Genomic DNA, 60948 nt, shown 5'->3' with positions numbered 1-60948 from the left:
TAAATCGTTTGCAACTAGTGCAGAATGCAGCTGCTAGAATCCTAACTAGGAAAAGAAAATCAGAACACATTACTCCAGTTTTGATGTCACTACACTGGTTACCTGTGTCATTCAGGATTGACTTTAAAATTCTGCTTATGGTTTATAAAGCCTTAAATAATCTCGCCCCATCTTATATATCGGAATGTCTGACACCTTATATTCCAAATCGTAACCTCAGATCCTCAAATGAGTGTCTCCTTAGAATTCCAAGAACAAAACTTAAAAGAAGTGGTGAGGCGGCCTTCTGCTGTTATGCACCTAAAATCTGGAATAGCCTGCCAATAGGAATTCGCCAGGCTGATACAGTAGAGCACTTTAAAACACTGCTGAAAACACATTACTTTAACATGGCCTTTTTATAACTTCATTTTAATCGTAATTTAACTTAATCCTGATACTCTGTATGTTCAATTCATCATAACAACTATTCATGGTGGCTCTAAAATCGGTACTGACCCCTACTCTCTTTTCTGTTTCTTTTTCCGGTTTCTTTGTGGTGGTGGCCTGCGCCACCTCCACCTACTCAAAGCTTCATGATGCTCCAACAATGATGGACGGATTAAAAGGAAGAAGTCTACGTGACCATCATCATCATCAAGCCCTTCCGTGAGAATCCTAAATCCAAAGAGGACTGTTTCATTTATGTTAGGTAGAATGCCCAGAGGGACTGGGCGGTCTCATGGTCTGGAATCCCTACAGATTTTATTTTTCTCCAGCCGTCTGGAGTTTTTTTGTTTTTTCTGTCCCCCCTGGCCATTGAACCTTACTCTTATTCGATGTTAATGTTGATTTATTTTTTATATAATGTCTTTCATTTTTCTATTCTTTAATATGTAAAGCACTTTGAGCTACTGTTTGTATGAAATAGGCTGACCCGGCTTTTAAGGCGACTGACTTTTAAGTTGACCACTTCTTAAGGCAATTCAATATGTACTGTAGATCAATTTGATATTTTATACAAACTCATTAATTTGGTTATATTGCATTTGAGCGGTATTACTTTAATACACGTATTTTGTGTTATTTTTTTGATGAAATTTAAACTTTTTTTCTATATTGAGGTCGCCCTTTTAAACCCCCCTGATATTTACTACGCGGTGAGGCATTTGTACTCCATCAACATTAATTATTTCCAAAGACATCATTTTGTCTATTTTTCCAGCGCATCGCGCACAAAAGCAAGGGAACGATGAGAGCACCAGAACTCTGCTCACATCATGTCGCTTCGTACCGCAAGCTGCAAGTAGTAAGTCTGTGATAAGCGGAATACAACAACAACATTTATTTATATAGCACATTTTCATACAAACAGTAGCTCAAAGTGCTTTACATATTAAAGAATAGAAAAATGAAAGACACAATTATAAAACAAAATAAATCAACATTAATTAACATCGAATAAGAGTAAGGTTCAATGGCCAGGGGACAGAAAAAACAAAAAAAACTCCAGACAGCTGGAGAAAAAATAAAATCTGTAGGGATTCCAGACCATGAGACCGCCCAGTCCCTCTGGGCATTCTACCTAACATAAATGAAACAGTCCTCTTTGGATTTAGGATTCTCACGGAAGGGCTTGATGATGATGATGGTCACGTAGACTTCTGCCTTTTAATCCGTCCATCATTGTTGGAGCATCATGAAGCTTTGAGTAGGTGGAGGTGGTGCAGGCCACCACCACAAAGAAACCGGAAAAAGAAACAGAAAGAGAGTAGGTGTCAGTACCGATTTTAGAGCCACCATGAATAGTTATTTTGAGGAAATTGAACATATAGAGAATCAGGATTAAGTTAAATTAAGATTAAAATGAAGTTATAAAAGGCCATGTTAAAGTAATGTGGTTTCAGCAGTGTTTTAAAGTGCTCTACTGTATCAGCCTGGCGAATTCCTATTGGCAGGCTATTCCAGATTTTAGGTGCATAGCAGCAGAAGGCCGCCTCACCACTTCTTTTAAGTTTTGTTCTTGGAATTCTAAGGAGACAAACATTTGAGGATCTGAGGTTACGATTTGGAATATAAGGTGTCAGACATTCCGATATATAAGATGGGGCGAGATTATTTAAGGATTTATAAACCATAAGCAGAATTTTAAAGTCAATCCTGAATGACACAGGTAACCAGTGTAGTGACATTAAAACTGGAGAAATGTGTTTGGATTTTCTTTTCCTAGTTAGGATTCTAGCAGCTGCATTCTGCACTAGTTGCAAACGATTTATATCTTTTTTGGGTAGTCCTGAGAGGAGTGCGTTACAGTAATCTAGTCGACTGAAAACAAATGCGTGAACTAGTTTCTCAGCATCTTTCAGTGATATAAGAGGTCTAACTTTTGCTATGTTTCTTAAGTGAAAAAATGCTGTCCTAATGATCTGATTAATATGTGATTTAAAATTCAGATTACAGTCAACTAAGCTTTTTACCTCCGTCTTGACTTTTAATCCTAATGTATCCAGTTTATTTCTAATAGCCTCATTGTATCCATTATTGCTGATCACTAAGATTTCAGTTTTCTCTTTATTTAACTTGAGAAAATTACTATTCATCCATTCTGAGATACAAATCAGACCGCTACGCTTTCCACTCATGGGACGGCAGGACAATCCCGACCGCTTTTATATAATAAGAAAGAAGAAGAAGATGTCGCACAGTCTGGAGTAGAAAATCATCTTTTACCTGGAAAAACAAAACTACAAATCCCATCGTGCACTGCAAAATGGACGGGGCATGTGTGAAACTCCACGCCTGCCTAGCACTCACGGGATGGAAGGACAATCCCGACCGCTTTTATATAGAAGGATAATGAAATTTTATAGAAAAATTTCATGAGGTAAAAAAATAGAAAATTCAGATATTGTGTATTACAGATTGTTACAAAGGTTTACACTAAGGCAATATTAATTATACTTACTGTATTGTCATACATTTCTATTTTATTTTTTATTATTATTTTACTTTAGGCTTCTTGCAAAAATATTTTTGACAAAAATAAAAAATTAAGACAAGAAACAGAATGGGGTCAGGGTCCCTTGCCATTTAATATAGACTGTTCCTACTAATGTTTATGCACTACAGTTCTAGCACCCGTTATTGTAACAGGCTTAATGTCTAGTGCCATATAAAATTCCAAAATTCATTTAATCAGTTTATTTTTGTATACAGGCTCAGAGTATTCTCAAGTATATTGCACTAATAGTAAATTATTCTTAAACCATACAGCATTTATGTTTCTAAACATGCAAATGATGTGAAATACACAGGCAACATTAGAAAAATGTCAGTAAATAGTATAAGTAAAGCCGTATAATATAAACTCTATAATAACTGAACACGTCCCAAGAGCCAGTTTCTGTAGCCGAGGATCAGACCGCCAAGGTCCCGCTTTCGGCCACCACCCAACTCACACTGCACCCAACCTCCTTGGCCCCTCCCATAGGTGGTGAGCCCATGGGGAGGAGGACCCACGTTACCTCTTCGGGCTGTGCCCGGCCGAGCCCCATGGGTGCAGGCCCAGCCACCAGGCGCTTGCCATCGAGCCCCACCTCCAGGCCTGGCTCCAGAGGGGGGCCCCGGTGACCCGCGTCCAGGCAAGGGAAAACGTCGTCCAAGGTTTTTATTCTTCATTAGAGGTTTGTTGAACCGCTCTTTGTCTCATCCCTCACCTAGGACCAGTTTGCCTTGGGTGGCCCTACCAGGGGCATAAAGCCCCAGACAAAATAGCTCCTAGGATCACTGGGACACGCAAACCCCTCCACCACGATAAGGTGACGGTTCAAGGAGGGGAAATGAAATGAGTTTCCTCCACAGGGTGTTTGGGCTTTCCCTTAAAGATAGGGTGAGAAGCTCAGTCATCCGGGAGGGGCTCAGAGTAGAGCCGCTGCTCCTTCGTATCGAGAGGAGTCAGATGAGGTGGCTCAGGCATCTGATCAGGATGCCTCCTGGACGCCTCCCTGGTGAGGTGTTCCGGGCACGTCCAACCGGGAGGAGGCCCCGGGGAAGACCCAGGACACGCTGGAGGGACTATGTCTCCCGGCTGGCCTGGGAACGCCTTGGGATTCTCCCAAAAGAGCTGAAAGAAGTGGCCGGGGAGAGGGAAGTCTGGGCCTCTCTGCTTAAGCTGCTGCCCCCGCGACCCGACCTCGGATAAGCGGAAGAGGATGGATGGATAACTGAACATAACAGCAATCCCTTAATGCTTCCTACTTTGAACTAGTATACTTTATTAAACTAGGGGGCTTTATCTCCTGCTCACTTCACTCGCCAGCCCCCCCAGCCTGCGCTACGTGCCAGCCACTTCACGTCTCTGCCGCTCACACATGTGGATCTCACTTTCACCAAACAGCAAATCTTTTAATTCTCGCAGATACGCCTCTTCAAGAAGCACTACTTTTCCCTGATGGAAACGCGAATTAGGCGATCTACAAGTCTCCGACTTAAAGTTTAAATCTGAACAATATATTTGTACTCTTTTCGCTGTTCGATTATTTAAAAGAGTAATAATTTCCATTTTTTTGCGCTAATGCGATCTTTACTATCATTATTTTGATACTTTCGAATTTTAGTACTTTCATTATCTCTAACCTGCTCTTCATGAGTGTCGCACCAATGTTTTTAAATTCTTTACGATGTTCTACTTTGTCATCTACTCTTTCTCTTTCATTTCTGGCCCCAGACGTGGTTAAATCTCTTGGCACAAAGTCTCGTCTCGCAGGGTGTGAAAGTATCTCTCTGAAAAAGTCAGGTTTCATTCCACACTAAAATGTCCCGTCTCATCCCAGGATTTTTTTTTTATAATAATAGAGAGATGTGCATTTTCATGAGTATGGCAGGCTTGAAATTGGCCAGTTACGCATAAAGTATCTAAACATTCATTCAGTATTCGATATGTGCCAGGTGTTCCTTAATCAACTGAAACTTGTTAATTGTTTACATATTTCTGCTCTAAAATTGTCTAAAATTAACCCAGGGCAAAATCCAACCTGTGAGCAAAGTCATCAAGTGGCCACATTTGTATGTTGCATTTGGGGAATGCAACTTTGGGCAAGCAATCTCTCAAAACATCTTAAAGCTAAAATTACCCGTAATGTTTCAACAGCAATGTTTGGTGCAATACCACATGGGATAACGTTGTGCTGTTAAAAATCTGTTGTTTTACCTTGCAACAAACAGCATGAAAACTAATTTGCTCAACTAAGAGAATCCCAAACCACATTCTATAACTCAGTGAGAAAGTGAAAAAAAAATTGAATTTTCCTGCAAGGACCAGTTCAGAATTTTTCAGAATTTGGCAAGAATTCATTAATGTAATTGTAAAGTGATGTAAGTATTTTATGTAAGTATTCTACGATATGAAGAACCAGTTTAGGAGGGGATCTCCTGCCACATAGCTCCTTGTACTGAGTTTTATAAATTGTGTTTGGAACATATTATTGTATTTAATTTTTATTGAATTGTGGTTTGTTAATGTGTTTTCTTCTTTGACTTGTTACTAGAATATTTCTGTTCTGTCTTCCCAAAATGTTACAAATGTATTAGGAAGATTGGGAAAATTTAGAAATCAATGGAAATAAGATAAACAATCATTTTTAAAATTCCATTTTTATCCCATGTTTGTCAGAATGTGTTGCCATCATGAATGTACATCTCACTTTTATTAAAATTCATGACTACAATTATAGTGTTTCATAAATTTGAATTTTTTTTTGAATTATTTGAAATGAATATCTAATGTTTTACACATACTGAATATGCTTTCATATTCACTTACTCTTTACCACACATGGAAACACTGTGGCACAGACAGTAAAATTGCTGGTTCACAACTCCAGCAACCTTGGTTTAATTCTCAGTCCACTCATGGTCTACATGGGAGTTTGTTTGTTCCCTCAGTGTCCATATACTGTAGATGTACAGTATGTAATCCATAGTAGTAGATCACTGTAATCTACACTGTAAAAAAATGTTACATTTACAGTAAAAAACTGACAGCTGTTATTGTCGTGATTTTACTGTAAAAAAGAAGGTGACAATATTTTTAGGTCTACAGTGTAACCTTGTAGTAAATAAGAGTTTATTTCTTTACAACACAATAGAAGTGAACGTTTAACCATAGCCTGAAATCTATGCACTATAATAAATATGCCAATCATTAAACCATTAGAAAATATAGTGCATAGTTTGCATCAGTAAAGTAACAATAACCAATAGCAAATATGTTATCATTTAACTATATACATTGAAAAGAATTCAATGTTTAAGGAAGTTATGACACATTGTCTGGTAAAAAAGTAAAGTTTGCTTTTGTGGTGTATGGTTTCCTACAGGCGTGCCACCTTATCGAATACAACCCACCATAAATCAGCTTCCAAAACCTCAAAAAACCTTCAGCACATGTAGAAGCAGATTAGGCAGCATGGCCACCCTCAGCCCCAAAGAAGCTACTCAGAGTATCAGGACAGGCAGCAGAATCAAGCTTTATTGTACGGAGCACATACAGCAATGGGTGGACCATACTTTTTTTTACAATTCTTATCATAAAACCCATTACTCATCCTCATCTGACTCCCAATCACCTTGTGGCCTTGGACCTGCCTCCAATTAGTTCCAATAGTATTTCCTAGCTTAATGAGAATAGTGCTTTGTCTTGCTCATCATGCCCACTTGGCAGGTCTTCACTATTACCTAATGCCCATCACCTGACCTTATGTCCATCATCTGATTGAAACTACAGTATACAACATTACTCCTTATCCTGTGCAGGTGTCTGAGACCTGTTTATCGATTGATTCCTACCAGTAAGTTGGAATCGGGAAGACCCACACATAAGATACTGGGCTGCTCTAATGAATAATTCCCTGTTGCACACACATACCTCGAGGTTAGAGGTTTAGGCAGCTGCATCTCTAAGACAATGGCCATGAGAAAGAGAGCTAGGCCAGCAGAGTAAAACTTAAAGCTAGTAAAAATAAGTAAATAAATTAATTAATAAGTAAATAAAGATAAATGGATAAGAAAAAAGGGGAGAGAATCTGCTTCCTCAGTGCTTTAAAAGCTTATTCTAAAATATTATTGATTAGATCCTGCCAGGTTTTAAAAAAATTCTGCACCGATCCTCTAAGTGCGAATTTGATTTTTTCCAGTTTCAAATAGTACATAACATCAGTTACCCACTGACTTAGAATAGGAGAGTTAGGACTCTTCCAGTTTAGCAAAATAAGTCTGCGTGCCAATAGTGTAGTGAAGGCAATCACAGTTTGTTTGTCCTTCTCCACTTTAAGCCCATCTGGAAGAACACCAAACACTGCTGTTAGTGGGTTAAGAGGGATTGTGACGCCAAGGCTGTCTGAAAGGCATTTAAAGATTTTGGTCCAGAATGATGTTAATTTGGTGCAGGCCCAAAATATGTGACCCAGTGAGGCTGGAACTTGATTGCCACGTTCGCAGGTTGGATTTTGCCCTGGAAACATTTTGGACAATTTTAAGCAAGACAGATGTGCTAAATATATAATTTTGAGTTGAATAATTGTATGCTTTCTGCATATGGAGCTCGAGTGAATTCTCTGCATTGCTACCTTCCACTCCTTTTCTGAGATGCTAAGTGAGACATCCTTTTCCCAGTGACCTCTTGGATCTTTGAAAGGGAGAGACTGTAAAATGGTTTTATATATTGCAGAAATGCCTTAAGACTGATCAATATTTTTTCAAGCATAGAGGAGGATTGGAAATGAGGGAAATCGGGCAGGTTCTGTTTAACAAAGTTTCTGATTTGAAGGCATTGAAAGAAATGTTTTGCTGGAAAGTTATACAACAGCAATTTTTAAGTAGATTAAAGTTAATTTTAAGTAGAACTTAAGGTAACTTTCCTTTTTTTCAGAAAACATATTTTACTTTCACCATTTACCATATTTTTACCATTAAGTTCACTGACATTTTTTACAGTGCTGGCTTTAAATGTTTTGCAGACATATGTGTGATTTATTTGCTGTATTTCAATATTTTATGCCTAGATTTAGCTTGCGTTTATATATTCATATGCGAGTACTTTAGCTATTACTGGGAATATAAAATACTATATGAACTGAAGAACAAGGCCTATAGAAATATAAACATCCAAAGAGAAATTATAACACAAAATTATAGCTGCAGACATTAGAATATTCTGGCCACTGTGATAAAGAGTGAGGAAAACATTATATATGGACTTACATCACTTAAAGGGCAAATGTTTTAAATAATACTAGTTGCAGTACCTGTTGAATAATTTCAAAATATTTGCTGCCTCTTGTCCTATGTGTACTTTCAGGACCTTCTTACTGTATTTGTGTGTGTCTAAACTTCTCTCCACCTGTGCTTCCTTTCTCAAGTGTGTTTCTGTAAAGCCTGCTTCTCAGCCTCTGTCATTATCTTCGAGGCACCTTTCTCACCTCCTATGCCATTTTATACCTTTTGTCTTTGAAAGTGACTCTCTCAGCATGCACCTTTCCTCCTCTTCGTGTGTCTCACACACGTACTTCCTTTTCACCACATCACCAAAGCCCAACTTACCAGTCAGATTGCTCTGAGGGACTAGACTCACAGACCTTGTCTTACTATATAGTAGATATATATTGTAGCGACCCGTGGAGGAGTCTTTAAAGATTTCGAGCCGAACTCTGCCGTGCACCTCTCCGAAGCTGTCGGCTAGCGGATTGCCAGCGTTATGCACGCAACTGCACCCAGCTCTTTAAGAAAGAGAACACTCGTGCCCCATACACCGCACGACTCCGAGTGTCTCGGTAGTTTGCTTAGATTAAATCTTAGCAATAAAACAGCTCTGTCCTGTTGTATCTTTTTATTACAGAAGATAGTCAGAAACAAAAGCTCAACATTATTGCTCGGCCATTGCCAAGGTCACGCACGAAGACACATTTCAATAAATTGGTACTTTTTGCAAATAAATAACCCCCGGACGGCGATGACCCAAACCCACCCAACCAATTAAATACAGACACACCATTATTTACAACACAATTGACAATACGTAAATTTCGACATACAATAAGCTTTTTATAAATTACCCATAAATTCCCCACAAACTATTTACATAAATTACCCATGAGGCGTCACTCCGCCAGCGCTTGCTGCCGGGTTGTTACAATATTTTACATAGTAAAAAAAATGGAGGCAGCTGCAACACCCTCCTGCCACTGTCTGTTTTGTCTTCATGGTTTAAGACTTGAGAGCTCTCTTGTTGGAAGTTATCACACTGCAAAAAATGAAATATTTATATCATGATATTAAGTATTGTTTTCCTTATTGTAAGAATTACTGATTGTTGTATTTACAATTATTTAGATTACTTTAAGAAATTTTGTCAAGTAAATTTTGCTTACCCCATTGGACAAAAAGCAACACAACTCCCATTTAAAGTTTTTTGTCTATTTTTGCATATGAATTTTTGCAGTGCAAACCATCCAGAGTTTTTCCACATTTTTCAGTCCTTTATTTGGAATAATCTACATGCAATTTAAGTTTTTTTGGACTGCTGAGTTGATTTTTGATGTGTACTTTTTAATTTATTTTGACAGAGTTAAAAATCTGGTGTAATTTTTTTTTTTATGGAAGCCAACATTTTATAGGTTCTTTGTACACTGTTACAGGGGTGGTCACATACACACATACAGTAGATGCCACATTTCCTTCTGCCAGGCTTGTTAATAGACCCGCCATCTTGGAGTGGTCAGCTTCTCCATTTAAAGATGTACACGGTGCATCACAGACTATGAATGCAAGGTGAGGAGAAACCTGCAAACAACACAGGAAATGATTTCTTTTCACAACTGAGGGCTGTTTTAGATGTGTTTTCATTTTATAACTAGCTTGTATTTTTCCCTTACCAGTATTACTTAATTAGCTCTGTCAGAATAAAAATACAGATAAAAACAGGAAGACATTGATATTTTGATTTGTGTAAATGTAGTCATGCCAAATTAGTCATTAAAAATGCAGTGTTTCTTGTGTGAACACAAGTAGTAATATTTTGTTTTCAAATCTTGATACAGTGTGCTCCATGTTCTAACTATCATTTATAGTCACATACCATCATTTGTCACACATGCGTGTCAAAGAAGCATGTTCTGGGCTCATCAGAGGTATGTTGTACCATCCCAAGACAAGAAGGCACATTGTAGTTAATCATGTTGTTTGCCTTTCCCTCCACAGCTCAGAGAAAACACCCGGCGAGGTTCAACTGACTCTGCTCATTCTCGTCAGAGTGCTTACAAAGCTCAGGCATCTACTGTTGAACTGTGCCGACTGCTGAACGGAGCTCCATCCTGACCAAGAAAAACCCACTGAAGAACGGCTATCCTTTGTCTACTCAGGCTATTTTCTTTCTGTTTGAAGTTTTTTGACAAGATTCCACCGTTGTGCATTGTGTTTGTTTTCATTTTGTGGCAGTCTGGTGTCGCAAATTTTCGCATTTCTGGGCTGTGTTATTCCCCCACTTCACAGTATTTTTTTAAGCATATCATTAATTATTATTGGATGGGGTTATATCTAAACTACCTGCCCAATGTTTGGAATCAACAGTCATATTAGTCATGGTTATGTCATTCGATAATAAACATTTAAATAAAATAAAAAAGACACCAAGATATTAAGATATTATATCTAAAGTATTTTGCACAACAGTTAGATAATTAGATTTTGACACTGCATTGCAAATACTGTACAGTACAAGGCATTCTGCATATTAACTGTATTATAATATCACTACTGTATTTGTGTTCCCCCAAGGGTATTTGAAGGTGGGCTGCAGATCCAAATGTCTCCTGTCTTCATTCTTTTATGCAAACTAAACAGGGAAGGTGTCCCTCTTTCCACCTGCCTATATCCCTTGGATAGACTTTTGACTGGCCTGTGCTTGTCAGGGACTATTGGCCACCTGTACCAAATAACCATGATAGGAAAAAACAATAACTGTGTGTAAAGCTAATTTTATTAGCAGCCCATTTAAAGCTCTGTTATCCTCCCACATGCCACAAATGTCCATGTTAGTTCAGATGATGAATCTAAATCTGCTCTGTGTGTGTGTGAATGTGTTCTTTACTGCCGAGAAGGCTTTGTTTCAATGTGAAAATGTGCTTGAATCAGCCGATTCAAGAAATAAACAAAAAGATGAATGAACAAATAAATGAATACAGGAATCCTCAAGGAATTTCAAATTAGGCCTTTAATTAGAAGTGCTATAACTAATAACTAGGTCACCACTTTCTAATGTGATCTTACAATTGCAATTCCCAGCCTTTCAAAAGTGTGACCCTTACTCAAATAATATTTCCTACGAGTCTTTGTGCATTTTCTAGTTGTTAGAGAGTCATCAGATCAGCAGATGTGCCTCAGATGACTTGTCTTTTGACACTTTCTAAGACATTTTTAGATATGCTAATTTATTAATTATGTACAAAGCCTCTCTTTCATAGTTATATGCTTCAGCTCTTTTTAAATTCAGTTAATTTCAAGTTTACCTTTCTTGTCAGTAGCCTTCGAGCATCCCACTCAGGTTGGGAATAATAAGGCATCCCGGCCAGGTGTTGCCTGCACTTACTTCATCCTTCAGTTATCGCACTCTGGCCGGGCGACGGATCCATCTGCGTCCTGGGCTCATCAATCCTCTAGGGCATCTACAATGTTTAAATGGGTAATTAATGTCACGTTTACAGTCCAGTGAAATTCTTACTTGTATGTGATAATTAATCTGCAACACATCGCCTTTCTCCGGCATCATTGATTAGTGAGTACAACTAGCTGACCTTGAAATTTCTTACCTAAAAATCTCCAAACACTGTCTACAACTCTATTTATCATTAGGACACTGGTGTCTCACTTAATAAAGTAGGACAGTCTCAAAACATTTTGATCACAACTTACAGGCTGGTTTTAAGGTCAAATTCAAACTGTCCTAAGCCAGCCACACTATGAAAAGAAATGTTCTGTTGCCAAACAACCCCATTTAACTATGTAAAGAAGATGTCTGAGTCCACGTATATCACATGTGATGACTCTAATTCAAGGCAGACCAAGTTCACCAAGAGACGCCATGAAGAAAAGGTCCTGATAATGGCTTGATAATGTTAATTACTACAAATAACAGTATGCTATGGTAAAACGATCAGTCTTCAGACTTAATTTAAATGATGAGACCGATGTATCTCCTCTCTAGTAGGCAGATTGTTAAACAGTTCTACAGCTAAAGGATCTGCCTCCTGTACTTATTTATTCACAGACATTTGAATAGGTCTGCATCTTGAGATTGAATTGTATCCCCTGCAGTATAAGCATTAATTTGTTCTGTAAGGGATGATGTTTATGTGAAAAAGGTGATATTAAAATCAGCTTTCAACTTAGAATTCAATGATGTAATTAGATTTTCAAATCAGTCTTTAGTTTAATTAAAACTCAGTGAAGTGATTGGAGAACTGAAGTTATATTGTTATACTTGTTAGTTCTAGTTAAATATCTAGTTATGGTTCAGGCTGGATGCAAATATTCTAGAGTTCTTAAAACTGAAAACTTTTCAAGTACTAAATATAGTGTATTCTAAAGGAGAGAGTGAAATTATGTGAAGGAGCAAGAGAAGGGTGTCTGCCTTCAACGGTTACCTGTACAGAGGCTAATGTTTAATAAGGAGAGGCCATCTTGTAGGAGCAGTCTGATGTCTCTCTATTATAAAAAAAAAATCCTGGAGAGAAACACTAGGGCGATGAGATGTGATCTTCACATGAAGATCATAGAAGGCACTTAAAGGACCCGCGAGACGAAACAGTTGGCCACGGAGTGTCTCGCGGGGACCTTAAACATGAGACTTTGTGCCAAGAGATTGACCCAGGACTGTCTCACGATGGAGTAGAACATGAGATTCTTGCAAGACACGCCCTACTTACAACCAGTATCAAATAAGACCATGGGCAGCAACACACTCAGGTGTTTTTTGACTTTGAGCATACACAGATCCAGGGCTCTCAGCGCATATAAAGTGTATAAGGACAGTACGTTATAAATGAAACATTGACAACTAAGCGAAGACGAAAGCAGTGCGGAGAAAAGAGACTCAAAAGTGTTGGAGAGAAAAAAAAAAGAAATAATCAAGGTGCAAATTCAGAAAATAAGGAAAGTAATTATCAGCCAGGAACAAGTTGTATTGAAAAAAAAGCTCGTCCAATCTGGACGTTGGTGCTATACACATGCAGAGCAGGTTAGAGATTATGAAAGCAGTGGAATTCGAAAGGCTCAAAAAAAAAATAAGGCGCGATACACATGTGGAGAAAGTTAAAGAATATGAAAGTAGGAAAATTAGAAAGTATAAAAAATAGAAAGTAAAGATTGCAGTAGCGCAAACAAATGGAAATTATTACTTGAAAAAGAGAAAATAATCACCACGGACCAGGTATCATTGAAACAAAAGCAGGACAAAGAGAGGTCAGAAATAAAAGACAGAGTAGAAATCAAAGTAAAACGTCATAAAGAGGTTAAAACACAAGGGGGCCAAACAAATTCAGAGTAGTTTAGAGAAAATGAAAACTGGAGTTCAAAAGACTCAAAAAAAGGTAGGGGTGAAACACATGCAGAGCAAGATACAGAATATGAAAGCAGAAAAAAACTACAGTGTCAAAATAAAGAAAGTAAACATCGCATTAGCACAAAGAAAGAGAAATTATTACTCAGAGAAATAACGAAAAGGCGAATAGAGATCGAATATATGGACATAGGTGATATGTCAGAGGTATGTAAATATTGTAAGGCTTTGAAGTTTAAGTCAGAGAATTTCAAGAACAGAGTTTACCTCAAATGCATTTATTGGTTATTTTGCAAAAAAATGATTAACTGCTGATGATGTAGATCGTTTTGTCTGTGCTGAAATTCTAAACAGAGAAACCCATCCTGAATTAGGGTACAAAGTCATTAAACACATGTGTCACTGACTCAATAAAAAGATTCAGCACATTGGGACTCGAAAGATTACAAATATTGTTTTTACAGAAGTTCTGAAATAAAACTGAAACTAATGAAATAGCAATAACTCAAAGAAAAAAATCTTAAAAGTGTGTATCCTGAAAAACAAAAACGGGGGTTGGCGATCGAAGCGAGCAGGGGGCAAAGCTCCCTAGTTACAATTAAAGAAATGCACCTAGTAGGTGTGGAAAAAGCAGAATCTTACAGTTCTGTGACACTGGCTCTTGTAATGACATTAGCTCATTTCTAGATGTCTGCTAATTTTGTTTAGTCCCTTAACTAACCTGTACTCTGTAGAAGAATGGAAAAGAAATGTACTATTATAAACCCAATATAGACTTTGAAAGGGATTTTTAAGAATTAATTTTGTGTGTTTGAGTGTTTTGCTTTTTCTTTTATTATCTATTTACATTCAGTAAAGTATATTCCAGTTTATCAAAGACAATAAATGGCTTTAAATTCTAGCAATATTTAATGCTGGAATTACACAGATCATACAAAAAAATCTTTGTAAATAACTTGCTTTGATAATAATAATAATAATAATAATAATGTCAGAAACTAGCTTGAGTCCTGCATTGAGCAAGAGTATATAAAACTGCTAATGAGTAAGCCACTGCATGGACAATTCTTCCAAGATTTCGTCAGATCAACAGTCGAGAAAGAAGCATTCATGGCATGGCTGCACAGTTCTGGTCTCAAAGGTCTCAAAGGTGAATCAGAAAGTCTGATAATCATAGTGCAAGATCAGGCACTCAACCCTAGGACCATCAGACCATCAGAAGAACATCCTGAAGCAGGGAATCAAAAGAAAGTGCAGGATATGCAGCAAAGCAGAGGAGCATGTGAGTCACATAGTTGCTGGTTGCACTACGCTCACACCATCTGAATATACAGACACTACAAAATAGCCGGTTATATCTATTGGGATTTGTGCCATCATCTGGAGATACAAGTGCCTGACATATCAAGGGCTAACAGCACATCCCAGACAAGGTAATCTGCCACCACCATTAGGTGGGACATGTCCGTATTTAATGACCAGACAATACTGTCCTGAAAAAGTGATGCACAAGAAGAAATAGGGAGCATTCCTGCTGAACAATATAGCTGTTCCAGATGACGTAAGTGTCTTGCTGAATGAGCCAGAGAAGTTCAGCAAGTGCAAGTACCTAGACACCAAGATCAGCTGGATGTGTAATATCAAGACAAGAATTGTGCCAGTAACAGCAGGAGCATTAGAAGCACTCAAGCAGGGTTTTGACAACTACCTTTAAATGCTCTCAGGTCATCCATCAGCTAGTGGACTGCAAAAGATTGCACTCATGGACAATACAAACATACATACTCAGAATGGTAATTGGGTGAATTGTTTTGGTAATAATAATAATTAATTAATATAGCACATTTCAAGCATTGATGCTGTTTAGCATGCTTCAACTCTGTCAAGGGCTCATAAATGTCTTGCACCCAGCAATACCAATATAAGGCTCTGGCCCATTGTGACCCTTAATGGGATTAAGTGGAAATGCTAATCTTCATATTAATGTTAATTTCTGACAATATTCCCACTAAACCTCCAGAGGCTCTTTTGTGTAAGGCCACCACACATCCTCTACATTGCATTTTTTTTGCCAAAGTCCCCCCTCTCATTAATTGTATAATATTAAAAATGACTTACCCAGAGTGCAATGTGAGCCAGAGAAAACGCTTTTCAACAAGACAGCTAAGGGATCATGGTCTTAAACATATTATAACCCCATTTTATAAAGCAGACATTTTCAGCTAAAAACTCACGTTGCTAAGGTGTAACTGGTTCAAGGTAACACATTTTGCCTGAACTATATGGTATTCAGCAATGATTTTGAAACGCGTTTAAGAATACGTCCTTTTCTTCTGGAACGGCTTTCCGTAGAACTCTTTGATGCGCCTACTCTGTCGACGAGACCAACACCAGTCGAGTGACGTCACTTTGTTATGCACACCAGCTGATTCAGACAGAGAGGATCCGCAACACAGCTTTTTTGTTGTGCTGGCAGAAAACAGTCTTGGATAACATCTGCAACAAAGCGAAAAATGGAGGATATACTTCATGTGTATACATGAATATATATATTTGGATAAATTTCTGTGTGCGCTTCTGTTTCTAGGTAACTCCGTATATGGTGGACTGTAGGGACACAGTACGTTTGGCCTCAGCGGGCCTCGTCGTTATGCGCATAGTGCAAAGGTCAGGCTACCCTGATTTTCTTGGAAATGTGAAATAGGGAGGATAAAACACGTTGAGAGGAAACCGCGTGGAAAAAACGAGTGGAAAGGGCCCAATGAGACGGGGATTTGATCCGAGGTTTTCATTGGAGTGCTGTTGTTAAGACCCGGAAACTACTGCAGCGCTGCAAATCGGAACTTCAGACGTGTTCAAATATATTATTTAAATTAAGCGAAAATGTGGCTAAAGCTTTTTTTCCTGTTGTTGTATTTTCTGCTACTCTTTGTTTTGGCTCGTTTTTTTGAAGCCATTGTCTGGTACGAAACAGGGATCTTTGCTACCCAGTTGGTGGACCCGGTGACCCTGAGCTTCAAAAAACTAAAAACCATTTTGGAGTGTCGGGGCTTGAGCTATTCGGGGCTACCAGAGAAAAAGGATGTCACGGATTTGGTGGACAAATCAGGTGAGTTGTTTTAATATCCTAGTTTCCAAGGGATTCCCTGTTGCCGGGTTTGTGTTTCACATTATAGGGGAGTACCACGACTCGGTCTCACTGGCGAGAAAAGTTTTCGTTTGCTGTTGACAGCTTGCAGCTCTCATTTGGGTGTGTGACATCTGAGTCGTTTTTCTGTTTTACTATTGCAGTGTCCCCTTTTAGAAATGAATACACTCAAACATATTGTTTTAAAATTATTGCAGTCTTTTATTTATCGTGAGTATCGATCCATCAGTCTGTATCGGTAGACTATATGCATGTCTTTTGTCATCTTTTGAATTTTAATGGGCGTACGGTGTAAAATTTTCGGTTCTTGACATGTGATCTCTCTGTATAGATTTTAGCAAATTATTTCACCTGCCAGAGAACCAGTTAAAGAAATAAACAAATGATGTGTATGCTAGTTTTAGAATTATGTCAGATTTTGACAGTAGAAAGGTGAAATATGCAAGTTATCAAAAATGAGTTCTATTTGCAGGTTAAGGGAATTAGCCCGTGTGTGAGTGGGTATGTGTTTTCACTCATCGATGGACTGACACCCTGTTCCTGCCTTGCGGCTGATGCTTCAGCGACCCTGCAGTGGATAGGGAAATGGATGCAAATTCGTAAACAAATTCCGATCCAACAATGCTGCCTACAGTCTTCTCTTTATGATCATACTTTAGCTTTGTTATAGTTTTCTAGATTAATCAGGTTTTAATGCCTAGAGAGGGGATTTTTAATTTTCTTTTTTGATGTGTTACTTCATATCGGATAAGTTTATCTTCTCAGCCCACTCATCAAATTTACACAGACAATCTTTTATTTGCTACCAGTTACTTTGTTAGTTGATAGTAATGCTTAAGCAAGATTCATCTGTTCACCTTCCAAACTCACTTATCCTAAGTAGGGTCGCGGGGAGGCACAAGCTTAGCAGCACTCCTTTGACAAAATCATTACGTTTTGAAGGTCGAATGGCTTTTATTTCCTAATGTAAGTTTAATGTACCTCACAAGCATATAAATAAATCTGTTTAAGATGACTAATTCTACGCAGCTTTTGCTTCTACTTCAAAGATGTGGTAAATTGCCAAAGTTATTGGTGTAGCGTGTGTGTACGAATTGGCCTACCTAGCACTTCGGCCAGACTGGGACACATCTTGCTCCAAGTGTTGCTCAGTGTTGTTTTTATCATCTTATTTGGTTCTTTCATTTACTGGCCAGTCTTATCTATTTTTTTTTGTTTTGTTTTGTGTTTTCATTAGTTTTATTCATAGGGCATTTAAACTAAAACCAAACTATATTGGGTTCAGTAGAGATAATACTTTCATAAAGACATAGGGACTTAAGGAAGCAACCTCTGGAAAGGCTTTTAGGGGTATATGCTGACAGACACATTTTCATCATCTAAACAGTATGCAGACTTTTTTAAAAAGGCAAAATGTTAGATTATATCCTAAAACAGTTGAAAATATATCATGGGAATTGTATTCTTGAACTAAAATGCACAAGTGAGATTGTATTGTGTGCAGTTCTGGTCATCACTACAAAAAAGACATAGCAGCTTTTGAAGCTGTGCAGAGGAGAACCGCCAAGTGATCTTCAAAATTCTTAAACACACATCTGAAACCAACGAATAAGATCTGTTGTTGAAGCAGAAACTTCAATAACCTTTAAGAAGTATCTGGATGAGCTATTGGGACAGCTAGCTTAGCTATTAGCTAAACAATCTCCTATCATTTGTCAGGTTTCTTAAGTTCTTTTAGATATACTATGTTTTAGTTCTCTTTTCTGAAAGAAAGCTCTTTTTACATAAATATAAGTATGTAGTGTAGCAAAGTGAGACCTATCCAAGCAACTGCATATGCCTGGAAAGTTGATAGCCATTTCTGAACTGACAAATACCACAGACTTGAGTTAAATAAACAGAATGTATCGGACATGAGCAACATTTAATTAAGTATCCAGCATTGCTGATTGAGAAAGTGAGATTTAAATTGATTATACTGTAGTACAGTACTGTACCATGTACCCCTAGAACATTTTCTTTAAAACTGTACAAGTGTAGTTTCATAAAAGGCATATTTCACAGTAAAATTACATTTCTGTTTGTCTGATTTAATCAGTATAGTTTTGATTTAAAAATCATTATTGCCTTTATCAGTGGAGTAGTGACCTTTGAGTTTGTTTTCTAATTAGTTGTCATCATTGTGATAGCCTTAGATAAAATTATATTTTAGGACATTGTGTTTTATTTTTTTGTTTTTCCAAGTTATTCAATTAGCCAGGTAGAAAAAGAAAAGGAGATCTGAGGCAAAGCAATAATTCACTAGGATATTTAAAAAGCTATTACAAATTTATCCCTTGACCTTTGAAACTCATGTTTCATTGAGGGAAAAAGTGACAGATTGGTGGTATTCCCATTTCGTACTTTTAGAGTAAGAATGATTTTTTCAGTTTTTGGATTCAAGACCTCAATTTTATATCTGTAATGAGCAGATGCACAGGGGATTTTAGTTTCCCTAAGCTATTCTCACAAGGTAATGAGAATAAGCATGTAAGAATCCCCCACTGATTTTTGTATCTCTTAGTTAGGGCTTTACTGTTTGGCAAGGAGTGGTAAAGAAAACAGGAAATAAACTATAACAGACAGGTTGTGGCTAATACAAAGATTTTAAAAAGTGTAGATTATGGAGTGTATTGCTGTTAAATAAAATCCTTGTTCTACAGTTGTATACCATTTGGTACGTTGCCTGCTTTTTATCATATTACTTGCTTCATTGGCTGCCTTTCATTGTGACAGATACAATACTTTTTTCAAGCCAGGTATCAACACACACACGGTTTTTGTTTTACACAACTTTCTACAATAAAAGGTTAAGTGAAAAGAACACACCAGTCATGCTTCAAAGTATGTTTAAGCTAGGAGCACATTTGCATCACCCTTCATATTTATATAGTTATCAGAGTTTCAAAGGAAAAATCTTTGTTGTTGCAACATTTTCTAGGCATCTTCAGTCTACAGTATATGCTGCTTGTCATTTGATCTTTAACTAGAAATGTAACTTATTAATGAGTTGAAAATTAAAGCATGGTTATTTGGCCAAGTGAAAACTTTCAAGCTGTGCTCACAGTTTTTTTTATGCCATCAATTTAGATAAAGCCACATTGTTATGTGCAATGACTTCAGTCTAGGTTGGTGCTCTACTGACTAGATGTTGACTAGACATATTACTGGTGTTCACATGCTCTTCCAAAATGTCATTTTCTTTCTAGTCAGACATATCTGTATTTGTATCTGTATTTTATGAAAGCATTTTATGCATAACTTAAAGAAAGGATTTTCCAGCCTCATGGTTTAAATTGATGTGTAGAAATCTTTTCCCCTTTGAGGGTTAGAGATTTGGTGAGTTGTAAGGCTTCTCTTTCACTTGTTGACTACTACCCTGTTATTTCGTTTTAACCTCCATAATATGCCTTAAGTGGAGAGACAGTCTTGTGTGAGATGGCTAAATATAGCTTTAGTCAACAAAACAAGTGTATTGACCAAATTACAGCATAATATTTTAACTTCAACTTCACAAATACCAAGGCCATCTAATTTAATTTTTATTAATTACTTATAAATGAGGGACCTTATTTTGAATGAAAGTACACATTGCCTCAGTACTGAGTTAGTGTGTTCTGCTTGTGTCTATGTGAGTTCCACTTGGTACGTAAATTTCCTCCTATATACCAAATATATAAATATTTCGCTGATAGGTGCCTCTTTATGCCACATTTTACTAAACATGGATTTTTGTGTAGTTGTATATTACATAAAACTCTGTCAAGATTAGGTTTCTGGTGTTTAGTGCTCTTATTCTTACCTAGCCTTGAATTTATTTTACGTGGTTTTAATAACGGTGTCTTCAATACAGTATTAATATTCAGAGACAGACTGCCTTTAAGAATGTGACATTTCATAATTATTTTAGTATTTAAACATATTGCCAGTGATAAATAACAGCATATTAGAATAATAAAAATAAATTCTTTAAAAATTGATAACTTAATATGTTTTCTTTCAGGTGATCTTATGGAAGGGGAACTTTATTCTGCCTTGAAGAATGAGGAAGTCTCAGAGACTGTTTCCAGCACTACCTTCAGTGGTGAAATGCACTTCTATGAATTAGTTGAAGACACTAAAGATGGAATTTGGTTGGTGCAGGTAAATATTGAATAGTTAGTTCATCCTTCAAGCTAACTGGACTAATATGTGTATTTTATAATATCAGCTTTTATTATAAAGCGAAATGGCACATAGTGCTGGTTTTCTGAGGAAAATCCATGATTTCCATTAAGAACGAGTGTACATTTTCAGGCAAAACACCTTGAAACTTTATGCATTACTTTTTATTACAGCCCCATATCAATGACATTTTAGTTTCCATCGACAATATTGATACTAAATGCCTACATTTCAAGAGTAATAAAAGTCATTTATTTCAATGTAGAAATTTTACAGTACCAAGAATATAACTGTAGAGAACAATAACCACTATTGTGTTTTCATTATTCTAATGTTATTAATTATGTTGGATACTTTGAAGGCAGTCATATTTCAGAAATATCTAAAGCCATTAAAACCTATGAAAGAAGTAGGGGGTCAAAATGCAGCACAGCAGGATATTTAGGTGAGGGGACAGTTATTGTTAAGAAATCTGTTTGTCTCTTTTATAATGAAAAAAATCTTGGGAAGAAAGACGAGACGTGACTTTCTTCGAGAGATACTTTCACGTCCCGCGAGACAAGACTTTGTGTCAAGAGAGTTAACCATGCCCGAGGCCAGAAATAAAAGACAAAGAGTAGATGACAATGCCCATACCTATAACATTTACAACCACGCAAATGGTTCAATCATTTCTCTTTTGTGTGAATGCTATGATCGGGCACAGTTTGTTGTAGGGAGAAAGAAATGACATTCACTCACGGGCAGTTATACATTGTGTTGTGACGATGTAATTCCAAACACTGAATCAAAATTCAATCTGATATTGATGAAAAGGTAAAAGTAAAAAGAGATTGAATATATGGACAAAGGTGATATGAGAGAAGTATGTAGATATTGTTTGGCTTTAAACTTTAAGTTGGAGATTTGTAGAACGTCTTAATTCGTGTTGCCATCAGGGAAAAGTAGTATGAAATCCACATATGCAAGCCGCATAGACGCAAAGTTGCTGGTGCATAGCCGGGCAGGGGGGTTGGCGAGCAAAGCAAAGCCCCCTAGTATACTTAAATTATTTATTGTATGTCACAATTAATATCCATTTATTCCCTTGAATTATTTGAAAAAAAGAGAAAGTTAATAGCTAAATGTGAATTTAATTAAATGAAAATGATTTTATCCCCTATAAAGTTATTCCCTCTATTACTTTTACCTGGGATCCTTTTTATGTACCTTACACCTCCTTGGGGAAATGCATTGCTTTTTTCACTTATTCATATATTGTAATTTTCGCATTGTGTTAACTGAAACCTACAGTTGAGACTGCAATAAAATACATTTTTTTCTCTGCACTATGCAAAATACTGTGCTTAAAGCATTTTTTTTAAAGAGTGAACAAAAACAAGCATTTGATTTCAACCTCAACATTTTTTTTAGTTCTTGTCATAGATTGTACAAATTATTTTAACTAGGTGGATAGCAAGTTAAATTGTCTGTACCTCTGTACTGGCTTCACTATAAATGCAATATTGTCTACCATAGTATTTGTAAACTAATTTGTTCGTACATCCTGGAACTTCAGGTGTATATTCCCACCCCCATACAACTAAACTTCATACTACTCTGGCTTGTTGTTATAATGCCACAGTTAAGCATCCCATGTGTTTTGGGTATTAGCTAAATTTCTGAATCAAGAAATTGCCTTTTATCTCTTTTTTTTATATATAAAAATATTTTAAACTGTAGATTATTTTTTATATTGTGGACAATATTAATTAGATGATGTCCTCATGTATTTGTCATTCATGAACATTCATTTTGTCTTGGCCACTGCTTGATTATTAAGGCTGTTCAAAATAACCACTTCTGCAGTAATCTCATCTGACACAAATTTTGTCAGATTACAAAATATCAACAGCTATTTAAAAAAAAAAAAAAAATCCTTAAAATCAGTTTAGTATGCCAAGTTACAGTACATTGGTGATTTAGCAATTCTGGTATCTCTCACTGTTTGATTTAGGAAAATATACTTCTAATTGAAGTACAACAAAATTAAATTGCTTGCAATTCTGTCTTATGGTTTAAGAAGATGTCCAGTACAGTGTTCTTCATAAACGTGGACTGTAATTCTATAGTATTGGCTAACCTTTAACTTACTTGCTTTAAGTTATTATTAAAAAGAAAGCCTGTTGATTCCTTTGACCAGTGGTTTTAAGGTTTATTTTACAAGAGAGATGCAGGAAGTCAAATTTTTAAGTGGTATTCAATCTCTCCACCTTTCCTCCATAGGTTATAGCAAAAGACAGAGATCCTCTTGTGAGCAAAGTCAACTGGAGTAAAATGGTCACAAAAGTATCTCAGTTTGGTATTCGTACAGGAACTTTCAATTGTTCCAGTGACTCCAGGTGAGGAGCTTATACATTATTTTTTTGGTGACACTTCACTACATTATATAAATATCTATTAAAAGTAAATATTACAATCCTACTATTTCCTTTTTATGCATTCTTTTATGTTTTTTTAATTGATTAAACTCCATATAATATGTTGGACTGACATCTGGAAAATGAAGACACCTCTAAGTAATACAGATAGTAAGTTCTTTATCAGTTCACAAAGTTAGTTGTGGGATTATGATTTTTATTGTGGTGAAGCATTATTTTTTTCCCCATTTTTTTTTTCATTAGCAAAATATTCAACAATGAATTCAAACAGACTTCAGTATATATATTGCAGTACCTTCATTATCCAGTACATGTAGAAATCACATTCATATTGCAAAAAAAGGAAAAAATGGGGATATTGGAATCCCTTCCAGTATCAAATTTAAATATCTAATAAAGATACAAATGTGGCTATAACTGAATAAACTAACAACAGTTATCTCAGATAAAATTGATATTTTCTTGAGACACTTTGGTCCTCTTTCACACCCATTTATTTATACTATCTTAGTTGCTGACCCAATAAAATTTAGATATTATATCTATACCTTTCAAAAGATGTGACTACTGTATTTTGAAGGTCTTTTTCCACATATTTAGCCAAAATATCTTTCACATCCAATACTACTTTTATCTAGATTCGTTGTATTCCTAATGCACAGATTGACCTGTGAATTGTTGGCCAGGCATATAATTATATTATTCATCCCACTCATTTCTGCCCTAGAGGCAATACTGATCAGTCTTGAAGACTCAATACAGCATCTCAAGAATATAAAAAAATAATTGAAAGAATCTTCCCTTCAACAATCCTAGGGTATGGTGTGAAAAGTGCGTTGAGCATGAGAAAGGCGCTATATAAATAAAAAGTATTATTAACACTAGAATCCCTGAAGCTTACAAAAAATTCATAATCCCAGCCAACTTTAAATTCCTTCGCACCTCTCTATTAGTGTCTTTTGTTTTTTAAATGTGTCAATCAGCACAAGCAGCGTACTATCCCATTCGCCCACCCCCTTTGATGGAGCTCAACTTGGGCAAAAAGTTCTCCCAGCTAAAGCCAAGGCTCCTTATCAGTGTTTGAGGTTTCCGGGAGTTGTATAGGGTAAATAATACAATATATTATTTCATGTGTGTTCTGTGTCTACAAAGATCTGGATAAGTACAGGATGAAAGGAAATGTGAGGCAAGAAATGCTGAACACATACCTAAAGCAGAAACTTTTTTCCGTGTTATACTAATAATAATGTGAAATGTATAATGTGTGAAGACTTTAGTCCAAATATCAAATAAACATGTGCGCTTTTATTCGAGAATAAAACCAAAGTAAAAAAAACAAACATTCAATTTACATGTTGCTGTCAATGATTTACAAACCCAAGCACAAATGTCAATTGACAGAAAGCTAATACATATTCTTGTATGGTGCAGAGGTAAAAATTTCTGCCTTACAGCTGAAAGGTTACCGGATCGAGTCTCTGCACTTCGCGTTTTGAGTAGTGAGCTGCTATTATTATTATTATTATTATTATTACTATAATATAATAAAAACATACATTTGATTTGGGTCTGTAACACCCGGTGTACATTTTGGCTACATGTAAAAGTTAGAGCTTTTTTTTTTTTTTATTATTGTTCGGTTTTATTCTCTCAGTGACGTTCACGTGGTACAATGAGCTTGCCAATCTCTCTCTCTCTGAGTTGATACCATTTATCTTCATTCTTTTCACAAGAGCAGTGATAACCACAGTTGGTGCTGTGGTTTATGCTCAGAATTATTTCTTGTACCAACAGTCAAAGATACAATGTCCCTTGACCGCTATCATACTAGACAAAGGCAGGGCCTTAACAATAGACCGCTTCTTCACAGAGCTTTCACTGGCTAATAGACTGCTGTACCGCAGCGCAAAGTAAAATGGGACTTCCACCTGTAGCCAAAGTCATTTAATATGTGAGCAATTTGGAACGCTATTGTTTAGATTTAATGGTGTATGTGCCCAAAAAAAGAAGTCTGACTGCATTCTTTTACCATTGCTCGCATACTGAAGTGTCAGCATGGCACTGCCAGATCTAAACACTAGTGTGGAGAGTCAATTGCGTACTGAAGAGTCTATAGCTGCAGGTAAAAGATGCTATTGCACTTTTCCTGGCATTACGCATGTACTTTGTCAGCATGCCCGTATCAAACACAGGAAGCTCTGCAATCTACTTGTGACTTTATGTTGTAGGAAGATAAGTAAATAAATCAAGATAAATAGGTAAATAACATTTGATGTGACTTTTATATAAGTAACATATAGACCATCACAAAACATAATCACAAACCGAGCTTTGCACAGTACCTAGCAAGCTCAGCATGCCCTGTTTATCCTCATCTGTGTTCACCTCTGTTATAACATGTCTTTATTTGAGCACAACACTGTCCGATCATGGGTTATCATGAACGTGACTGAGAGAATAAAACTGAATTAAAAAAAAATAATAATAACATTTACAAGTATTATTAATTTTCACTGGCTATTACAGACTCAAATCGAATGTATGTTTTTATTGTATAATAGTAAGAGCAGCTCAGTACTCAAAATGGTAATTCTTGGAAGAGGCCAGGATTGAACCCTTGACCTCTTGATTATGAGGTTTTACCACTGTACCACCCAAGTGATCGTGTCAACGTCCTACTCTAACCTTCAGTCTTCACACATTATACACTTCATGTCAAAATGTTGTTGGTAGTACTATAACATGCAAAAGCTTTGTTTTAATTGTGTGTTCAACATTTATTCCAACACACATGAAATGCGTGTGTTCCAAATAATGATATATTCTTTACTCTATACAACTCCAGGCACGTTACACTGAGATAAACAAGACTTGAGCTGGGAGAACTTTTTGCCTTTTCTGCAGCAGTGGGGAGGATGGGATCGAAGGCCGCTTGTGTTGATCGACACATTTACAAAACAAAAAACGCTAATGGAGACGTGTGAAGGAATTTAAGGTGGCCCGGGATTACAAGTTTTTTTTAGGCTTCAGGGATTCTAGTGTTAAAGGACCCTTCAATTAGCACCTCAGAAAAGGAATGGAACTCAGCTGTACATAAAATACACTCTAGCTGTATATGTGCCAAGCACTCAATAATAAACTTAAAATCTTTCATCAGTCACACTTGTGTCATTTTAAATTGTTTAATTTTATCCAGTGTAAGATCTGACTTGCGAGCCTTGGCAACTAGCTCCAGCATAAATAGGCCACATGTTTTGGGAATGCATGAAATTTCTATCATTTTGGACAACGATCTTTAAATATTTATTAGACAGCCTAGGTGTCACAGTCGCCCCCAGCCCATTAATAGCTATATCTGGTTTTCTCCCATATGGCCTTAATGCTTACAGTGGATAAGTGCAAACTGATTTTAATAGCCTGTACCACACTACTAGCATGCAGATTTATCTTGCTCATCTAGAAGAAATCCTCACCCACCTTTTATATCTTCTTGGGTAACCGTTTTTTCTCTTTGTTTTTTAAATTTCTTTGGTGTTTTTTCTATATTGATTTTGAAGTTGTTTGTTGTATTTGTTCTTTAAATGCTGTCTGCTTGATTGTATACAATGTTGCTTTTTTCAAATAAAATTAATTACATTTAAAAATATGATTGTTCCAGGTGTATTCTGAAGTAGAATTATGACCATATATGTAGTAGTTTTATTCGTTTTACTAATTGACCAAAGTGTAAGGAATCTGTCACTACATGTTCTCCCAGGGTTTATATGCGATTTCTCCAGATATTCTGTTTCCTCCTGAACCTCATGTCCACATATAACTTTAACCCTGAACTTTATTGAATTTCTCTTGGTGTTACATCTATAGACTAACAAGGTACATAGAAATAAACAATGTAATCTACAATACATGACACCATCACAATATTATATACAGTAAACACAGATACATAAAAAACAATATAATGAAGAATCACACTTTCCACCCAGTAATATATCAGTCTTATATAAAATAAACATAATTTATATTGAATGAAGGAGTTTGTGTATAGGGACTGTGTTTAACAATAGTGACTGTAGTAGGAAAGAAAATATTTCTGTGTCTAGTAGTCCTTTCCTTTAGTAACATACAATAGTAAGGTATTTTGTGACTCTAAAATTGACTAGCATAAGTGAGACTTGATTTGTGTTTATATAAATGTGTGCTGCAGTGGACTGCCATTCTGTCCAGGGTTGTTTTTAATGTTTTAAGAAAAGAAGAAAATAATCACTTCTTCCTAACTAAATCTTTTTTTTCTTTTCAAATATGTGGAAATGTTTTTCCAGTATCTCCACAGTAAGACTGAGTATACTCTGTTGCATTACATAATAAACACATCTGCATGTGTTTAGTAATATCTGGATAGAAACGGTCAGTTTTAACATGTAACAATTTAGTGCTATATAATCCAATATAACATTACTACCAGTGTTGGTTAAATTTGTTTAACAATTATTGGTGTGGCATTTCCCATTACTGCTGCTGAAATATATCTGACCCCGTCTTCCCCCTTCCTATGTGGAAATATCCTGTCACTTTTCCATTACTTTTTAGTTGGACTATGAGATTAAAAGCGGTAAACTCTTCATTAGTCTGCTGGTTCAACTACGTTGTTTTATGTAATAATTATTTAGAACAGTGCTACTGGCCTTCAAAGGTACTGTATGAATTAAAATTGCAGTCAGTGACCACATTTAACAAAATTTTGTTTTGGTGTTTGGTATTTTTAGTTCAGTCTGCAATTTCAAATTTAATGATATACAGATAGCCTCAAAACTGCAGTTACTTAGTTCACTAGGGTGCCCCCCCTAACTCCCCTAAATCCACCCCTCCTCAAACCAGTGTGAAGTACAAACACAGGGTGTATCAAACACTGTTGCAAAAAATGAACTGGAAATCATGCAGCTAAATGGTTAGGGAATTCGACAACATACAAAAAAAGTTTTCTGTGCACTATGCCAGATTTCTGATATATTGCTGTTTCAGATTCATAAAAATGTTCTCTACCTGTTAATCCATTTTATTTAATAAATGCTGTAATAATTAACAGACTGGTCTATTATCCCATCTTCAGCAGCCTGCTTTATGTGAGTTGCAATGATTATACTGTGACTATGATTCAAAGTGTCAGCTTGAGATATCAGTCATCTGCAGTAGAACAAGATGTTATTAATAAGTAATGATGGGCCTGTTTGGTGGGCAAAAGGAGTGTGAAGAACAATGCCTTGTCACTTAGTGTCTCATTGCTTCTTTCTGCACTGTGTTCCAAAAAGCTACAGTATGGCAAGAGCAGGGGAAAAATGGGTACCGTTAATCCATGTCATGTATCAAATGTACAGGGCAGTTATTGTTGCTTTTCAGTTTACATCAACATTGACAGGAGCAACAGTCCCCACAGCTGACAGTGTGACTTTGCCAAGCCATGTTTGTAATTGCAATCAAAATTACATCTTGCAATATTTATCATGGAGCATAGTCTGTCATTCATAATAACTCAGCATCTCATTGACTTGCACTTACATGGTCAACATTTAGAATGTCTTCTTACACTTTTATGATAATGACCTAGGCAATGCTAAAATGCAGCATAATGGCTGGCTGATGCAGCTGTTATGCTAGAGCTCTAAGATAAAATATTAAATATATATTTGTCATAGCAAAAGGAAGCACTTGAAATATGCTCATTGGTGGTGTTTATTAAACTGTTTGAAAAAACACTTGACATTCATTAATTGCTAAAATTATTAATATAGTATTAGTGGTTCAGGTTTAGGATTTTTTCTTGCTTTAACCCATTGACAAAACATCAAATTTTGTTTCCAATGCTATCCAGAAGCCAGAACATTTTTTTTCTCTTTATCTGTTCTACTGAATGCTACTAGGATGGACAAAATAATAGTAGAAAAACCAAAATATTTGAGGCCAGTAGATACAATGCCAATAGTATAAACTACTTTTTAGAGTGTTGTTATGTCAATAAATAAAAAGCAGGTCACCAACTTTTGCAGTTTGAGGTTTGTCACTAGTAGATTTGTTAGTAACTATGTTCTAAATCCTGTATTCTGACAAATTTGTTTAATGTATTTTTAATTGCCAAGATTTGTTTAATTTTGCAAAGGAACCTACTTTCTTAACCAAACCAAATGTGTTGTAAAGCATTGCCTGCCTTTTCTTAATTTTACTGCATGCTTTTCTGTGTTTTTCAGTTACTGCCGCAGACGAGGCTGGTTGAAGTCTACTCTTATTATGTCTGTTCCCCAGACTAACACATCTAAAGGAAAGGTGATGCTGAAGGAGTACAATGGCAACCGCATTGAAACAGAACATATCTTCAGGTGGATGACTGCTCATGTGGCTTCTCGAATAAAGACAATCCGCTACACAAGCCAGGTAGCGGATGAGTGGAACGCGAATGACCAGTATAAACTGAAAATGTACCTGTTTGCCAAACTGGACCAGCCACCTGCTTTCTTTTCTGCCCTCAGTGTGAAGTTTACTGGAAGGATAGAATTCATTTTTGTAGATGTGCAAAAGTGGAACAACAAAAGCTACATGAAAGAAATTGGTGTAAAACACATACCATCATATGTTCTTAAAACACCTGAAGGAGCATACAGATATGGTAACAATACTGGGGAATTTATTTCCTTAAATGCAATGGAAACTTTTCTGCGCTCAGTGCAGCCAGAAGTGAACGACTTATTTGTTTTGAGCTTAGTTATGGTCAACCTAATGGCTTGGATGGATTTATTCATAACTCAAGGTGCAACTGTAAAGCGTTTTGTGGTACTTATCAGCACATTAGGGACATACAATTCTTTGTTAATAATTTCTTGGCTACCAATATTGGGGTTTCTTCAGCTGCCATACTTGGACAGTTTTTATGAATACAGCTTGAAACTTCTAAGGTATGCTGATACCACAACAATTGCCTCTTGGGTAAGGTCGGACTGGTCATTTTATTCTTCACATCCAGCCCTTTTTCTTAGCACTTATTTTGGTCAAGGTTTACTCATTGACTATTTTGAGAAGAAAAGAAGACGTAACAATGATAGTGAAATGAATGTGAACAACCTTGAATGGCTGTCCAGTCTCTGGGACTGGTATACAAGCTATTTACTCCATCCCATTGCATCTTTGCATAACTTTCCCAATGAGTCTGACTGGGATGAAGATTCCAATTTACTTCTGGAAAGATTAGCGTTCCCTGATCTCTGGCTTCATCCTCTAATTCCAAATGATTATATAAAAAATCTGCCCACTTGGTGTTTTCGCTGCTTGCGCGCCAAATGTGAAGGGGACACGGCAGAAGGCTTGCAAGACAGTGACCCAGAATCTGAATGTGAAATTAAAACGGACACTGAACTGTCTGATACAGATCAAGGAAGCACACATGAAACTTGTAAACACTTTCCTTCCAGTCCTGACTGCTTTTGTAATTGTAAAAAGAGATTCAGCTACCCAAAGAAACCAAGATGTAACAAGACTTTCAGTCCTAATGAAGAGCTGGAACCAGACTGGTGTCTATGGCCTAGTGATATGTTGAGATGCACAGAATGCGTTGTATGCCTGGAAAATTTTGAGAATGGCTGTTTGTTAATGGGCTTGCCCTGTGGCCATGTGTTCCACCAACAGTGCATAGTAGTCTGGCTTGCAGGAGGCCGACACTGCTGTCCTGTGTGTAGGTGGCATTCTTACAAAAAAAAGCAGAATAGACCCCAGCAACAGCAGCCACCTCTACAGTCCTTTCAGTCACAGACACTTTAAGAATTTGTCAATAGGAACAACTACTGCTTAGCACTGGCTGGTTACCCCCCTCCTGCACTTCAGTATCTTGATACTTGATGTGTTAATGTTAGTTGTCTTTGGTTTGTGTTGATTTATTTGTGGTTTAATTTTTTTTTCTCATCATTAGAACATGCAGAAAATAATGACAAACTGATTGACAGTTTAGTAGCACTAATGTTGCAGTGAAAATAACTTTTTGGTTGCCTTGCCTTGTACATTTAAAATATATTGGCTGCATTTTTCTGTAGTGAAAATGATCTAATTATGAAGACCACGAAGGTAAACCTAAACCAGAATACTAAGCTCATTTTGAAAAGTTTGCAAAAACAGAAGAGTTACTGATAATGAAGAAGATTTTCCCAAGTTAGAAAATGCCTTTCAGAGAAATGAAGTATCTGCAGTAACAATACTTTAAAATGTACTATATGTACGAGAGTGTTTGACTACTGACCGTGTGTTTCTGTGAGTTTTAAGGCCAGGTAGCCTTAATGATTTCTATGACACTACAGAGAAGTGTGAAACTTCTAAAAGTTTAAGCTACCTGCATGAAAAAGTAAACTTTATTGATTTCATTTTAAGATTGCAAGGTTCTGAAATGTTCCTTAATAATATACTAGTCAAGTCCATCTATGAACAGCAGCTGCTGCTTTTGAACAAAAAGAGATAGAATTGCACATGTAAGTAACAAGCACTTAAAAACACAGCTTGATGAAGATGTGTGCCTGTAGTCTGTTCACATTAGACACTCTTGGATTACAATAATAAGTTCCATGCATATGTTTACATTTTGACCTCTCTATCACCTCATTATAGCACTAATGCTGTACAAAAATGAATCCCTTAGAATGCTGAAATTGTTTGTATTTAATTTTGTTTTTTTTTTTAATTTTCAGGATGTTTTCACTGCTGGCAAATAGTGAAATCTTAAAAGGCCATTCAGTCTTGGAAGTATGTACATTTATAGACGCTACAAGAATTACAGAATTAACTGATGGTGACTAGTGCAATTTGCTTATTAATTACACTTTTTTCATTCATAGAGTAACATTGCCAGTAACTGAGAGGCTCACCTCAAGTGGATAATGAGTGAAATAGTACTGGCAGCTGCCAAAATAGTTCTAGAAAAGGGCTGTACTGTATATACATTATATATTGAAAGATATTGGTGCAGAAAGGGAAACAAAAAACAAACACATGGTGATAATGGTTGAAATTTTGTGTTCTAGGACACAACCAAATGCATAAAGACATTTTTGTGTTCATCTAATGTGCACCACGAGGGCATATGTTTTAAACATGGTTCTAATTAGATTAGTTTAAATTGTCATGCATTAATATACTGCAAATATGAGGGCTTTGACCGTAGGAGGAAGCCATCTATTAACACAGGCAGACCTTCCCTAGCATAATACACTTTGAAATATCACATAGTTTAGCAGGATTAGAAAAACACAGTTTGACTCTCTTTAAGCTGCCAATACATTTTTAATATGAATTTTTTTTTTTTTTTTTTCTTGTGTCAAATTCTCTTGCATCCTTTTTTAACTGGGTTCTTTTATTTTTTCTTTTTTGTCATAACTGTGCAGTGGGTTATATGTGAGTGTTTTATGTCCAGATCTTAAATAAAAATACATGTACCAAGCAGCCTTTGTGTGAGGTTTTTATATTATGTTCTTCATCACTCCAATTACCTCCAGCACTGCATATTGATTGGCATGACCCATTAAAATATTCACTCATTTTCACTGTCTTTTCTTATTTCACATGTTATCCAATTTTCCTGTTAGGGAACCTGCCCAGTAGGACAGACCAGAGAAACACAATCCTCAGCCACAGTTTCCAGTTAATTCTTGAGAGAGTACTTGAATGCTCCCACGCCAACTGAGAGAGGAGGATCCTTACAGCATGTCTACGATTTTTGAAAACTTTTAAATATGCTCTCATGGAACACAACAGTTCAAAATTATAATCAGGTACTTAAAAAGTTTTTTGTTGCCTGTGAGAAAATAACGAGTTCAACAAGTCTATTCCCAATTAAATGTTTGGTTTGCCCCTGATATTTATTTACAGCGCCTCAGCACCCCAGAGTCAAACCCAGCGGCTCCCCAGAATCAGTAGGTGGCTTCCAAACAATACAACACAACCTGTAAGGATTTACCTGTCTGAGCCTGTATTTGGACATGGACAACTTTATGTTGCCTTTTCAAGAGTCCAGCGTTCGTGTGACATTAAAGTGAAGGTTTTAACTACTCCATTCCAGGCAGAGCTGATTCAAGCACAGGAAACCATCTTTACCAAAAATGTTTTTTATAAGGAAATTTTTGATTAACTATGTTGAATTTACCATTTTATGAATTTTTTGTTTCCAATTTACTTCATTTAAACCTTTGCACTCCAATATTTTTTTTACTTATGAGTGCAGCAACTCAAAGACATTTTAGACTTAAATGATGTAACAATTAAATTTTAGTTTTAATAAATTGGCTAATTTTAGTACAAATATATTTATTTAATTAAATGGAAACTTTCCCAGGATGCTCCCACCCTCCATGATTTGTCATCCATCCAAAGATCGGACGGAACAGAAAGTTATTGCCATTCTTGGATTTCCGATTCTTTACAGAATCAGGGGTTTACTGGTTTTAAATAAATAATTGCCGCGCTCGCGGCTTAGCGAGGTGGCGTGGTGGTGTGTGGCCAAAGCAGTTCCTGAGGAGTTTGTGATGTGGGCGTTTCTCACCTAAGTGCACAGGTGAGAAACAGTCCGCATCTGTAATTGTTCCCAGGAGCTGCTGATTGCCACAGCTACCACATCCTCTTCATACATAGAAGTGTGAGGCAGCTAAAATAGGAGAAAAAAAGGAAGGAAAAAGAGCCAGAGGTTGCAGGAGAGCAGGAAGCTGTGTGGAGAAGAGAGAGAGAGAGCCAGTGTGAGCGAGCGAGCGAGGCTCGCAGGCAGGTTGCTGGACAGTGAGCCCTAGCAGGGGTGTTTGTCCAGCACCTATGGGAGTTGTAAGTGGTCACTCCAGCTGAGCATTTTAGGAAGAAACGGGAGTGACCGGCAGAAGGCCAGCTGGCCGCATAAGGCTGAGAATGCAGCGGGAGTTGAGAGGCTTGGGCGGTGAATTCCCTGACATGGGCGTCCTGGTCGCCAGGGAAGCCAAGTCTTGATCTTAGTGAGCTGAACCAGAGCCAGGGATCGGAAGGCCACTAGATCAGAAATGTAGAAAGAAGGTCAGCTTCAGGTATGGCGACTCTCCTGTTGCAAAGCCTGATGGGAGAAGCAGGGGAGCCGCCAGCTAAAAAGACACTGGGCTCTGTGTTGTTAAGGATTGTTTCCAGCGTTATTTTAACCTCATTTTTAAAAGACTTTTTTCTATTGAAGTTTAACCTCCACTTCACTTCTGTTTTTATGGATTACAGGGGGTCCTCGGGTTACAACACATTTTCGTTCCTACAACAGTGATGTAAGTCGAAACACACTCTAGCCTAAGTCACTTACCTATCTTAACACATTTGCAAAATCATAATCTAGAACATAAAAACACAAAATCTAAGCCTGAGAAAAAAGAAAAAGATATAAATATACTGTATTGTACACTGTACTGTAGTAACAGAAAAAATGAGTGTAAAAAAATCCTTACCTTTATTCCTTCTCATGTCTCAATTTTTTTTTTATTTTTATGGGATTGAGCGTTGTAAACTCGAAACGTTGTATGTCAAAACGTTGTAACCCGAGGACCTCCTGTATTTATTTAATTACTTTGGAGGCACTGCACTTAATTTATTTGGATACTTTGTTTTTGATTGTTGTTTGTTGTTGTTTTTAATAAAAGCACTTGACACTCTTTACACCATCCCCTTGCTCTGTTTGTTGTGCCTTACTGCCGTGCTCATTGGTGAAATTACCGATGGTGACGGGTTCAAGGGCTCCCGGACGGAAAATGGGAGCATGCAGCGAACCCACATCGTCACAGTTGCACATGTGCAATTGGGAGGCAGGTAGAGGGCCTGAATAATATAGGGTGGTCCAGATCTAATTATGCAATTTTCATTACGCTATAACTTATTAAGTTTATTACATAGAATATCACCCGAAAAATCCCGGACCTTCAAGAAATGTGCAAACTGACGACATGAAGAATCATCTTCGTGCTGAACTGGAATCGTCCCTGCATAAATCAAAGTCATCCAGACGGTCTGGATCTGCATAATTAGATCTGGAGTACCCTGTAGTAGTACCACACCAGACCAGGGAGTGGCGAGCTGCACTAACTCTCTCTTTCAATCCTCTGCAGACCATCCACGGGAAATCCCGCTAGGTTCTGGCGCCATTGAAGACGCCACTTCGGACTGGCGCTATTAAGGACGTCACTTCCGGTCCCAGTCACCGATTATGTCACTTCCTGTCCTGGCTTTTAAAGCCGCCATATTCTCACTCTCAAATCAGTTCTGTTTTGGACTTTTTATCTCTTCTTATTCCTACTTATACCAAAAAAGGCCACACAAGCTTGACCTTTCTTTTTTACAGCTAGTAAAAATAATATATTTTATAAAATGTAATTACTTTTGTAAAGCTGAGTTTTAATATTTTATGTCATCAAATGCATGTATTTTGTGTGTATATAATTAAATAGGAAATTGAATAAATGTTTAAAGAATAAGTACATTCAGAAAACAGAGAAAGGGCTGAATACATTTCTCTATTATAATAAAAAAAAGTTCTGGGACAAGACGTGACTTTTTCAGAGAGACTTTCACATCCACGAAACAAGACTTTTAGCATGCCCAGGGGCAGATTTAAAAGGCAAAGAGTAGATGACAAAGTAGAATGTCGTAAACCAGCAGGGCAGGTTAGAGATAATGAAAGTACTAAAATTTGAAAGTCTCAAAAAAATTATAGTAAAGATCGCATTAGCGCAAACAAATGGAAATTATTACCTGGTGAAATAACGGAACTGCAAAAAGATCGAATATATTGTTCAGATTTAAACTTTAAGTTGGAGACTTGTAGATCGTCTAATTCGTGTTGCCATCAGGAAAATGTAGCGTTTCTTCCTAATGAAGAGGTCTATCTGCGAGAATTAAAAGATTTGTTGTTTGGTGAAAGTGAAATCCACATATGCAAGCAGCAGAGACGCGAAGTGGCTAGCGCATAGCACAAGCCATTGTTGGCGAACGAATGTTAAAAGCTATATGACTGTTGTCAAATTCAAACTTTTCTCATGTTCTCAGAGGGAAATCATGAAATAAGGGTTTATACTTTATCCATTAGGTAGCTGAATAGGTTTTATCCAGCTGGGTCATTGTCTGTATGGAATATGTTCACATTCTTAAAGTCTGTGCATGTCTGCTGTCGCATCCCAAAGATGAAGGCATGTTAGGTTTACTGACTAGTGGCTGTAAGTTATTGCCATTTTAGTTATTGTGAGAGTGTGTGAAGAATGTGTATCCCATCCATATTTCTACCTGCCTTACACGTGATTTAGTGAGTACAGGCTCCAGGTTTGAAATAAATGTATGTACTGAAATGACAGATGGATGTTACCCATCTGGATTTATGTAAGAAGTAACAGAACATTCTTCATCCTACTTATCCAGTTTGGGTTAATGAGGGTCTGGAGCCTATCCCAGTACCTTGGGGCATCAGTCCATTTTAGCACCCATTTGCTCACACACACTAGTCAGGACTCATCAAATAACCTAACTAGCGTGTCTTTATTATTTTGAGTACAAAGCCAATGCAGACATGAGGAGAGTACACAATAATTTTTTTTTCTCATTAAACAACAATCAATACTTCAAAATGACAAAGCAAAAACAGGACTTTAGGAATTTTTGCAAATTTATAGAATAAAAAGCTGATGCAGGTATTCAGATCCTTCTATTGATCATTACTGAAATGTTTCTACATTTGATATGGAGTCCAACAATTCAACTGATAGGACATGCGCAGAAAAGGCACACTACTGTCTACATAAAGTCCCACATATGGCACTGTGTATAACAGCAAAATCCAAGCCATAGCATAAAAGGACCTGCCTGTAGAGCGTAGAGGAGGAGGAGGCTGGGAGCATACGCTGATAGAGCATGTTGCTGCACCCGGAGGCAGGATTTTGTTGATGGCTGCAAAAATAAAAGAAAAATCTGCAGCACTGAAGGTTCCCAAATACATAGTGGCCTCCATAAGTTTTAGTTGGAAAAAGTTTGGAACCACTACTCTTCTTAGAACTGGCTGCCCTGCCAAAGTGAGTAACAGGGGGATAAGGGCCTTGGTATGAGAGATGACCAAGAACCTGATCATTATAAAACTCCACCAATCTGGTCTTAATGGCAGAGTGGCCAGAAAGCACATGAAAGACCATTTGGAGTTTGCAAAAAAATCCTTAAGGACTCTAAAACTATGGAGGGAAAAAAGATTTTCTGATCTGATAAAACCAAAATGGAACTGTTTGGCCTCACTTCTAAGAGTCAGGTTTGGGGGAAATGGGGCAGCGCACATCACCTGTACAAAACCACGTCAGTAGTGAAGCATGGTGATGGCAGCATTGTGCTCTGGGGTTGTTTTTTAGAGGCAGAGACTGGAAGAAGTACCAAAATATCCTTAATGAAAACCTGCATCAGGGTGCTCTGGGCCAAAGGTTCACCTTCCTACAGGACATTGACCCTAAACACAAAGTAAAGACAACACAGGAGTGGCTTTGGGACAACTCTGGGAATGTTCTTGAGCGGCCCAGCCAGAGCCCAGACTTGACCCTAATGGAACATCTCTGGGAAGATCTGACAATAGCTGTCCACTGAAGGTCTTCTTCATCCAACCTGACAGAACAAGGGAGGATCTGCAGAGGAGAATGACCCAAAATTCCCAGATCCACAGATGTGAAGCTTGTCATGTCATACCCAAGAAGACCCCAGGCTGTCATTACTGTCAAAGGTGCTTCAAAGGAATCTCTCAACATGGGGTCTGAATATTTGGGAACTTAGGATTTTTTGCAAAATTACTAGAAATAAAAAAACTTGAATTTCTGTTTTTGCTTAGTTGTTCTGGGGTATTAGGAGTTGCTTGATGAGAGAAAAGGGAATTTAAAAGATTTTGACATAAGGCTTCAGCATAACAAAATATGTAAAAAAAATTGAAGGTTTTGAATGCGTTTTTGAGGACACTGTATATTAAGATACTTCTTAAGGTGCAACTATTCATTTCTCTCCATAATGTCAAATAGGCCCAGAAATTAGTAAAATGGATAATATAAAGTTTGAATGTGTGACATTCAAACTTTATAGTGATTTTCTTTACCAAGACACTGGTTTTGCTTTGACAATGATAAGCGGATTGACAGAGCAACAGTTTCATAATAAATATAACCATTTTGGGCAGTACTAGTGGGTAATGATTATATATAAACTGTGCCGGATGTCCTCTAATAACCTCTGATTTTAATAATGGCATAACATGAAATATCAGTTACTCGTGTAAATGTTATAATTACAGCTGGTATCCACAAACTTTTGCCTGCTAGTACATAGTTTATGTAGATTCAGCTTAAATACATAACGGCGTTTAGATTTTAATATTAAGCAACTGCATTAATGATTACATCAGACTCCTAAGGAGACACACTTAAAATAAACTGAATTGTTATTTAATACATTATAAGGACTTTTAAATAGATTAGAAATAATTACTAAAAAAAAAAAGTATAAACGTTTTGTAATGCTGTACAAAATAACGACGCGATGTAGGTGGTAAAGTAGAAATATGACTTTTATATGTATTACCTGCAACATCAGACGGATAAGTTTAACAATAGCATAAAAATTGCCCAATAAAAGTGTGTGTGTTGCACAAAAAAATCGATTTTTCTTTAACATTTGTCACCAACACGACTTCTTTTTTATGGTAATTGTGCCGCAACCCAATCATAGCCTGACGGTGACGTAATCCATTCCAGGGCGGCCTATACCGGAAATACGTAACCGGAAATAGGAAGAGTTTGATTTGTTGTGATCGTGGTGAAGAAGACAAGTGATTAGACGACTTAAATTTTCTTCAAGCTTACCAAAATGGGCCTTTTTGGGAAAACGCCAGAGAAACCCCCAAAAGAATTGGTAAGACATGACCCATTTTATGTATCTCGTATGCCATTTAGAATTATGCGTTTGTAGCTGCGTTGGTAAGAGTTTACAATTCAACGTACATAAATATATACTTTCTACTAAAGATAGACAAATAATGACACACTATAATAACGATTGGGTGTTGAATTTAACGTATTTTACATCAATATACGGTGTCGATAATATTCTAATATCAGACATTTGTGGATTGTAACAGTTTCGTTAAACTTTGCTAAATCTGTTTTCATGTACTTTCCACGAATAATGTTATCAAAGCCGTTCAATTCAAATTCAGAGTCGCGTGGTGCCAGTGCTTAAACCTGCATCACTGGCCACAAGTCGTAGGCTGGGCAATCTAACAGTTTTCATTTAACCTAACCTGCGCTTTTAGGAATGTGTGAAGAAAACCAGAATAACCAGAGAGGAACTCACGTACGCACGAAGAAAACGTGCAAGTTCCACACAGAGGGATTCGGGTTCAGAAATCAAAAGAAGTTATTTTGTTGTCCGGTACAGATTGTGGTGCAGTAGTCACGTCGCTTAACCACAGCTTTAAGCCATTGACTAACACCTTTATTTTAACAACGTTTTGGATTTTAGTACATTTCAACCTCAAACACCCCCCCAATATACCCCCAAATCCCAAGCCATGATGAATTTGGGGGAAAAAAACAACAAAAACATGAATGTAGATGTGTCCTTTACATTAAACAGCATGGCCTCAACAATATTCATGTACTTGTCTAAATTTCTAAACCACATTTTTATAAAGAGCATGCAAGAAGAAGCAGACAGGTTGGAATATTTTCTTGACAACTTCTGAGTTTGCATACTTGCTTATTTTCTTTATTTTATAACACAAAATGTACTCTTTCAATTGACACCTAACCACTTTATATAAATTTGAAGAAAGATTGCAGAATGCTAAAACAGGGCCTCCCAACCTTTTTTTAAGCCAAGGCACCATAACCCTTTGCACCACCTGGTCAGGGCCCTCCACTAATATAAAGCCAATTCTGTGAAACAGAGCCTGATCTTGAATGTTGGTTTCTGCTAACAGCAGGCCCACAGCATGATTTTGGACATTAGCAGACCTTTTTATTTAAACCAAGTGCTAATTATAGGGGACTGTTGACAAAGATGGGATCAAATATCACGTGATTGATTTTCAACTTGGAGTACTCAACCTTTTTTTCTTAGCATACTATTTCCAGAAATTGAAATGTTTTGAAGTATCACCATTTTTGTTTTCTTAAATTGTAACTTTTGAAAGACACCACAAACTCAATATGTATTTACTGTCCACCCACTCCCAGTTTACAATTTGGAATGTTAACAAGAGGTTACTGGTAGTTTTTGTTTTGTGTGGGTCTCTTTTTTTTAAATTTTCCATTTATTTGCCAAATTTTCATATAATGTAAAAACAGTAATGTGATTTGAAAAGGAATAAAAAAGGGCTTTCAAAACTTTACATTTGTAACTAGTGTACAGTTAAATTTGAACTTGGATCAAAAGCAGGAGAATAATAACTCCTAGGTTACAGACAATTATAATCAGTGTTTTTCTAGTTTTTATTTAGTTTTAGTTTTTTTTTTTTTTTTTTTAACTTTTTTACTAATTTTACTACATTGTTCTTTTATTTAGTTTTATTTTTTCAGCAAAACAGTTTTTTTTATATTTGTCAAATTTTATCATTCCTGTTGCGCCTATCAACTTAATCGATACAAATTTACTGTCTGTGACAGAACCTAATTTTGTCATGATAATGCGACAGTTCAATTCTTCAGTAAAATCCAAAAATGTGGAATTATTAACAAGTGTGTTCTGATGTCATTTGTTACCTTGACCTAAAATAACTATAAGCATAGGGTTTTTAATTTCAAAAACACGTTTTTGATTTTGAGATTCCCTTTCCAAGCAGTAAGATAACTGCACACTAAACTCTTAAGTTTATTGTTGGTATCTCCTGATGCTGACTATATGTTATCTACCCATTTCGAAACTTAGAAATTGTATGTTTTTCAGGAAATTCTTACTGTAGTAATATTTAGCACCGTTAATAATTGCAGAAACAGTGACAGAAGTTTTTCCAAGTGTATACCGCATTTCTGCAAACATACCATTTACATTAAACACAGTCCTGAACATCTGTTATAGTGACAACTAATACCATTCACATAATAAGCAACATTTAAAATTTGGGACGCCTCCCTCTTAGCATATACTGGGAAGATGTAATCTAACAGTACTCCCTCTTAGCATATACTGGGAAGATGTAATCTAACAGTACATATAGGAATAAACATATTTTGGCAATTTAGAGTACTAAGTAAAGCAAAGATGGCATTAATAACACAGGATACAGAGTAATATGAAACAGTAGTCATTTGAAAGTCAAGATTTTGAATTAACTAAAAAAAACAAGCAGGAACAAAAAGAAGAAAGCCATGGACAAACAGCATAATTTTATATGTTTAGATAGATAGATACTTTATTAATCCCAAGGAGAAATTCACATAATCCAGCAGCAGCAGCATACTGATACAAAAACAATATTAAATTAAAGAGTAATAAAAATGCATGTAAAAGCAGACAATAACTTTGAATAATGTTAGCGTTTAACCCCGAGTGGAATTGAAGAGTCGTATAGTGTGGGGGAGGAACTGTTAAGTGGATGCAGTGGATTCTTCGTGATTGACAGGAGCCTGCCACGGATTGTCCAGCTTCATGCCTACAATAGAGCCTGCCTTCAGTTTTTTTTTTTTAATAAATTTGCAAAAACCTCAAGTAAACTTTTTTCATGTTGTCATTATGGGGTGTTGTGTGTAGAATTCTGAGGAAAAAAATGAATTTAATCCATTTTGGAATAAGGCTGTAACATAACAAAATGTGGAAAAAGTGATGCGTTGTGAATACTTTCCGGATGCACTGTAAGTGGTTAGAGTCGCACCATTTAACAAAGTCTTTGATTAGCTTCCTATACTCCTCCTCCTGCCCACTCCTGATGCAGCCCACAATAGCAGTGTCATCAGCGAGCTTTTGCACGCGGCAGGACTCCGAATCGTATTGGAAGTCTGATGTATATAGATTGAACAGGACTGGAGAAAGTACAGTCCCCTGTGGCGCTCCTGTGTTGCTGACCACAATGTCAGACCTACAGTTCCTGAGACGCATATACTGAGGTCTGTCTCTAAGATAGTCCATGATCCATGCCACTAATCTACTCCCATCTCTGTCAGCTTGTCCCTAAGGAGCAGAGGTTGGATGGTGTTGAAGGCGTTAGAGAAGTCCAAAAACATAATTCTTACAGCACCACTACCTCTAGTGGGAGAGGGATCGGTGTAGCATATAGATGATGGCATCTTCCGCTCCCACCTTCTCCTGGTATGCGAACTGCAGAGCGTCGAGGGCGTGGCGGACCTGTGGCCTCAGGTGTTGAAGCAGCAGCTGCTCCATGGTCGTCTTTACATGTGACGTCAGAGCTTTAGGCCGGAAGTCATTCAGCTCACTAGGACGTGATACCTTTGGTACTGGGGTGATACAAGATCTTTTCCAAAGCCTCGGGACTCTCCCCTGTTCCAGGCTCAGGATAAAGATGCGCTGTAGAGGACTCCCCAGTTCCAGCGTGAATGAATATAAATATAGTTGTCACAGTCACTCATGGTGATAAGGAACAATGAACAGGAGAAGAGTGGACTTCGTTATCAGTTTCACAGCCAAAAGGCTGGGTGACATTGACCATTTAATGATCCTCTTTTTACTGTTCAGTTCAGATATAACATATAAATATTCAGGTGGAGTTTTCCCAATTTGAGATGTAACCGTTTTTTTTTTCCGTTTTTTTGGCTAACTTATTAAGGTTGCAGTCTGCAATCTGATGCTTTTCCACTGGTGAGCTGTATATTAAGCAGAGCAATGAAGTTTACTCTGCACACATCCATCACTAGTTTATTTCAAATTAATGCAGATTTGGTACATTTTTATAATGTGGGTTCTCATTTTCATTTCCCAAGTTGTGATAGCACCTGTTTAAGACTTTAATGAGTTTTATCTTTTCAGCCACGTCACACATATATCGGGCTTAATGTCTTTTTTGAGTTGGTCAGTACTCTTATTACATTGCTATTGAAGAAATCCCCAGCAAGTTTGCTGATCCTAGTGTACTTTGAAGTGTTTTGTAGTCTTTTGAAATAGCTTGGTTATATGAGAAGAATAGGTGTGTCTGATAAAGTGGCGTGCTCATTGTGTGTCTGTACTGGACAAGCAGGGCTACTGACGTGTTTTATGCACTGCACAGTGTATGCCAAGTATTTTTTAAAGGTGCTTTCTCTGTAGTACAGCTATTTGTAGTGTTGTCCATGAACCTATTTGTATACCCTGAGCTTACAAAGTAGATGTACCCACTTTTATTTTCTTCTTCTAAACTTGTGTACCAGTTATGCCACCAGTTTAGCCTTTGACATCTGCTTCAGTATTTATCTAATTGATGTATTATTAATGTCTGCTCCTTTTCACTTGACTTTGATGTCAGTTGTACAGTATGTATAATTGCTGTGTTAGTCTTAGAAAGTTAATTTTCAGTGCTGCAGTTTTACCATATAAACATACATACATACATACATACACACACTAGACATTAAGCCCGTTACAATAATGGCCGCTAGAACAGTAGTGCATAAACATTAGTAGGAACAGTCTATATTAAATGGCAAGGGACATTGTATGTGGCTGTAATATGCGTCACTGTATTGTGTGCCTTTAATTTTCTCTTTCAGTAATACTGGTTTGTATTTCGGTAAAATGCCTGTAATTTTGTCTGAAAGTAATACAGTGGAACCTCGGTTCACGACCATAATTCGTTCCAAAACTCTGGTTGTAACCCGAGAAACAACAGAGAAAACTAACACTGCAAGAGTTTGCGCTATAGCCTCTCTCTAAAAATACTTTTGTATGTCTCGCGCGCGCCTGTGTGTGTGTCTGCCTGTCTTGCGCGCGTCTGTGTGTCTGCCTGTCTTGCGCGTCTGTGTGTCTGCCTGTCTTCTTGCGCGTCTGTGTGTCTGCCTGTCTTGCTGTGTGTGTGTCTCGCGCGCCTGTGTGTGTGTGTCTCGCGCGCCTGTGTGTGTCTCGCGTGCGCCTGTGTGTGTCTCGCGCGCCTGTGTGTCTCCCTGTCTGTGTGTGCCTGTGTGTCTGCCTGTCTCGCGCGCCTGTGTGTGTCTGCCTGTCTCGCGCGCGCCTGTTTGTGTGTGTGCGTGTATTTATGTCTGTCTGTCTTGCGCGCGCCTGTGTGTGTCTGTCTCTCTCTGCACAGGGAATGCACAGGAAGAGACTGAACACATGCCGTGTGGCCCCGCGCATGCGCACTTCACCAGAAGACACACACGGACACCTGGACGCACACAGTGTATAATAAACTTTGATTGTTTTTTTTTTTTTTTCTTTTACGTTTTTTATGGTTGGACAAGTAATATGCTTTTATTTTTGCCTGGTCTAAAATATTTAAAGCAGTAAGCAGCTGTTAGTGATTTACTTTAATTTTACCTATCTGGAATTTGTTTTTGAAAAATTAAGGAAGAGAATGCAGCTAGGGTTTTATCTCCGGAAACATAACCTCTGTTTCTCTCTGAAAAAAAATGGAATGTTATAATAGCATAGGCATATAGAATTAATAAAGTAACGTTTGGAAAGAAAGCAAAAATCTAATCCTGTATTTTGAAAGCATATGTTTAAATAACACATATAAAAGTTTAAAGTGTAACATTATGAAGACTTTGTTTGCTTATTCTTCTTCTACCATATTCTTTCTGCCTCATTATAGGTTAATGAATGGTCATTGAAGATCAGAAAAGAGATGCGGGTGATTGACAGACAAATCCGAGGTATGTTTTTTGCCTATTAATTTTTTATAGTTGTTTTTAACTAGTTTGTCTATGCAAGAAAGAGTGTTGATGCTTAAAATATTAACTGTTTAAAACCTGCATATTTCAGGGAACCTCTTTTTTTTTTTTTTTCCTTTTGTACTTTTTAGATGTAATAATCATAATACATAAATATGAGTTTGAAGGCTTTCTTAAATAGGAGTCATACAGCTAAAGTAAATGAGTAATTATGAATAATGTTATTTTACAGTGCAACTCAAGTTTAAAAGAAGTAGGATAAATTAAATTTCATTTATAATTTTGCACAACTAGTAATGTTTATAATATCTATTTTGTGTTTGGATAGGTTAAGATAGTTGCGCAGTTGCTCTCTTTCACAGCTCCAGAATTCTGAGTTTGAATCCTAACATGGCAACTGTCTTTGTTGGCAGGCAAACCACCCACACTCCAACCCTTTTTGGAACTCCAGTTTTTTTTTTTTTTTTTTTTTTGCCACATTCCAAATATGTGCTTGGTAGTTTAACTGGTAACTCTTGGTGTGTAAGTGCTGACTGTAATATATTCATTTGCTATCTAGGATTAGTTGAACCATTTCATCTCTTCTTCCTGGGTTAGGCACTTGCTCCTTGTGGCTGTGAAAGGTTTAATTGTGCTAAGAAATGAATTAGTGCTTCACGCTTATAAATGTGAATAAAATTACAATTATGTAAGATTATTTTTGAGTGCTTGCTGTCAAGAGCAGTTTAAGAAGCCGTTTGTAATTAAAGTTAAAGTTGGCTTTCTGCCGAGTGCAGCATAAGGCTGAGCCTATGCGGAATTATATTGTCCATCTCTGATTGGCTGGTTACATCTCTGTTTGGCACATTTGCAGATATTTCCTCAAAGCACCAAACTGCAGCCATCACTTTTTATAATCTCACAAGAAGGATGTCCGACACTTCCATTTGCAGTAGGTGGTGCTTGCGAATCCTGACTTTAACTAATTTAGCAGCAGTGCGCTGTAGCAGTGAGAAGGAAGCCTGATCAGTGTGTCCCGCACAAAGTTTGAATGATAGATAGATAGATAGATAGATAGATACTTTATTAATCCCAAGGGGAAATTCACATAATCCAGCCGCAGTATACTGATACAAAGAAACAATATTAAATTAAATAGTAATTAAAATGAAAAAAATTTAAATAAAATTAATGTTAGCATTTACTCCCCTGGGTGGAATTGAAGAGTCGCATAGTGTGGGGGAGGAACGATCTCTTTAGTCTGTAAGTGGAGCAGGGCAGAGACAAAAGTCTGTCACTGAAGCTACTTCTCTGTCTGGAGATGACACTGTTAAGTGGATGCAGTGGATTATTCATGATTGACAGGAGTTTGCTTAGTGCTCGTCTCTCTGCCACAGATGTTAAACTGTCCAACTTTAATCCTACAATAGAGCCTGCCTTCTTAACAAGTTTGTCCAGGCGTGATAAGAGTGCAAGTGTACTATATGGACAAAATTATTGGGACACCTGACCATTATACAAACAGGGACTTTAATGACATTGCATTCAAATACATAGACATTAATATGAAGTTGGTTCACTCTTTTTGTGGGAATTAGTGCCCGTTCATTCTGTAGAACATTTACAATATGAGGTCACGTACTGTTGGATGAGAAGGCCTGGTTCGCGATCTCCGTTCTAGTTCATCCCAAAGGTGTTCGATGGGGTTGAAGTTAGGGCTTTGTGCGGGCCACTCAAGTTCTTCCATACAGAACTCATCCAACCATGTCTTTATGGACCTTGCTTTGTGCACTGGGGCACAGACGTTCTGGAATTGAAAAGGGCCTTCTCCCAACTGTTTCCACAAAGTTGTAAGCATAGAGTTGTCCAAAATGTCTTTGCATGCTGAAGCATTAGCATAATTTCACAGTTTGCACAATGCAGTCAGGCAGGTAACAGTCTCCCGGCATTTGATAAACCCAGACTCGCCCATCTGACTACCAGAGAAGCATGATTTGTCACTCCATAGAACACATTTCCACCACTCCATATGATGCTTGGCATTGGACTCAGTGATGTGAGCCTTGCATGCAGCTGCTCAACCATGGAAACCCGTTGCATGAAGTTCCTGCCACACAGTTTTTGTGCTTAAATTAATGCCAATGGAAGTTCGGAATGCTTCAGCTATGGAATCAGAAGAGTGTGTGGTATAGCGGGTCCACAGCTCATTTAGCAAAGGCCATTTTAAATAAATAATCACCGATCTCGCGGTGGCTTAGCGAGGAGGCGTTGGGCCATAGCAAGCCACGGGGTGATCAGCGTTGTGGGCGTTTCTCACCGAGTACACAGGTGAGGGACTGCCCACATCTGTGATTGCTCCCGTGGCTAATATGCTACAGCTGCTATGGTCCCTCGCATTATAAAAGAAGTGCGAGTCGGTTTGGAGAAGAAAAATGAGATGGAAAGTAAAGAGAAGGAAACGGAGGTTGGAAGCAGGAAGCAGAGAAGAGAGAGAGCGCAAGAAAATCGGTGCAGCAGGAAGCAGGCGAGCAAACGCTCGCAGGCAGCTGAAGGCAGCCTGGGTGTTTGGCCAACACCTGGGAGAAGTGGTTGTGGTCGCTACCGCAGAGTTTGTTTTGTAGGGCGGGAGTGACCGGGAAGGTGCAGTACTCTCCGCGTAAGGTAGCGGGAGTCGGGACTTGGGACGCGGTGTTTCCTACGTGAGAGCCTTAGTCTTGGGGAATTCCCAAGTCGCTGTCTGGAGGAGCCGACCAGAGCCAAGGATCGGTATGGCAGCGACGCAGATGCAGGCATAAAGGTCAGCTGCAGAGAGAGCGTCTCCCTTATTGTGGGGCCCAGATGGGTGAAGCAGGAGAGACGCTAGCTTTAAAAGAAGGCACCGGGTTTGTCATTAGTTTTTAATGACTGCTTTCTAAGAAACATTTTAACCTCTGGTTTTAAAGGATTGTTTTCTATTTATTGTTTGTAACCTCCACGTTTTCCTTTTATTGGTTTATTTATTTAATGAAGACTTTGAGAAGCACTGCACTATATTTGAACACTGTTTTGTTGACTATTTTAATAAAAGCACTTTGCACATTTATGCCTTCCTCTTGCTCAATTGTTTATTGCCTTCACTAACTAGCTCACTCATTAACATTATCGATGGTGTTGGGTTCAAGTGCTTCCAAACGGCAATGGGAGTGTAAAGCCAGAACCCGCATCATCACAGAGTGTTGGTGACTTTTACGCACCATGCACCTTAGGAGTCACTGACCCCGCACTGTGAGTTTATGTGGCTGAGTTTCCGTTGTTCCTAAGCACTTACAGTTGACCATGGGATGTCCAGCAGGGACTAAATTCCACAATTCATCTTATTGCAGATGTGGCATCCTATCACAGTACCAAACTTGAAGTCACTGAGCTCTTCAGAACGACCCATTTCTTTTCACAAATATTTGTAAATGAAGACTACATGGCCAGGTGATTGATTTTATACTCCTGTAGCAATGGGTCTGATTGAAACAATTGAATTCAATAATTAAGATGTGTCCCAATACTTTTGTCCATATAGTGTATGTCCTACTGCAGTGCTTGCAGATTCTGAGGGCCCATGTTTCTTGCTGTTTATATCACTCTTCTAAGTAGCTCACTATCCTTAAAATGAGTGATCACTTGGCTGCACAAGTTGGAATGCTTCTAAGACTTTGCCTGGTTTGCCTTTTTTAAAAGGTCCCCTGGAATGATGTCTCATATGGTGGATGACTGATCTACATGCTGATGTAACTTGTCAGCAGAGTTATAACATTTTTCATTCACCATCCATTTTTCTGTCCTGCTTATCCTGGGCAGGTTTGCAGGGCATTTGGAGCCCATCATTTTTGTGTTGTATTTTACATAATCTGCTGTGTTGAATTTTGGGTGCCGAATAAGGAAAGTGGTGGTACTTGTTTGTTCTTACAGGCAGTGTTTCAAGTAAACTGGTATCAGCAGCAGTCAATGCTTCATGGGTATTCCCCTTTACCTAGATATTCTACACAAATAAACATGCGCACCGTATATATTTCAATTGGGAGCTCCTAAAAGTAATAACAAAGTGGGAGATTACAATTCAGACATTGCTTGTGGACAAATAGGAATGTAATCGGACTGTGTACATGAGATAATAAATCTAAAATAAACTGATTACACTATTTTTAAAAAGCCGGTGCCATTATCCTGAAGCATGCACATCATATGTTGCAAGCTTGCAATATCAGTCAACATTTATTTTTAAGAGCTCTTTGTGGCATTTTTTGATTAAAAGAAATTAGTAACTTAGTTTTCTGTTGGTAGACATTTACTCAAATCTGTTTTATGAGGTAGATGTAATTTTTTTGTTTCGTGCTAATCTGGCATTGTGATTTGAAGCAATTTGAAATTAACTTGGAACAAATCAAATTTGAAGCATCATAATAACATTACCGAATACCATTACAAGACAACCAAATAAGCCCCTGTCTCCCAAGCTGTAACACCTACGCACCATTCCCCTATAATCCTGTGCAGACGCTTTTCATGGTACATGGATAGGACAGCTAATTATTCATTATCTACACACATCTATCCAACATGGCCAAATAACCTCATCACACAATGGTATCTAACAATGTCAGTATTTTTAAATGACAATGTGATCTTTTAAAATCCCGCTCTGCTATAGTCCACTTGGACAAAAAAGTGCACTTGACACTTTACCTATTTTTGGACTTGACACTTTACTTTCCCACAAAATGCACCTTCAGGTATGATGGAATTCCCAAAGCAGATGTGATTTTTTTTTTTTTTTAACGCTCCGTGATAGCACAAACTTGACAGGATATCTCATTAGATGTCCATCTCGACACAGCTTCCTTTTGATCCAGAAATCTAGCATCACTAAGTGCTATTGGTCAGAGTAGTAAAAATACACTGCAGATAAACCTTCCATTTTATATTTTTCACTATCATGACAAGACATCCCCTTCCTGTTAACTTAGTTTGTATTAAACAATAGTTTATTTCTGAATTAGAAACTCATGTATGAAAATGTTTTTTATGAGCTACTTCTTTTCTTTGTACCTTTGTGTTCAATGAAGACATAAAGCAAAACAAAAGACAAAAAGCTATCCATGCAGATAACTTCTGCCTTTTATTGTCTGATTTAACACTTACTATCAGCACAAGCATTTACATAACTGTGTGTCAGATTGAGGTTAACTTCATCTTTTATCATTCACTAGGGCATCCGTTTAAATCTAGAATAAGCAGACATTTATTTTGTGAAAAGTGAATGACATTAAACTTTTTTGTGTACTTCCATTCAGAATAGAGACTTTTTTCTTTATAATCTTAAGGCAGTTTCACTCACTGTCCTCCATTTGTAGAGGCATAGTTGATAAACATTCCTACTGGAACAGGCATTATCAACACTATGTTAACAACCTTACACACTTCACTTTCACTTAGACATCATAAAGCAGTGGCAGGACATTAAGAATTGTGCACATACATGTATTTAATATTATGAGTGGAAGGCCTGTAGAATCTTGTCTCTGTTAGGTTTTTGTGTGACACAAATTAGTACAGCATAAACTATATTGTGCATAATAGTCATGCCTTGGAGATTAGACTTTTCACAAGTGCTCAGATATTGTATATATGTTGTATACCGTATGTATACTTTAGTTCTTCTGCTTGTAGCCTGATCATCATTGTTGAATAGCTACAAGTGCTTTGTAACAATTTTTCAGTTAAATTTTTTTTCTATTTTTTTTGTTTGTTTTTTCCCTCAGTTTTTTTCTCCTTGGGTTTTCTTAGATATTCAGAGAGAAGAAGAGAAGGTGAAACGTTCAGTTAAAGATGCAGCAAAAAAAGGTCAAAAGGATGTCTGCATTATCTTGGCAAAGGAGGTGATACATTCTCGGAAAGCTGTAAACAAGCTTTACGTCTCTAAAGCGCAAATGAACTCCATCCTTCTCAGTATGAAAAACCAGCTGTGTAAGTTAAGCAAGAGTCCATTCAAAGTAGATAATTTATAGAATCATTGAATATTCATAGTTTTAGATAAAATGTTTAAATTTTCTTTGAATGTTGATTCATTGCAGAGTTTTCACATACTGTATTTTAGTAGTACAAGCAAATAAAAGCTTTGCCTCCCAGAACCTTTTTTGTTTCCCCAGTGAAGATGCATACATAGTCTGTTTTATGAATTCACTGTTTACAGAGCATTAATGGCTAGACTGATTACATTTGTGGGTTTTTGCATTATTAAGCTGTCTTAAGAGTCGCAGGCACATTAGAGAAGAGCACAGAAGTGATGAAAGCTATGCAGAGCTTGGTGAAAATACCAGAAATTCAGGCCACAATGAGAGATTTGTCCAAAGAAATGATGAAGGTATGGTACCACATTTATTATTTTTAACTTTTAGCATTTTTTTGTATCATAAATAGGCCTTACTGAAGGCATGTTCTTAACACGTAATCAAAAAATGTATATTTTCTCTATTAGAAAAATTTGTATTTGTTTTACTTTTAATGGTTTGAAAACAATGCCATTGTTTCCAGTGTTCTTCCTTAGTGGCATTTGCTGGATTTTCCAATTGTGGCTTATATGTTAATGCGTTTTTCGTAGAAACATGTGATCAGCTTTGAAAGTATTAATTATAATAATAAATTTTATGTATACTGCACTTTATATGAATGATCTCAAAGTGCTACAGAGTAAAATAAAGTAATAAAACAAACCTTAAAAAAAAAAAAACTTCTATAATAAAATATCTTTCTAAAAAGATAAGTTTTTAAATCTCTTTTAAAAACATCAATCGACTGTGGGGCTCTTAGGTCATCCGGGAGGGCGTTCCACAGTCTCTGCGCCACAGAAGAAAAGGCCCTGTCACCCATGCTGCTGAGCTTAGTTCTGGGAACTTGAAGAGTGTTAATGTGTACAGAGCAGAGGGTACGTGAAGAAGTATGACGGGTAAGGAGTTCCTGTAAATAATGGGGGGCATGCCCATAAATGCACTGATGAGTAAGAAGGGAAACCTTATACTCTATTCTAAGTGAAACAGGGAGCCAATGAATGGTTTTCAAAATAGGAGTGATGTGGTCATACTTTCGCACCCTCATCAGAATTCTGGCAGCACAGTGCTGAATATACTGGAGCCTTTGGATACTCAACAGGAATCCCGATAAAAAGCGCATTACAATAGTCCAACCTGGAGGAGACAAAGGCATGAACAAGCCTCTCTGCATCCGCCAGGGTAAGTATAGGGCGGAGTTTAGCAGTGTTCTTGAGATGATAAAAAGAAGTTTTACAAAGATATTTACTATGGGTGTCAAAAGTGAGTTGAGAATCCATTTTAACACCCAAATTAATGACAGATATAGAAAGAGGAATGTAATACCAGTAATGGTAGAAGAACGAAGATGATGTGGTGTGCCAACTAAGATGGCTTCTGTTTTGGATTTGTTCAACTGAAGAAAGTTAAGCCTCATCCATGCCTCTATCTCCTCCAAGCTGGTAGTCAAAGTAGATGTTGGCAGAGAAGCATTAGAGGAGGTGGGAGTAGTCCTGAGGTAAAGCGGAGTGTCATCAGCATAACAATGGAAGTATAAACCATGTCTGCCCATGACAGTTCCAAGGGGAAGCATATAGATGTTGAAGAGAATAGGGCCCAAAACAGAGTCCTGTGGGACACCACAGGTAACATTGTGGGTATAGGATTTTGCGCTACCCAAGGTAACATACTCAGTTCTACTAGTCAGGTATGATGTAAACCAGTTAAGAACATTTCCAGAAAGTCCAATAGTGTATTGCAGGCGATGAAGGAAAATGTTGTGGTCTATCGTGTCAAAAGCAGCTGTCGGATCAAGAAGGATAAGCAAAGAAGGAGAACCAGTATCTGCTGTCATTAGAAGGTCATTGGCAACCCTGACCAGGGCTGTTTCAGTACTATGGTCAGGGCGAAAGCCAGACTGAAACTTCTCAAACAAGTTATTTAGTTTGAGGTGGTCAGGTGTTAGCAGATTCTGCTATGGGATTTGCAGCATTTTATAAAAATGATTTTGATATTTACTCATTATCCTATTCTGTTTTTCGGTGCAGTTGTAGATTTTAATAATGTGTGCAACAGCAATACATGATGAGACAAACTTCAGTTTGCAGCATGTTCATGTTAAGAGTTATGTGATTGCCATTTTTTTTCTGTTTGCTTTCTATTTCTTGAGTGATGAACTAAATGTTTTATGTATTTAATATTCTGATTACCGTATTTTAGTAACTGGATTATTAACTAAATCTGCCATTTGATTTTAGTTTGTGTTTTATCAAACAGTGCAATTACTAAGCTACAATTACTAAACTTTTTAGACATTATACAGCAAAAAGGATATTTAAAGTAAGCATTACAATTGTTACCAATAACCTCTTACTTTCTTTCTACTTATTTGTATTACTAATATATAATTAGTACACTATTTTATAACATTGTTATTTGTATTGGATAACTCACAATTGTTTTAGACAATTTAATAATTTAGTTTACACCAATCATTTTTTCAGTATTTTTGCTTTGAAATGAGCGTTTGCCTTTTGTATCAGTTGCCACAGTCAACATTTGTTTATTGTACTGTGTTTGTGTATTTACACAATGTCCGTAATGTTTGGGACAAAAACACATTTTAACGTGATTTACCACTCTCCTTCACAGTTTAAAATTAAAATTAAATAATTCAGACATGATTACAGGGCACATTGTAGCCATTCATTGAAGGGGATTTGCGTACATTCCAGTCACACCATGTCAAAATTACAACACTCTTTCTACATGGTCCTCCATTTCAGGGCACCATAATGTTTGGAACAATTGGTCTGACAGGTGTTTGTAAGTACTCAGGTCTATTTCATTGCTTCATTAGTGTAGGCATAAGATAGCTAGGCTTGCTTCTACCCTTTGGAGTCTGTAATTGCCATTGTTCAACTTGAGGGTAAGGGCTGTACCAGTGAAAGTCAAATAAACCATTGTGAGGCTGATAAACTAGAATAAAACCATTAGAGACCTTGGAAAAAACATTAGGATTACCAAAATGATTTGTCTGGAATATCAATAAGAAGAAAGAATCCACTGGCAAGCTCAGTAGTTGCAGTGGGACTGGTAGGAAAAGGAGGACCCTCCTCTTCTGATGACAGAAGAATCCTCGATATTTTAATGAAATAGTTTGTGAGAAAGTACTTAAAAGAACCTGCAGAATTCTGGAAAAAGGTCTTGTGGACAGACGAGACAAAGATGAATCTATATACGAGTGATGTCAAGAGCAAAGTATGGAGATGAAAAGGAACTGCCCAAGATCCAAAGCATACCACCTCATCTATTAAACGGTACACTTATTTTCATTGATGATGTAACTGCTGATGGCAGTTGCATAATGAATTCTGAGATGTATAGAAACATCTGCTAAAGTTCAAGTAAATGAGTCCAAACTCCTTAAATGGTGCTTCATTTAACAAAAAGATAAAGATCCAATACATACTGCTAAGGCAGCAAATGACTTTTTCAGAATTAAAAAGTGAAAAATTCTTTAGTGGCCAAGCCAGTCACCCGATGTAAATGCAAATCCAATTTACATCCTTACATCAATGTTTTGCTGAACACTACTACTTAGCAAAGTTACATCAGCAATGTGGTGAATGTCAAGCTGTGTTTTTTAATGCTGTAAACAAAAAGAATGTGTTGTCAAATTAGAAATGTCCAGCTTGCTCTATTAGAGCCATCAAAACTAATACATTGTATAATTTATAGAGGACCTGAAAAACATAACTGTTTAGTATAAACTGCGCATTACCTTTAACTTGGTTTTTTTTTTGCATTGTATTTTAGTACCATGGGTCTGTGTGTCTCACTAGTGGATAAAAATAATAATGTGTTCTGATTTAATGATTTTTTTCCCTGTCACATTCATTATGAGAATCCTGCCTAGCTGTTGTTTCCAATTTTGCTTTGGTCAAGTCATTACACCTGGCCTTCCACTTGCACCCTCAAGTGGATTTAAATCACTGAGTTTTCTTAAAGATTGAGGATCCTACAGATTTACTTTTCCCAAGACCTCCATACACTGAAGTTTTATTGGTTTCCCTCTATTGCTTTAACCCACTTGACTATTTTGTTCTTTACAAGCTTATGTAGTTTAAAAGCCTAAGGGAATATGTTTGCTCATAGTTTTTATTTATTTATTTATTTTTGTATTTATAGTTCATTGTATAAAACATATTGTATATCACACAGTTTCATGCATATTTATTTAACAGCTATATTTTAAATGTTTAAACTTTTTGGAGATATCCTGTTGGATCACAGCAGAACAAAAATGTAATAGATGATTTTGATTAGATATAATGCTTCATTCATGCAAATACAATGCAACAGAATGCAAATGATTTTTGAATGTTTCAAATAATAATAATTATTTTAAAAATGCAAAATGTAGTTCCATATTGTGTATAACCTATTACTCTAGGTATATGGGAATATTTGATATTTATGGTCAGTACTTCATTGCAGAAAGTTTTATCTTTAAAATTGCAACTGTAACATTTAACTTAATTCATATTTAAAAAGTATTATTGTTTTATACATGCAACTTCAATATAGCATTTTAAACATGATGACAAGCTTAGACACCTGATGATCATATTCTCCTACCTTAGGATTTAAAGATGACATAAATAATTTAAATCCAGGTTAAAAAAATTAATAGGTATCACAACTTTCCAACTTTTTTTATATTGGTAAATGCTAAAAACAAAAAACAAATTCACATGAATGTGAATTTCAAGTCAGTTGTATGCACGCTATGATGTTAACAGACTTTTATTTCATAGGAAAATCATGGCAGGAAAATATAATGGGGAGATATGAAACATACAAAATCTACAACCTCATCTAACTGCACTAACAAAAAACAGTTGTTTCAGATGGATTTTACATGATTGTATTTAGTAGTTATATAACACACTATCCTATAGTTGAAACTCTGAATTGAAAAAAGCTATGGAATAAAACTCCATACTTAATGCAGAATAAGAGAATTAAAATAAAAAGACACCGGTTATTAATTAAAGACTGAGGTCAGGCTGATGGTGTAAATGGTTGGAATAAAATCCTGGTTGGCTCCAGGCTTGAACTTGAAAACTTGATTTAATGTATAATTTAACACCTACGTAAGGTTACAATGTGTGAATTAGCATAATATTCTATAAGTACAGATTTTTGTTCTTCATAGTAGAAGTTCCCTTTCCCCAAATGTATATAATTTAATGTAATGTTCTTAAGTAATATCAAATATAAACTAACTGTTAGGATTTGTTCTGTTCTGTGTATTGTATTGTATTGACCCCCTTCTTTTTGACACCTGCTGCACGCCCAACCTACCTGGAAAGGGGTCTCTCTTTGAACTGCCTTTCCTGAGGTTTCTTCCATTTTTTCCCTACTGGGGTTTTTTTTTGGGAGTTGTTCCTTCTCTTCTTAGAGAGTCAAGGCTGGGGGGCTGTCAAGAGGCAGGGTCTGTTGAAGCCCATTGCAGCACTCCTTGTGTGATTTTGGGCTATCCAAAAATAAATTGTATTGTTAGCTGTCAAACTATTCTGCAGTGAGTAACTATTCAAAATGTTCATTGCTTAAATTATATTTCGATAGACTTCCAAATATTTAATATGAAATACGTCAAAAGTAAAGAACAACTTTGGACAGTTGCAGTAAAAATGATGTCCCTTGTATTAGTTATGCACTAACCTTAATATATATACAACCTTAATATATTAAACCACTTTTGCATGTGTGGATTATCCTTTTTGTTATACATACTGTTCATATAGAACAGTTTCAAGTAATATTTACTATAACTGTTTAGTATTTATTGATACTGCAAGAATATACAAGTAATAAGCATATGAGAAGCCATTTGGGATTGTAATTTCGTAGCTATGTAAAGGTGCTATGTGAAATACTGTCTGTTATAAAATAGTATTTCATTTTTTTTTATTCCACCAAAAATTGCCATAGTAAAGGAGGCAGATTAAACATCATGTTAATGAAATGTGTTTTGCTGAATAAAATTTAAGATATTTTAAAAGGTATAACAGCCTTTGAAGATAGTTAAGCACACACTTCTAAATTTTTTTATTCTTAAACTAGACAGCATTTTAGCTGGTGGTGTTCCCATTGATAGTCATTCCACTGACAGAGTTGTAACTAAAAGTCTTACAGACTGCTAAAAATCAGCTGAGCACACAAATCATTTCAAGACCCGCTGAGTTGTTAATTGCACCAATTTGCAGTCATTAGTGAGTTAACAGCTTTAAAATATTTAAACAACTGAGTAATAGAAGTTTAAAAATTTGTATGTGCAATCCACATCTTTCATATATTATTACATAAATATTGTTATAGTTTTTTCTGTTGATATAGATTTTTATAGTTCACAACTTTTTTTTTTTTCCTTTGTTAGGCTGGTATTATTGAGGAAATGCTTGAAGACACATTTGAAGGTATGGAAGACCAAGATGAAATGGAAGAGGAAGCTGAGATGGAGGTTGACAAGATCCTATTTGAGATTACCGCCGGTAATAAAGTATATTTTACTGTAAACAATATATATTTCTTTTTTTTTTCCATGTTAGAAGTCAAGAAGACGAGAACATTCTGAACACATAATGATGCTCATTAGTTAGAACTGCTCCTTCACAATTGCAGAACTTGATGGTTTAAATCCATACATAAATTCCGCCCGTGTCCAGCTTCCACATTTTCCCTGTTCTGTATAGATTTTCTTCCAATATCCCAAAGATTTCAGTTTTGATGACTTCAGAATGGCCCTGTATGTGCCTGTGTGCATTAGTTTGGCTGCAAATGGCTAATGCTCTGTCTGCTGATGGATGGACACTAGGTCTTCACACACAAATGGAAGAAAATGACTAAAAGGAGTCCACTTTCTACTCTTGTTAGTATATACTTAGCCTTAATTTCATTTTATTGCCTTTTAAAATTCAGAACCCATATTTTATTTTTTTTTCTTTAACTGGAAGCCAAATAGCAATGAAATGCAAAGCAAGCCTGTAATTGACCAACTTATTCAGAGTCTCAGGATGGACAGTTTCCACAACCTACCAACCAAACACCCCCACCACCAATTTATTTTGACCTTTAACCAGTCCTCAGTAACTCCTTGTAGTTCTAGTATGATGTCCCATATCTGTGTTAAACCATCAAGGTAATAAAGGGATACACTTTTTTGGAATACGTTAACTGTAGGTGGAGCTTACAAAGAATTGAGGAAAATTGTGGTTTCTCTTCTGAAACATGGGATTGAAAGCTAGGTTTGAATGCTTGTAAACTTTATCTTTAGAAAACTCTTCTCACTATAAGACCTTTTATGTTTTTGTGGTTGAAAGTATAGAGACAACTGTTACTCCGCTTTTAGGAGCCTTCTGCAGTATCTGGTCTGATCTTTGAAGCTGTGGGGTTGTTCTGTACAATTATTGCCGCCTCATTATGTGGTCAATAGTTTAAGAAGTCCAGTTTTGAATCATTATTAATGGTTCAAGGCTGTGGTCTAATGTGAAAAAAAATGTACATGTGTTAACAATCAGTTCTTAGAACATCATTAATGACACTTCACCAATATGAAGTATATTGTAGGTTATTTTGCTTTCCAGGTCCTACAAGTTGTGATTTAGGATAAGCAAGCTGTATGTTACCGTAAAAGGGAAAAAATAGCAGTAATAGTTTTTGGTTGATAATAAAAATGAGTACAACATCAAGTCAACCTGTTCTCTTTGCTGCAGTCAGGAAAATGGTACAGCTGTCTGAAGACCAGTTCAAAGAGACTGAGGAGGAGCTTTTTCTCAGTTTATCCACCTCCTAAATGAACAAAGTCTCTAAAAATACATGATACCCTACTGTTAACTCACTTGAGTTATTTATTTAGTTACTGTTTATTTTTTATCGCACATTTAATAATTTTGTTGTATTGAATACTATTGCACTCATTTAATATAGGGTGATCCAGATCTAATTATGCAACTTTTAATGCAATGCAGGAAAACAATACAAGACAAAAGAATTGCTGTTCGACTGACAACAGTCTCCTCGCCATTTTGGAATGCAGGGCAGGTGCTGCCATCTATTGGCAATAAAAATAATTTTTTGTGAATTCTCTATGTAATAAAAATTGCACAATTGGATCTGAACCACCCTGTATTATTTTTATTGATACTTATAAAGTCAGTTATATGTTAGTGTCCTACTGGCTCCATGGTCGTCTTTGTTAGCCATGGATAATAGCGACTCCACCATAATTTATTGAAGACCAGTTTCAAATTGTGAATTTACACAAGATTCTGATGTCAATGCTTTGTCTTTCAGGTGCTCTGGGTAAAGCTCCTAGCAAGGTTACTGATCCACTTCCAGAGCCAGCTGGAGCTGCTGCAGCATCTGAAGAGGAACCAGAAGAAGATATTGAGGAAATGCAGTCAAGACTGGAAGCCCTGAGGAGCTAAACCGCTTTACTATGATGTTTTGGTTTGTTTTTGTTTTGGATTTTTTTGGGGGGTTTTGTTTTTCTTTGCTCTTTTAAGACAACTTTCAAATCATTAAACCCTGAAGAAGCCTGAGGAGTTTATTTCAGTATGCGCCAACTGACTACACTCCTTTTTCTCTTGTCCTGCACTTTACTGGTGTAAAAAGCTGTTAAACAACTTTTGAAATTTATATTTATAAGAAAAAATATGCAGAAAGAACACTACTGTTGACTTGCTCCATCAAGGTATTCATAGATTCTTTATATATTGTATATTACCAGTTTAAAAGTCTGAAATGGGAGTTTGCAAATGTATGCCTTTCTAACATGCTGTAATACTTGCCTTTGAGCCTTTATTTCTGATGAGAATATATAGTTAATAAAAAAAAAAAAACTATAATAATTATATTCCCTTAGGTTCCTTCAAATCATCAAATTTCATTGAAAGTTAACGTTGATTTTTTGCAGTTTTGTCCTGTCTGGTGCATCTTAATCTTAAAAATACTCTAAACAGCAAATCCTCCCTTTTAGCTAGATGTTTTCCCTCTGTATATATCTATAAAATAATGTTGAAATAAACACATTTTTTATTTTTATGAAGGTCAAAATGTTTTCTTATGTTCATACTAACATCACTTTTAACTTGAATTAATGTGAAAATTCATCTTGGCCCTGGTCCTAGCCAGACAAAAGAGAAAATCTTGCATGTCTGATGAGACTGTTGGTGCTTCTGGGATGTCTTTAATAAATTGTTATATTTGTAAGATATTCTGGTAGTAATAGACTTTAGCTATACAATAGCTAAAGTCTATTTACAAGTGTACAATAATATCTTAATTTATGTTTTAATGATGTGCAAGCTGAAATTATCTAGTATGTCACTCACTTTGCAAAAAACAACTCAAAAACACACCATGAGTGTCCACACTTTCACTGTCTCACGTACCCTAATAAGACTGAGAGTCACGGGATAGAGTGGAGATGGGACTCTGGGGGCGAGGAGCAGAGCTCAGAGGGTTGTGCACATACACAGGCAGCTTAGGATTTCAGACCTGTCCATGTAACGTTATCTGCATTTGCACAGTTAGATCTGGGCAGCTCAGAGCCCCATCCCATCCCGTTTACCAAAGCAGGGAGTTTTACTTGATCTGCCAAAGCAATTCTTTGTTTTCCTGCTAAAATGATGGCTACATAAGCTTCAAA

The 60948-nt window shown here is 36.8% G+C and overlaps 1 protein-coding gene across 3 annotated transcripts; it reads left to right on the top strand.

Moving 5' to 3' along the window:
* The first annotated feature begins 15975 nt into the window (after positions 1–15975).
* Positions 15976–60341, top strand: rnf103 (ring finger protein 103). Of its 3 annotated transcripts, XM_039751801.1 has the most exons (7): positions 15995–16697; positions 20779–20918; positions 45117–45177; positions 50992–51171; positions 51447–51568; positions 57676–57790; positions 59592–60341. In XM_039751801.1, exons 1-7 carry the CDS (start codon positions 16472–16474, stop codon positions 59723–59725), a joined length of 978 nt encoding a protein of 325 aa, XP_039607735.1. In that variant the 5' UTR covers positions 15995–16471; the 3' UTR covers positions 59726–60341. The 3 variants fall into 3 exon arrangements, with proteins under 3 accessions (XP_039607732.1, XP_039607735.1, XP_039607733.1); XM_039751799.1 differs by lacking the exons at positions 15995–16697; positions 20779–20918 and adding an exon at positions 39162–39292; XM_039751798.1 differs by lacking the exons at positions 45117–45177; positions 50992–51171; positions 51447–51568; positions 57676–57790; positions 59592–60341 and adding exons at positions 23205–23320; positions 29602–32827 and having other exon boundaries at positions 15976–16697.
* The last annotated feature ends 607 nt before the right edge of the window (positions 60342–60948 follow it).

This window comes from Polypterus senegalus, chromosome 4 (assembly GCF_016835505.1).
Source record: "Polypterus senegalus isolate Bchr_013 chromosome 4, ASM1683550v1, whole genome shotgun sequence".
Taxonomy (NCBI): Eukaryota; Metazoa; Chordata; class Cladistia; order Polypteriformes; family Polypteridae; genus Polypterus; species Polypterus senegalus.
Note: the sequence above shows the minus strand (reverse complement) of the source record. Positions and strands in the feature narration are given on the sequence as shown.

Coding starts and splice junctions, on each gene's coding strand:
- rnf103 (XM_039751798.1), top strand. CDS start 16,472: ATGTGGCTAAAGCTTTTTTTCCTGTTGTTGTATTTTCTGCTACTCTTT. Junction 16,698..20,778: donor GGATTTGGTGGACAAATCAG/GTGAGTTGTTTT, acceptor GTTTTCTTTCAG/GTGATCTTATGGAAGGGGAA. Junction 20,919..23,204: donor ATGGAATTTGGTTGGTGCAG/GTAAATATTGAA, acceptor TTTCCTCCATAG/GTTATAGCAAAAGACAGAGA.